Here is a 72,089-nt window from a genome sequence, read left to right on the forward strand (position 1 = left end):
ATTTCTCCCATAAATGTTTTATAGTGTTTATTGTAGAGATCTTCCACTTCTTTGATTAATTTAATTTCTAGATATTTTATCTTATTTGTAGCAACTGGAAATGGGATTACTTTCTTTTTTTAACTTTTATTTTAATTTCAGGAATAGAAGTGCAGCTTTATTACATAGGTAAACTTGTAATATGGGGATTTGTTGTAAAAACTATATTATCACTCAACTGTTAAGCCAAGTACCCATTAGTTATTTTTCTTGATTTCTTTTTCAAATTGTTCACTGATGACATATAGACATGCTACTGATTTATATATGTTAATTTTATGTGCTGAAACTTTACTGTGTTTCTTTCTCTCTTCTAATAGTTTTTTGCTGGAGTCTTTAGGTTTTCTGAAATATAAGATTATATCATCTAAAAACAAGGATAACTTGACTTCTTCCTTTCCAACTTGAATGCTCTTTATTTCTTTCTCTTGTCTGATGGCTCCAACTAGTACTTCCAATACCATGTGGAATAACAGTGGTGAAAGTAGACATCCTTGTTGTCTTCCAGATCTAAGAGGGAAAGATTTCAGTGTTTCCCATTCATGTAATTTTAGCTGTGGATTGGTCATATATGGGTTGTGTTGAGATATGATTCCTTCTACATCCAGTTTTTAAAATTTTTTATTTATTTATTTTATTATACTTTAAGCTCTAGGGTACATGTGCACAACGTGCAGGTTTGTTACATATGTATACATGTGCCATGTTGGTGTGCTGCACCCATTAACTCGTGATTGACATTAGGTATGTCTCCTAATACTATCCCTCCCCCTCACCCCTCCCCACAACAGGCCCCGGTGTGTGATGTTCCCCTTCCCAAGTCCAAGTGATCTCATTGTTCAATTCCCACCTATGAGTGAGAATATGCGGTGTTTGGTTTTCTGTTCTTGTGATAGTTTGCTGAGAATGATGGTTTCCAGCTGCATCCATGTCCCTACAAAGGACGCAAACTCATCCTTTTTTATGGCTGCATAGTATTCCATGGTGTATATGTGCCACATTTTCTTAATCCAGTCTGTCACTGATGGACATTTGGGTCAGTTCCAAGTCTTTGGTATTGTGAATAGTGCCGCAATAAACATACGTGTGCATGTGTCTTTATAGCAGCATGACTTATAATCCTTTGGGTATATACCCAGTCATGGGATGGCTGGGTCATATGGTACATCTAGTTCTAGATCCTTGAGGAATCGCCATACTGTTTTCCATAATGGTTGAACTAGTTTACAATCCCACCAACAGTGTAAAAGTGTTCCTATTTCTCCACATCCTCTCCAGCACCTGTTGTCTCCTGACTTTTTAATGATCGCCATTCTAACTGGTGTGAGATGGTATCTCATTGTGGTTTTGATTTGCATTTCTTTGATGGCCAGTGATGATGAGCATTTTTTCATGTGTCTGTTGGCTGTATGAATGTCTTCTTTTGAGAAATGTCTGTTCATATCCTTTGCCCACTTTTTGATGGGGTTGGGTTGTTTTTTTCTTGTAAATTTGTTTGAGTTCTTTGTAGGTTCTGGATATTAAACCTTTGTCAGATGAGTAGATTGCAAAAATGTTCTCCCATTCTATAGGTTGCCTGTTCACTCTGACGGTAGTTTCTTTTGCTGTACAGAAGCTCTTTAGTTTAATGAGATCCCATTTGTCAATTTTGGCTTTTGTTGCCGTTGCTTTTGGTGTTTTAGACATGAAGCCCTTGCCCATGCCTATGTCCTGAATGGTATTACCTAGGTTTTCTTCTAGGGTTTTTATGGTTTTAGGTCTAACATTTAAGTCTCTAATCCATCTTGAATTAATTTTCGTATAAGGAGTAAGGGAAAGATCCAGTTTCAGCTTTCTACTTATGGCTAGCCAATTTTCCCAGCACCATTTATTAAATAGGGAATCCTTTCTCCATTTGTTGTTTTTGTCAGGTTTGTCAAAGATCAGATGGCTGTAGATGTGTGGTATTATTTCTGAGGGCTCTGTTTTGTTCCATTGGTCTATATCTCTGTTTTGGTACAAGTACCATGCTGTTTTGGTTACTGTAGTGCATCCAGTTTTTAAAGCATTTTTAGCATGAATAATTGTTGAATTTCATCAAATGCTTTTTCAGCATCTATTGAAATGATGATACGGTTTTTGTCCTTCATTTTGTTGATATTATGTGTTACATTAATTGATTTGCATATGTTGAACTATTTTTGCATCCCTGGGATAAATCCCACTTAATCAAAATCAATGATCTTTTAAATATGATGGTTTGCTAGCTTTATGCGAGAATTTTTGTATTAATGTTTTCAGTAATACTGGCTTATTTTTGTTGTTACTGTGTCTTTGTCTAGATTTGGTATCAGGATAATATTGTCCTCATATAATAAGTTTGGAAGCATTCTCTCCTCCTCTACTGTTTGAAACAGTCTGAGTAGGATTTGTATTTTTCTTTAAATGTTTGGTAGAATTCAGCCTTTTTTTTTTACCTGCTCCAGTGCTTCTTTCAGTGATATGAATATAAAACTAGATACTGTGAGTTCTCACCTGATTTTCGGTACTTAGGAAGGTGCTGTTTTTGTGTAAATAGTTGTAAAATTTGGTGTTCCTGTGGAGGAAGGGATGATTGGTAGAGACTTCTTTTTTGCTATCTTACTCTGCTCCCACTTTTTTTTTTTTTTTTGGATCTGTTATAGGTTTTTGTTTTTAGTTTCCATGAGGCTTGCAAAAACATATTACAGTAAATCATTTTACACTGATGAAAACTTAACTCTGATTGTAAATAATAATCTACCTAGATTGAATGGCTAACTAGAATAAACAGGGTAGAGAAGACAGTAAATGACCTGATGGAGCTGAAAACCATGGCATGAGAACTTCGTGACACATGCAAAAGCTTCAATAGCTGATTTGATCAAGTGGAAGAAAGGGTGTCAGTGATTGAAGATCAAATTAATGAAATAAAGTGAGAAGACAAGATTAGAGAAAAAAGAGTGAAAAAAAACAAACAAAGCCTCCAAAAAAAAAATGGGACTATGTGAAAAGACCAAATCTACATTTGATTCGTGTACCTGAAAGTGATGGGGAGAATGGAACCAAGTTGAAAAACACTCTTCAGGGTATATCCTTAGCCGAACTAAGCTTCATAAGTGAATGACAAATAAACTCCTTTACAGACAAGCAAATGCTGAGAGATTTTGTCACCACCAGACCTGCCTTACAAGAGCTCCTGAAGGAAGCACTAAACATGGGGAAAAAAACAACCAGTACCAGCCACTGCAAAAACATGCCAAATTGGATATTATTTATAATCAGAGTTAAGTACCTGAAAGTGACAGGGAGAATGGAACCAAGTTAGAAAACAGTCTTCAGGATATTATCCAGGAGAAATTCCCCAACCTAACGAGGTAAGCCAACACTGAAATTCAGGAAATACAGAGAACACCACAAAGATAGTCCTCGAGAAGAGGAAACTCAAGACACATAATTGTCAGGTTTACAAGGTCGAAATGAAGCAAAAAGGGTTAAGGGCATCCAGAGAGAAAGTTCGAGTTACTCACAAAGGGAAGCCCATCAGACTTCTTGATGGAACCTCTTGGCAGAAACCCTACAAGCAAGAAGAGAGTGGGGGCCAATATTCAACATTCTTAAAGAAAATAATTTTCAACCCTGGATTTTATATCCAGCCGAACTAAGCTTCATAAGTGAATGACAAATAAACTCCTTTACAGACAAGCAAATGCTGAGAGATTTTGTCACCACCAGGCCTGCCTTACGAGAGCTCCTGAAGGAAGCACTAAACATGGAAAAAAACAACCAGTACCAGCCACTGCAAAAGCTTGCCAAATTGTAAAGAACATTAGTGCTATGAAGAAACTGCATCATTTAAGGGGCAAAATAACCAGCAAATATCATAATGACAGGAACAAAGCCTCCAAGAAATTTTGCATTATGTTAAGTAGCCAAACCTAAGAATAATTGGTGTCTCTAAGAAGAGAAATCTAAAAGTTTAGAAAACTCAAATGAGGAAATAATCAAGTAAAACTTCCCTGGCCTTGCTAGAGATCTAGACATCCAAATACAAGATGCTCAAAGAACACTTGGGAAACTCATTGCAAAAGGTACATAGTAAGCAGGTTATCCAAAGTCAAGACAAAAGAAAGAATTCTAAGAGCTGTGAGGCAAAATCATCAGGTATCCTATGAAGGAAAATCTATCAGATTAACTGCAGATTTCTCAGCAGAAATCCTACAAGCCAGAAGGAATTAGGATCTTCTCTTTAGCTTTCCGAAACAAAATAATTGACAGCCAATAATTTTGTATCCAGCAAAACTAATATTCATGAATGAAGGAGAAATTAAAGCCTTTTTCAGACAAACAAATGCTAAGAGAATTCACCACTACCAAGGCAGCACTACAAGAAATGCTAAAAGGAGTTCTAAATTTTGAAACAAAACCCCGAAATACACCAAAATAGAACCCTTCTTAACCATAAATCTTACTGTGTCTCTAAAACAATAACACAAAGAAAAAAAAGTTATTCAGGCAAGAACTAGAATGATGAATAAAATAGTACTTCAGATGTCAATACCAACATTAGATGTAAATGGCCTAAATGCTTCACTTAAAAGATACAGAATGGCAGAATGGATAAAAATCCACCAAACAAGTATCTGCTGTCTTTCAAGAGATTCAGCTAATATAGAAAACTCACAGAAACTTACAGTAAAGGGGCAGAAAAAGATACTCCATGAAAATGGACACGAAAAAGCAGGAATAGCTATTTTTTTTTATTATTATACTTTAAGTTCTAGGGTACATGTGCATAACGTGCAGGAGTAGCTATTCTTATTGCAGACAAGCAACATTAAAACAACAACTGTCAAAAAAGACAAAGAGGGACATTATCTAATGACAAAATAATCAATCCAACAAAAAATATTAAAATCTTAATTATATGTGCACCTAACATGGGAGCTCTCAAGTTTATATAAAAAAAATTACTAGGCCTGAAAAATGAGAAAGACAGCAACACAATAATAGCGAGAGATTTCAATACTCCACTGACAGCACTAGACAGGTTGATGAGACAGAAAGTCAACAAAGAAACAATGGATTCGAACTACACTTGAGAAAATATAGACTTAAGAGAACATTCAACAACTGCAGAACATTCTACCCAACGACTGCAGAATACACATTCTCTTCATCAGCACATGGAACATTCTTCAAGATAGACCATGTGATAGGCCACAAAACAAGTCTCAATAAACTTAAGAAAATCAAAATTGTATCAAGTATCTCAGACGACAGTGGAATAAAACTGGAAATTGTCTCCAAAAGAAACCTCAAAACTATACAAATACATAGAAATTAAATAATCTGCTCATGAATAATTTTTGGGTCAACGATGAAATCAAGATGGAAATTTAAAAATTCTTTGAACTGAATGATAATAGTGACATAACCTATCAAAACCTCTGAGATGGAGCAAAAGAGGTGCTAAAAAGGAAAGTTTATCACAATGCCTACATAAAAAAATCTGAAAGAGTACAGAGAGACGATCTAAGTTCATACCTCAAGGAACTAAAGAAACAAGGACAAAGAAAACCCAAACCCAGTGGGAAAAAATAAATAACAAAAATTAGAGCAGAACTAAATGAAATTGAAACAAAAAATATTAATACAAAAGATAAATGAAACAAAAAGCTAGTTCTTTAAAAAGATAAACAAAATTGAGAGACCATTAATGATATCAACCAACAAAAGAGAAGATACTAATAAGCTCAATAAGAAATGAAACAAGAAATATTACAACTGATACCACAGAAATACAAAAGAACATTCAAGGCTACTATGAACACTTTTATGTACACAAACTAGAAAACCTAGAGAAGACGGATAAATTCCTGGAAATATTCAACTCTTCTAGATTAAATCAGGAAGAAATGGAAACTCTAAACAGACCACTGGCAAGCAGCGAGATTAAAAAGGTAATAAAAAAATTGCCTACAAAAAAATTCCAGGTCCAGATGGGTTCACAGCTGAATTCTATCAGGTATTCAAAGAAGAATTGACACCAATTTTATGGTCATAATCAAGTAGGTTTCATACCAGGGATGCAAGGATGGTTTAATATATACAAGTCAATAAATGTAATACATCAAATAAACAAAATCAAAAAACAAAAATCAAATGATAATAGATGCAGAAAAAGCATTGATCAAATCAAGCATCCCTTTTTGATTAAAACCCTCAGCAAATGATAACCAACTTCAGCAAAGTCTCAGGATACAAAATTAATGTGCAAAAATCACAAGCATTCTTATACAGCAGTAACAGACAAACAGAGAGCCAAATCAGGAATGAACTTCCATTCACAATTGCTTCAAAGAGAATAAAATACCTAGGAATCCAACTTACAAGGGATGTCAAGGACCTCTTCAAGGAGAACTACAAACCACTGCTCAGTGAAATAAAAGAGGACACAAACAAATGGAAGAACATACCATGCTCATGGATAGGAAGAATCAATATCGTGAAAATGGCCATACTGCCCAAGGTAATTTATAGATTCAATGCCATCCCCATCAAGCTACCAATGAGTTTCTTCACAGAATTGGAAAAAACTGCTTTAAAGTTCATATGGAACCAAAAAAGAGCCCGCATCTCCAAGACAATCCTAAGTGAAAAGAACAAAGCTGGAGGCATCACGCTACCTGACTTCAAACTATACTACAAGGCTACAGTAACCAAAACAGCATGGTACTGGTACCAAAACAGAGATATAGACCAATGGAACAGAACAGAGCCCTCGGAAATAATACCACACATCTACAGCCATCTGATCTTTGACAAACCTGAGAGAAACAAGAAATGGGGAAAGGATTCCCTATTTAATAAATGGTGCTGGGAAAATTGGCTAGCCATAAGTAGAAAGCTGAAACTGGATCCTTTCCTTACTCCTTATACGAAAATTAATTCAAGATGGATTAGAGACTTAAATGTTAGACCTAATACCATAAAAATCCTAGAGGAAAACCTAGGTAGTACCATTCAGGACATAGGCATGGGCAAAGACTTCATGTCTAAAACACCAAAAGCAACGGCAGCAAAAGCCAAAATTGACAAATGGGATCTCATTAAACTAAAGAGCTTCTGCACAGCAAAAGAAACTACCATCAGAGTGAACAGGCAACCTACAGAATGGGAGAAAATTTTTGGAATCTACTCATCAGACAAAGGGCTAATATCCAGAACCTACAAAGAACTCAAACAAATTTACAAGAAAAAAACAAACAACCCCATCCAAAAGTGGGCAAAGGATATGAACAGACATTTCTCAAAAGAAGACATTCATACAGCCAACAAACACATGAAAAAATGCTCATCATCACTGGCCATCAGAGAAATGCAAATCAAAACCACAATGAGATACCATCTCACACCAGTTAGAATGGCGATCATTAAAAAGTCAGGAGACAACAGGTGCTGGAGAGGATGTGGAGAAATAGGAACACTTTTACACTGTTGGTGGGATTGTAAACTAGTTCAACCATTATGGAAAACAGTATGGCGATTCCTCAAGGATCTAGAACTAGATGTACCATATGACCCAGCCATCCCATTACTGGGTATATACCCAAAGGATTATAAATTATGCTGCTATAAAGACACATGCACACGTATGTTTATTGCGGCACTATTCACAATAGCAAAGACTTGGAATCAACCCAAATGTCCATCAGTGACAGATTGGATTAAGAAAATGTGGCACATATACACCATGGAATACTATGCAGCCATAAAAAAGGATGAGTTTGTGTCCTTTGTAGGGACATGGATGCAGCTGGAATCCATCATTCTTAGCAAACTATCACAAGAACAGAAAACCAAACACCACATGTTCTCACTCATAGGTGGGAACTGAACAATGAGATCACTTGGACTCAGGAAGGGGAACATCACACACCGGGGCCTATCATGGGGAGGGGGGAGGGGGGAGGGATTGCATTGGGAGTTATACCTGATGTAAATGACGAGTTGATGGGTGCAGCACAGCAACATGGCACAAGTATACATATGTAACAAACCTGCACGTTATGCACATGTACCCTACAACTTACAGTATAATAATAATAAATAAATTAAAAAACAAAAAAACAAAAAAAACAAAAAAACAAACAAACAAAAAAAACCCTCAGCAAAATCAGCATACAAGGGACATACCTGAAGGTAAGAAAAGCCATCTATGACAAACCCACAGCCAACATTACACTGAACAGAAAAAGGTTGAAAGCATTCTCTCTGAGAACTAAAACAAGACAAGGATGCCTACTTTCACCACTGCTATTAAATATTGAACTAGAAGTCCTAGCCAGAGCAATCAGATGAGAGAAAAAAATAAAGTGCATCCAAATAAGTAGAGAGGAACTCAAACTCTTGTTGTGGATCACTAACATGATTGTATACCTCAAAAGCCCTAAAGAGTCATCTATAAAGCTTCTAGATCTGATAAATGAATTTAGTAAAGTTTCAGAATACAAAATCAATGTACACAAATCAATAGCACTGCTATGCACCATCAACAATGAAACTGAGAATCAAATCAAGAACCCAACCCTTTCACAACAGCTGCAAAAAATAAAGTAAAATACTTGGGAATATAACTAACCAAGGAGGCGGAAGATCCCTACAAGAAAAACTATAAAACAGTGCTGAAAGAAACCATAGACAACAGAAACAATTGGAAACACATACCATGCTCATGGATGGGTAGAATCAATATTATAAAAATGATCCTATGGCCAAATGCAATCTACAGATTTCATGCGATTCCCATCAAAATACCATCATCGTTATTCACAGAGCTAGAAAAAACAATTCTAAAATTCATATGGAACCATAACAGACTCCGCATAGCCAAAGCAAGACCAAACAAACAAACAAACAAAAAACAAATCTGGACGCATTGCATTACCTGACTTCAAACTATAGTACAAAGCTATAGTTACTAAAACAGCATAGTATTGGGGGAAAAAAAGGCACATAAACCAATGGAACAGAATAGAGAACCCAGAAATAAAGCCAAGTATTTGCAACCAACTATTTTTTGACAAAGTAAACAAAAATATAACGTGAGGAAAGGACACCCTATTCAACAAATGGTGCTGGATAATTGCCAAGCCACAAGTAGAAGAATGAAGCTGGATCCTTAGCTCCCTCCTTATACAAAAATCAACTCAAGATGGATCAAAGACTTAAATCTAAGATCTGAAGCCATACAATTTCCTAGCAGGTAACATCAGAAACTATCCTAGACATTGACTTAGGCAAATAATTCATGATTAAGAACCCAAAAGCAAATGCAACAAAAGCAAAGATAAATAGTTGGTGAAATTCTTTCTTTAAAGAATGACAAGGACCAAGGACTTCCAGTCTTCCTGGTAACAGGAGGTTGCCTTGAGTCTAGGAGTTTGAGCCTGCAGTGAGCTATAATCATGCCACTGCACTCCTGCATGGGAAACAGCAAAATCCCATCTGTAAAATAAATAAATAAATACATACATACATACAAATGTTTAAAATAAAATGCAAACTACCCCCAAAACATTGGAAGGTGATTGTTTTCTCATTAATTGGTCCTGCACTGGAGAACCCTATTCCCTCAGCAGAAGAAGAAAGAGAAGCGGCTTAAACAGTTAACCTTATTAAAGCCTGTACAGCTTCAAGGAAGAGGTGTGGACTCCAGCATCAGAGAAATGTAGGTTCAAATACTGTTCAGCGACTCATTATATTTGCATAATTTCCTTTGTCTACTAGGTGGTGAGGTAGAAGAAGCACAGAATTTGTAGCTCTAGTTCTAACCATTTTACTAGCTGTGCAATCTGGAACATTCGTTCTTCTGAGACTTTACGTTCTCATCTGTAAAACTGGAAAAATGCCCCGATGCAGGTGTGCTGCAAGGATTAAGTAAAATAAGGAATGTTCGGTACCTAGTATTATGACTAGTCTGCAGCAGGCATTCAATAAATGACAGCTATATTTATATCCTTGAGATCTAAATTTGTGCATCATAACAACCCCTTTATATTCTGAGTGCTCATTAAAGCTGAGAAGAAAATATTTGTATGATTGGTAGCAATCGTACATGCAACTGCATTCTGTTAAGTTGTAGCTCTTTTCCAATGTTTAGAGCAATGATTTCCACTGTAGGGTGTGTGCACCCCAGTGGAGGGGGCTTATTTTATCTTTTTATAATTTTTTGTGAATATTTTTAATGTACAATATATATTTTACTATAGTTCATGTACATAATTTATACAGAAATGAACATACATTAAATATATATATTGCTTATCACTCTCTCCTTCACTCATTCAGCTGCAGTCACACAGATCTTTTGACACATTTCTGCCTGAGGGCTGTTGCACTGTTTCTTGTTCCCCTGTCCTTTTGCACAAATTCTTACTCTACACTCTTTTTTTCTATTTTTAAGACATGAAAAAAAATGATGGTCATTTTAGTTTTCATTATAGCATGCTTTGATCCTGTTCTGGATTCCCCCTCCACCTGCACATTGGTCCAGAGTGTTAGGCTTTCCCTAGGTTAGGGGTATCATGAAAAGAAAAGAAAAGAGGGAAGAGAAGAGAAGAGAACTGAAAAGTGTTCAACTCAGAAAATAAATCAGCAAAAGCAGTTCCAGGAAAATTTTGAACAAACTCAAGTATGGTTTTAACTTCTCAGACCAAAGGACTTACTGTATGCTGTGCACAGGGCTGTTATTAGACCAGGAGGACCAGAATGCCACCCTGTGACATTCATAATTCTGATTTTTCATTTAACATAATCAGAAACAAATTTTTACAGAGCAAATTCACCCAATATGCAGATTTTGAAAACAAAAATAATGTGATCTAAAATATTATTTGATCCATTTATTATAACTTGTAAAATCAAGGCTGACTTCTCAGGCCCTAACACACTTTGTCTTGAATCATTCTTATTGACCAAATTAGAAGGATGATTCAAGGATTAAATTGTAGCTGTTAGCCAGCCCGGCAATACACTTCCTGCTAGGCGCTGAGACAATGCTAAGCATCCTTTTTGATGTCCCTTTCTAAGCCATTCTTTAAGGCATGAGTAGCTGGTCACTGAGGACTAAAGTTAATTATGATTATCAGAGGAGCTGGAGTTTTAAAAAGAGATTATAGCAATTATTTCTCTTTTGTCAATACGCCATCTGAGTTATACTGTAAGTCTGCGTGAAAAAGATGGAGTCATACTGGAGTGTGCTTATGAGAATTGTTGTATGGGCACCAAGGAAAATGCTGAAGCACCTTCAAAACTAGCCGCTCTTACTAACAAAGCAAAACAGACTTTTCTATTGCTTGAAACAGTTGAACCTCCCTAATTTTATGACAGGAGGAAAAAGCAATTTGAACTAGTGACAAGTATAATATTTTAAATAAATGCAAGGGTAATTCTTTTAAGAAAACATAGTAATCAAACTGGATTTTTAAAAAAATTGACTTGCAGAGATATATTGGGACCTGACAGATGAGAATTTACACCCAGTACATCAATTCTGTTTCTAGATGGGTGCTTCTGAAGGCTCGGAAAAAAAGTATGCGCTCCATATTTTGTTAAATATTCACTCTTGAAGAATTGTTTATGGTGTGTTTGCTTAGCAAACTTTTATCATATATAGTACAGAAGTTAAATCCATCCCAGTCTTGTTCTAGATTATTCAGTATTTAATCAGAATGTCTAAATTCATGAGATTTGACTGTAACATAATTTCTTCAGATAGTTTTGACATTGTTTTCATTTGCCTTTAGCCTCAAGAACAGAGGTAGTCAGGTCAAAGACCCCAGAGGTAGGAAGATGCAAACAAAAGTTCGTATGAGAGACAAGTCTTCTCAGTCAGCCTGTTAGGCAGGTGTTAGAGATACTATTTTTACCAGAACGCAATAGTGCTTAGAATAGCTGCAACCACAGGAAAGATGGGCAGTTGTGATGTGGAAATCAGGCTTTGTCACTCTAGTCGTAGGGCTGCTCTTCCGAGAGAAAGAAGAGGAAGGAGACATTCTGCAACTTGAAAAATCTTCTATCTAAGCTGTTTAAATTCCCACCCTACCTTTTTTATTTCCTCCTTGACTCACAAGATCTTAAAGAGTATCACAGATTCAGAAGGGCCTCGACAAGACCTGTTTTCCTGCTTTGTAAAATAAATAGCCATGTTCCAGGCTCTTCAATGTAGGGATACTTTTATCCCTATTTCCTTCCCAGCCTTCCTCATCTCACCAAACTCCAAAAGGAATGCATTTAGCTGCTATGCCTGTATGTCACACTGGAAGAATGCAACGGAATAGCTGTTCTCAGCCTAGGAGCAGCAGAGACTTAACAAAGGGCCAATTTGGCCCATGTGTATGTCATTAGATGATTACAATAAGGCTTCTTATATTCTTTACATCCTTGCTATTTCCCAACTGACAAATACAGATAATGTAAAAGAAAAGCAATTTAGAAGTCAGATCAAATGGTAAAAAATGGAACATTTTAAAATAGAAATCTACCAGCTTTTAATTCACTCTTATGCCATTACCCATGATGACAGTTGCTTTTTGGGTAAATCTGATATTTCTCCATCTCTGGTCTTGTACTGAAAGCTTATACACCAACTCAATATTTATCTATGTAAACACATACCTGTTTCATGCCACTGCTTATTGTATTGGGAACGTCTCCAGTATTCACACACAAAAGAAAATGAGATGTGAGATGCAGTCTGGACTCACACTTAAGGTAAGGTTTCCAGATAAAATACAGTACACTCAGTAAAATTCAAATTTCACATAAACAACAAATACATTTTAGTATGAGTATTTCCAAAATCTTGCACAAGGCACACATATACAAAAAAATTGTTATGTATCAGAAATTCAATTTAACTGGGTGTCTTCTATTTTCATTTGCTAAATCTAGCAACCCTACCTTGAGGCTAATTTATTACTGGTGGCTATGTAAAATAGGGTCAATAATGCCTAAAGTAAAATGAAAAGTTTTTCTCCGAAGAAGAAATATAATGCCTAAAGTAAAATGAAAAGTTTTTCTCCAAAGAAGAAATAAAACTCCAAAGAAGAAATTGGTGCTTGCAATTTAAAAAAAAAAAAAATTTCATTGGCTAAGAAGATTCACATCTGAGTAGAAAAAACTATATTTTCCAGTCCGTAGTCTCAATTGTCTTTTTGACAAATGAGCACATAAAAGAAAAAAGAGAGTCATGTCAGTCACATTCATTCCATGTGCACTTATATTGCCTTCTCACCTGCAGAGAGAATAAGAGGAAAGAATAGATCCAGGTTCTAACTGAAAAAGGTATCCCAGGCCAGCTTTTATTAAATCTACCCAGAGTGGTAAATTCACATTCTCAACATGATGTTGTTCTTTGGGAAACTTTTGCTGAACATAGTTGAAAAGTGAGCACTAACAATAATATCAGGCAATGAACAAAATGATTGTTTCCAATAGAGTGGAAAGAAGAGCTATGAGGTCTATGGCTAAGATGTTGTAGAAAACATATTTTACTTCAACATTTTGCTCTTATTGGGTCTAAGTATGGATTTATATTGAGTCTGCAGGACATGAGAAAGAAGGGACACAGTCAAGGAGGTCAAAGAAGGGGAAATTGAGAGAAAAAGAAGGAGTAAATGGCTTTGCCTTCCTCCATTGAGATTTCCATTCCCAAAGAATCTTCTACTTAGAAGGAACCACCACTTATCTCAATATATACTGACTGTACCCTTTTCTGGGGGATAGGCACATTACTATTTCAGTTACTCAGCTTAAGAATGCTGACATCATCTTTAATTTCTTCCTTTCCTTTATAAACCAGTCCTAATCCTTTGACATATACACTAAGTTACTGTTTCAGTCCACAGATATATAGGATGATGTGGCCTCCTCACAGTGCTGTGAGAGAAAATAAAAAAGACTAAGTGATACTTTCTATCCCCAAGGAGCTTACTGTCCGATTGTAGAAATACAATTAACAAATAGAAAATTAGACTCTCTTAAGATAAATTTAGTATAATGTTTCCAGAGAATCATAAATATCCATATGGACTGGAGGAGTTAGAAGAGGCTTCAGAGAGAATGGAGGACTTGTGTTAGGTCTTCAGAAATAAAGATGATTCAATTAGTAAAGCAGAGGAAGAAGTAGGGCTTTCCAGGCAAAAACAGCAACATAAACAGTTATAGGGTATGAAAATGAGTGTGATGTGTTCTGGGAAGTGTGCGACAACATACATGGTACAGTGGAGTATATATGTAAAAGAGCAGAAAATAAAGTTATGTAAAGAGGGTAGAATTATGGAAAGTTATGAATGCCAGGCTAAGAAATTAAGACAACTGAAAAAATTTAAGGAGGAAGGGAAAAATGATCAGAGGTAGGTTTCAGAAAGATTATTCTTGCATTAAAAACCAACTGGAGGTGAAGACTAGGGCCAGATGATAACTATGAGAAAGCAGTAACACTCCTTGAGGTGTCCCATAACCAGTTTAAACAATATTTGACCTTTCCAACAAGTATGTGGAGATACAACTCTATTCTTACTTTTAATGATGGGTGTAATAACTTACATTGAAGATTTTATTCCTTGTTTCACCACCTGCTCATCTGTTCCCATCAATAGTTATCTCCACCTCCATAAACAGAAATCTTGAGACTTCCCACTCATAATTATCTCATATAAACATGTATCATTATCCCAATACTGGTCCCTCTCTTTGCCATTGAAAAGGTTTCCAGAATTATCTTTCAAGTCCTCTTGACAAACATTGTATTGAGTGGTGGTAAAATAGGGAAGAAAAAAGCAACTCTTAATTCAATCCTTTGATACTCCAAATGTATTTTATATCCTCTTGTTTTGCTATATAATTAATGAAGCATAATGCGGAAAAAGTCCCAGCAAAGGAATTGCTAACTGAATGTCTTTACACTTATTTTAATGCGAATTTTTTTTTTTTTTTTTTTTTTTTTTTTTTTTTTTTTTTTTTTTTTTTGAGACGGAGTCTCGCTCTGTCAGGCTGCAGTGCAGTGGCGCGATCTCGGCTCACTGCAAGCTCCGCCTCCCGGGTTCACGCCATTCTCCGGCCTCAGCCTCCCGAGTAGCTGGGACTACAGGCGCCCGCTGCCACGCCCAGCTAATTTTTTTGTATTTTTTGGTAGAGACAGGGTTTCACTGTGTTAGCCAGGATGGTCTCGATCTCCTGATGTCGTGACCCGCCCACCTTGGCCTCCCAAAGTGCTGGGATTACAGGTGTGAGCCACTGCAAAAAACATTGAACTACATTATTGGGTAGAAATGAAATGGGCAGACAGCAAGTATTTTTGGCCTAGAACTTCTAAAGGTCTTGATCTGATCTTGCATTTGGGTTTTATTTTCTTTCCAGGGAAATAAATGAGAAACACTGACTCATCAGTGATAAAACATCACCTATCTAAATTAATATGTAGTTGAAAAAAATTATAGCTTTTGAGCTAGACTAACCCTAGTTTAAATATTAGTTCAGGTACTCATGAGCTCTGTGACTTTGGACCAATAAAATAGAAATAATACCTACTTAGCATTGCTGTCATGAAGATGAGAAATAGTAAACAACACTCAACACAACACCTGACAAATATCAAACAATTCATAAACTGCAGGTTTTATCTTGTATGATACTAAAGAGCAGTTAATACAGGGAGTTAGATCCTTGATCCCATTTACCACTGAAGAAAAAGCCAATAAAAAGACTAAGAGACTCTAACAATAAACTACAGCATACTATAGAATATAAAACATTCTTCTTGTCTTAGTTTAGAATTTTGTAATTAGTGAATTTTTTTTTTTTTTTTTTTTTTTTTTTTTGCCAGAATCCTTTTGTGTTACATCAGTGGGTACAGAAAGAACCAAGTAACTCTAACTGTACTGGAAAGGACCTTATATGATTTTATCTATGATTTAAAAATGTGCAAACAGAGGCTTTGAGAGTGGAAGTGGTGCAGTTATATGTGGCAGAGTTGGAACTATAATTCAATTTTGAATTTAAGTTCTCTTTTCTTTTCACTTCACAAGATTGCTTCATTTAATAGTTGCAGTGGTCAGAAAGATAGCTATTTTGTGCAGTTGATCTTAATCCTTTGGGGTCCATGGATCCATTTAAGAATCTGGGCCGGGCGCAGTGGCTCAGCCTGTAATCCCAGCACTTTGGGAAGCTGAGGCAGGTGGATCACCTGAGGTCAGGAGTTCGAGACCAGCCTGGCCAACATGGTGAAACCCCATCTCTACTTAAAATACAAAAAATTAGCTGAGCGTGGTGGTACACACCTGTAATCCCAGCTACTCAGGAGGCTGAGGCAGGAGAATCGCTTGAACCCTGGAGGCAGAGGTCATAGTGAGCCGAGATCATGCCATTGCACTCCAGATTGGGGGACAAAAGTGAGACTTCATCTCAAAATAAATAAATAAATAAATAAATAAAAGAATCTGATGAATGCTGAGGAACCTCTCTCTATAGAAATGTACATATCTTACATGCATAAGCACACAAATTTTTGCAGGCAATTTCAGAGTATTACAAAAATCCACAGAAGTCTAAATACTTCTAATTAAGAAGTAATTGAGAATATTCTAATTAAGAATCACTGTTATAGTAAATTCTCAGAAGATATAACTGAATAAAACAAGAAAATAAAACTCAGGATGATCCAATTGTAAGGATTCTGTTTCTTACATGTTATGCTGAAAAGAATTTATTTGTTGTTGCTCTACATAATGCTTCCAATAATGTTATCTGTACTATAGATATTATATGGCAGAAGCCCTGTGGTATAGATTATAGCATGGTAAACTCAACTTATTGCAACGTCATAGCCTTTAGAAAAAAACAAAGCAACACAAATGATATCAAAAATAAGGTTGAAAAATAAATTAACTTGGAAGAATATTTGCAATACATATTATAAACAAAGAGTTAATTTCCTGATACACAAAGATTTAAAATAAATTTTCCTCCATAAGTTGTTTCTATTTTTAATTAATGCATAATACTTGTACATATTAATGGAGTGCAGATAATATTTTGATACATATATACAATGTAATGATCAAATTAGAATAATTGGAATATCCATTACCTCAAACATTTATCAATTCTTTGTGTTGAGATCATTCGGAATCTTCTGGATTATTATTATTATTATTATTATTTTTTTGAGAAAGGGTCTCACTCTCTCACCCAGGCTAGAGTACAGTGGCAAAATCATGGCTCACTGCAGCCTCAACCTCCCAGGCTCAAGCAATACTTCTGCCTCAGCCTCCCACATAGCTGGAACCATAGGCATGTGCCACCATGCTGAGCTAATTTAAAATGTTTTTTGTAGAGATGAGGTCTCACTATGTTGCCCAGGCTGGTCTTAAACTCCTAGGCTCAAGGAATTCTCCTATCTTGGCCTTCCAAATGTGTTGGGGCTGCAGGAATGAGCCACCATGTCCAACCTCTTCTAGCAATTTTGAAACATATAATAAATTATTGTTAACTATAGTCACTCTACTGTGCTATAGCATACTAGAAATTATTCCCCTATCTAGCTGCAATTTTCTGTCTGTTAAGCAACTTCTCACTATTCCTCTTCCCTGCTACCCTTCTCTGCCTCTACCTAGCACCATTCTCTCTACTTCTATGAGAGCAACTTTTTTAGCTACCAAATATAGATGATACCATGTGCTATTTTTCTTTCTGTGTTTGGTTTACTTCACTTAATATAATGTCCTCCAGGCTCATCCATGTTGCCACAAATGATACATAAAGACTTAAAATCATTTTTAAAAATTAAAAATGAGTGAAGACTTTCCATACCCAATAATACCACATAGCTGGAAACAACTGCAAAAGGAGTAATGCATTGTAGTCCCTCAGACCTGGAAATACTCTCCATTTATCATCGGCAGATGGTATCCTGAAATAACAAGTACCAGGTCAGACTGCTGTTGAAACCACACCCCACAAAAGTAGGTTGGTGTCTGCATGCCAAATTTAAACAGAGTGACTTCCCGTTAAAATAAAAAATTAACTAAAATCTAGATTATCCTAACTTATATAAATGACACAATTTAAAAAGTCACCCATACTAACAAGAACAGGGAAATTAAATCTTGAATGAGAAAAGACAACCAACTGATGCTAACAGTGAAATGAATCAGATACTAGAATTATCTGACAAGAATTTCAAAACAACAATCATAAAAATAATTCAATAAGACATCGTGAATTCACTTGAAATAAATAAGAATAAAAATATCAGCAAAGAAATATAAGAAAATTACAGAAATTATAAAATGGAGAAATACAATAATCTGAAACAAATAACATGCTAGATGTAGTAGAGTGAAATTGACAGAGAAAAGAATTAGTGAACTTGAAAACAGATCAATAGAATTAAACTAATTTGAAAAACATAAAGAAATAAGCTTGAAAAAATATCAAAACCTCAGGAGGTGGTGGAACAGTGACAAAAGATGCAACATTCATATCATCAGAGTTCCAGAAAGAGAGAAGAGAGAGAATGGGACTGAAATCTGAATAAATAATGGCTGAAAACTTCTCTAATGTGGCAGAAGACGCAAAATCACAGATTCAAGTAGCAAAGTGAGCCCCAAAGGTAGCTCCTCTAAATCCATGCCAACACCACCACCAACACAAGGGCACACACAGTTGCTATCAGCCCCTTCCATCCTCCCTAGACACATAGCTTCCACCACTGTGGTAAATGCCTGCACAGAAGTAGGCACCCTGGCACCTACCAGCACCCTGGCACCTACAGCACACTGCTGCAGCTGATGAGCATGAATCCTACCATGCTCCCTCTGCTGCTGGCATGTGCAAACAAGGGCAGATTTTACTGCTTTCACATGATAAAACACTTTGGCTGACACTAGCCATCAAAGTGTAGTGACCAGCAGTCTGGGAGCACCTTATGCTCCTCCCACATCTAGTGCAGTGGATTTCCAACTTCGAGGAGCCAGAAAACAAGGTTGGAGCTCAATGCAATTCCCCCAAAGTTAGAGCATGCAACCCAGGAATTGGGAGCTGAGCACTGGCTTTCTAAAATCTTCCAGAAGTGAAGCCAGTTGGCTGAATGCACCTTATAACACAATAGAATCCTCAAGGTCATCAAATAGAATAAAAGAAAAAAAAAATCTCACCCAAAGGTCAGCAACTTTGAAGATTAGAGAAACGTGAGCCCACAAAGATGAGAAAAAATGAGCACAATAACCCTGACAACTAAAAAAGCCAGAGTGCCTTCTTACCTCTAAATGACCATATGACCTCTCTAGCAAGGGTTCTGAGCTGGGCTGAGATGGCTGAAATGACAAAAATAGAATTTAAAACATAGATAGAAATAAAGATTATTGGGATGCAAGAGTACATTGAAACCCAATCCAAGGAAGATAAGAGTCACAATAAAACGATGCAGTAGGTGCAGACAAAATAGCCGGCATAGAAAACCATGTAGCCAACATGATAGAGCTGAAGAATACACTGAAATAATTTTATAATGCAATCACAAGTATTAATAGCAGAATAGACCAAGTGGAGAAAAGAATCTAAGAGCCTAAAGACTGGCTTTTTAAAATAAGACAATCAGACAAGAATAGGAAAAAAAAGAATAAAAAGGAACAACAACAACAACAAAAAACCCCCAAGAACTGACAAGATAGACCTGAAGAACACATTGAAATAATTTTATAATGCAATCACAAGTATTAATAGCAGAATAGACCAAGTGGAGGGAAGAATCTAAGAGCTTGAAGACTGGCTTTTTGAAACAAGACAGTCAGACAAGAACAGAAAAAAAAGAATGAAAAGGAACCAAAAAATTCTCCAAGAAATATGGGATTATATGAAGAACAAACCTATGATTCATCAGTTTCCCTGAAAGAGATGGGGAGAGTGGAAGCAACTTGGAAAACAAATTTCAGGATATCATTCATGATAACTCCCCAAACTACAGAGGCCAACATTCAAATTCAGAAAATGTAGAGAACCTCAGTCTCAGTAAGATACTTCATGAGAAGTCATTCCGAAGGCACATAATCATCAGATTCTCCAAGGTTGAAATGAAAGAAAAAATGTTAAAGGCAGATAGAGAGAAAGGTCAGGTTAACTAAAAAGGGAAAGCCCATTAGAGTAACAGCAGAACTCTCTGCAGAAACCCTACAAGCCATAAGAAATTGGGGGCCAATATTTAACATTCTTAAAGAAATTCCAACCCAGAATTTTATACTTGGTCAAACTAAGTTGTTGTTTTTTTTTTATATATATACTTTAAGTTCCAGGGTACATGTGCACAACGTGCAGGTTTGTTACATATGTATATATGTGCCGTGTTGATGTGCTGCACGCATTAACTCATCATTTACATTAGGTATATCTCCTAATGCTATCTATCCCCCGTTCCCCCTCCCCACAATAGGCCCCGGTGTGTGATGTTCCCCTTCCCATGTCCAAGTGATCTCACTGTTCAATTCCCACCTATGAGTGAGAACATGCGCTATTTGGTTTTCTGTTCTTGGGAAAGTTTGCTGAGAATGATGGTTTCCAGCTGCATCCATGTCCCTACAAAGGACACGAACTCATCCTTTTTTATGGCCGCATAGTATTCCATGGTGTATATGTGCCACATTTTCTTAATCCAGTCTGTCACTGATGGACATTTGGGTTGATTCCAAGTCTTTGCTGTTGTGAATAGTGCCACAATAAACATACGTGTGCATGTGTCTTTATAGCAGCATGATTTATAATCCTTTGGGTATATCCCCAGTAATGGGATGGCTGGGTCAAATGGTATTTCCAGTTCTAGATCCTTGAGGAATCACCACACTGTCTTCCACAACAGTTGAACTAGTTTACAATCCCACCAACAGTGTAAAAGTGTTCCTATTTCTCCACATCCTCTCCAGCACCTGTTGTTTCCTGACTTTTTAATGATTTCCATTCTAACTGGTGTGAGATGGTATCGTATTATAGTTTTGATTTGCATTTCTCTGATGGCCAGTGATGATGAGCATTTTTTTATGTGCCTGAGGCTGCATAAATATCTTCTTTTGAGAAGTGTCTGTTAATATCCTTCACCCACTTTTTGATGGGGTTCAAACTAAGCTTTTTAAGTGAAGAAGAAATAAGGTTCTTCTTAGACAAGCAAAGGCTGAGCAAATTTTTTCAAATTTTGGTAAAATTGTTTATTAATTTGTTCTTTTATGGACTATAATTTGGTGTCATTATTTAAGAAATCTTTAAGTAAGTCGAGATCACAGGGATTTTTCTCTTATGTTCTCTTCTAGAAGTTTTATAGTTTCAGGTTTTGTATTTAGATCTAATATTACTTTTGAGTTAATTTTTTTTCGCTTTATATTTCTTCTAAAAAAAAAAAAAACAACAAGATACATATGCAGAACGTGCAGGTTTGTTACATAGGTATGTGTGTGCTATGGTGGTTTGTTGTGCCTATTGATCTGTTCTCTAAGTTCCTCCCCCTCACTCCCCACTCCCCAACAGGCCCCAGTATGTGTTGTTCCCCTCTCTGTGTCCTTGTGTTCTCAATGTTCCACTCCCACTTATGAGTGAGAACATGCAGTGTTTGGTTTTCTGTTCCTGTGTTAGTTTGCTGAGGATGATGGCTTCTAGCTTCATCCATGTCCCTGCAAAGGACATGATCTCATTCTTTTTTTATGGCTGCATAGTATTTCATAATGTATACATACCACATTTTCTTTATCCAATCTATCATTGATGGACATTTGGGTTAGTTCCATGTCTTTGCTATTGTATGTAGTGCTGCCATAAACATACGTGTACATGTATCTTGATAGTAGAATGATTTAGATTCCTTTGGGATATAATAATAATGGGATATAATAATAATGGATATAACAGTAATGGGATTGCTGGGTCAAATGGTATTTCTTCTTCTAGACCCTTGAGGAAACACCATACTGTCTTCCACAATGGTTGAACCAATTTACATTCCCACCAGCAGTGTAAAAGTGTTCCTACTTCTCCACAGCCTTGCCAGCATCTATTGTTTCCTGACTTTTTAATAATCATCATTCTGACTGGCATGAAATGGTATCTCATTGTGGATTTGATTTGCATTTCTTTGATGATCAGTGATGTTAAGCTTTTCTTCATATGTTTGTTGGTCACATAAATGTCTTCTTTTGAGAAGTATCTGTTCATATCCTTTGCCCACTTTTTGATGGGGTTGCTTTTTTCTTGTAAATATGTTTAAGTTTCTTGTAAATTCTGAATATTAGACCTTTGTCAGAGGGGAAAATTGCAAAAATTTTCTCCCATTCTGCAGGTTGCCTGTTCATTCTGATGATAATTTCTTTTGCTGTGCAGAAGCTCTTTAGTGTAATTAGATCCCATTTGTCAGTTGTGACTTTTGTTGCCATTGCTTTTGGCTTCTGTTGCCATTGCTTTTGGCATTTTTGTCATGAAGTCTTTGCCCATGCCTACATCCTGAATGGTATTGCCTAGGTTTTCTTCTAAGGTTTTTATGGTTTTAGGTTTTATATTTAAGTCTTTAATCCATCTTAAGTTAATTCTTTTATTAGGTGTAAGGAAGGGGTCCAGTTTCAGTTTTATGCATATGGCTAGCCAGTTTTCCCTGCAACATTTACTGACAATCTCACAGCCAAGATCATATTAAATGGGCAAAAACTGGAAGCATTCCCTTTGAAAACCAGCATAAGACAAGGATGCCCCCTCTCACCACTCCTATTCAACATAGTAGTGGAAGTTCTGGCCAGGGCAATCAGGCAAGAGAAAAAATAAAGGATATTCAAATAGGAAGGGAGGAAGACAAGTTATCCCTGTTTGCAGACAACATGATTTTATATTCAGAAAATCCCATCATCTCAGCCCAAAACCTTTTTGAACTGATAAGCAATTTCAGGAAAGTCTCAGGATACAAAATCAATGTGCAAAAATCACAAGCATTCCTTTATACCAACAATAGGCAAGCAGAGAGCCAAATGATGACTGAACTCCAATTTACAATCACTACAAAGAGAATAAAATATTTAGGAATATGGGTAACATGGGATGTGAAAAACTTCTTCAAGGAAAACTACAAACCACTCTTCAAGGAGACAAGAGAGGACACAAACAAATGGAAAAATTTTCAATCCTCATGGATCGGAATAAACAATATTGTGAAAATGGCCACACTGCCCAAAATAATTTATAGATTCAATGCTATTCCCATCAAACTACCACTGACATTCTTCACAAAATTAGAAAAAAACTATTTTAAATTTTATATGGAATCAAAGAAGTCCCCATATAATCAAGACAATCCTAAGCAAAAAGAACAATGCTGGAGGCATCATGCTACCTAACTTCAAACTATAGTACAAGGCTACAGTAACCAAAACAGCACAGTACTGGTACCAAAACAGACATATAGACCAATGGAGCAGGACAGAGACCTCAGAAATAACACCACACATCTGCAACCATCTGATCTGCGACAAATCTGACAAAAACAGGCAACGGGGAAACAATCTCCTATTCAGCAACCACACAATCAAGTCTGCATAAAAACCAGCTAAAATCATGATGACAGCATCAAATCCACACATATCAATGCTAACATTGGATGTAAATGGGCTATATGCCCCCAGTTAAAAGGTACTGAGTGGCAAGCTGGATAAAGAACCAATGCAGAGAGTAAGTGCTAGATGGCCAAATAGGAACAGCTCCAGTCTGCAGCTCCCAGCATGATTGATGCAGAAGAGAGGTGATTTCTGCTTTTCCAACTGAGGTACCTGATATGTCTCATTGGGACTGGTTGGACAGTGGGTGCAGCTCATGGAGGGTGAGCCAAAGCAGGGTGGGAGTCATCTCCACTGAGAAGTGCAAGGGGTCAGGGGATTTCCCTTTCCTAGCCAATGAAGCCGTGACAAACTGTACCTGGAAAAATGGGACACTCTCACGCAAATGCTGTGTTTTTCCCACAGTCTCAGCAACTGGCAGAGCAGGAGATTTTCTCCTGAGCCTGGCTCGGTGGGTCCCATGCCCACGGAGCCTTGCTCACTGCTAGCACAGCAGTCTGAGATCAAGCTGTGAGGCTGCAGCATGGCTGGGGGAGGGGTATCTGCCATTGCTAAGGCTTGAGTAGGTAAACAAAGCAGCCTGCAAGCTTGAACTGGGTGAAGCCCACCACAGCTCAGCAAGGCCTACTGCCTCTATAGACTCCATCTCTGTGGGCAGGGTATAGCTGAACAAAAGGCAGCAGAAACTTCTGCAGACTTAAACGGTCCTGTCTGACAGCTCTGAAGAAAGCAGTGGTTCTCCCAGCATGGCGTTTGAGCTCTGAGAAGAGACAGACTGACTCCTCAAGTGGGTCCCTAGCCACCATGTAGCCTAACTGGAAGACACCTCCCAGTAGGGGATGACAGAAACCTCATACATGTGGGCACCCCTCTGGGACAAGGCTTCCAGAGGAAGGATCAGGCAGCAATATTTGCTGTTCTGCAGTCTCTGCTGGTGATACCCAGGCAAACGGTCTGAAGTGGACCTCCAGTAAACGCCAACAGACAGCAACTGAGGGACCTGACTGTTAGAAGGAAAACTAACAAACAGAAAGGAATAGCATCAACATCAATGAAAAGGACATCTATACCAAAACCCCATCTTTAGGTCACCAACATTAAAGATAAAAGGTAGATAAAACCACAAAGATGGGGAGAAACCAGTGCAGAAAAGCTGAAAATTCTAAAACCAGAGTGCCTTTTCTCCTCCAAAGGATTGCAGCTCCTCACCAGCAATGGAACAAAGCTGGACGGAGAATGACTTTGACGAGCTGACAGAAGTAGGCTTCAGAAGGTCAGTTATAACAGACTTCTCTAAGCTAAAGGAGGATGTTTGAACCCATTGCAAGGAAACTAAAAACCTTGAAAAAAGGTTAGACAAATGGCTAACTAGAATAAACAGTGTAGAGAAGACCCTAAATGACCTGATGGAGCTGAAAACCATGGCACAACAACTTCATGATGTATGAAAAAGCTTCAATAGCTGATTCAATCAAGTGGAAGAAATGGTATCAGTGATTGAAGATCAAATTAATGAAATAAAGCGAGAAGACAAGGTTAGAGAAGAAAAAGAGTAAAAAGAAATGAACAAAGCCTCCAAGAAATACGGGACTATGTGAAAAGACCAAATCTATGTTTGATTGGTGTACCGGAAAGTGATGCGGAGAATGGAACCAAGTTGGAAAAGATTCTTCAGGATATTATCCAGGAGAACTTCCCCAGCCTAGCAAGGCAGGCCAACATTCACATTCAGGAAATACAGAGAACACCACAAAGATACTCCTCGAGAAGAGCAACCCCAAGACACATAATTGTCAGATTCACCAGGGTTGAAATGAAGGAAAAAATCTTAAGGGCAGCCAGAGAGAAATGTCGTGATACCCACAAAGGGAAGCCCATCAGACTAAAAGCAGATCTCTCGGCAGAAATGCTACAAGGCAGAAGAGAGTGGGGGCCAATATTCAACATTCTTAAAGAAAAGAATTTTCCACCCAGAATTTCATATCCACCCAAACTAACCTTCATAAGTTAAGGAGAAATAAAATCCTTTACAGACAAGCAAATGCTGATTTTGTCACCACCAGTGCTGCCTTACAAGATCTCCCGAAGGAAGCACTAAACATAGAAATGAACAACCGGTACCAGCCACTGCAAAAACCTGCCAAATTGTAAAGACCATCGATGCTATGAAGAAACTACATCAATTAATGGGCAAAACAACCAGCTAACATCATAATGACAGGATCAAATTCACTCATAACAATATTAACCTTAAGTGGAAATGGGCTAACCGCCCCATTTAAAGACACAGACTGGCAAATTGGAAAAAGAGTCAAGACCAATCAGTGTGCTGTATTCAGGAGACCCATGTCACATGCAGAGACACACACGGGCTCAAAATAAAGGGATGGAGGAAGATCTACCAAGCAAATGGAAAGCAAAAAAACGCAGGGGTTTCAATCCTAGTCTCTGATAAAACAGACTTTAAGCCAACAAAGATCAAAAGAGACAAAGAAGGCCATTACATAATCATAAAGGGATCAATTCAACAAGAAGAGTTAACTATCCTAAATAGGTATGCATCCAATACGGGAGCACTCACATTCATAAAGCAAGTCTTTAGAGACCTACCAAGAGATGTAGACTCCCACAAAATAATAATGGGAGACTTTAACACCCCACTGTCAACATTAGACAGATCAGCGAGACAGCAGGTTAACAAGGATATTCAGTACTTAAACTGAGCTCTGCACTGAGCAGACCTAATAGACATCTACAGAACTCTCCACCCCAAATAAACAGAATATACATTCTTCTCAGCACCACATCACACTTATTCTAAAATTAACCACATAATTGGAACTAAAGCACTCCTTAGCAAATGTAAAAGAACAGAAATCACAGCAAACTGTCTCTCAGACCACAGTGCAATCAAATTAGAACTCAGGATTAAGAAACTCCCTAAAGACTGCACAACTACATGGAAACTGAACAACTTCATCTTGAGTGACTACTGGGTAAATAACGAAATGAAGGCAGAAATAAAGATGTTCTTTGAAACAAATGAGAACAAAGACACAACGTACCAGAATCTCAGGGACACATTTAAAGCAGTGTGTAGAGGGAAATTTATAGCACTAAATGCCCACAAAAGAAAGCAGGAGAGATCTAAAATCGACACACTAACAATACAATTAAAAGAACTTGAGAAGCAAGAGCAAACAAATTCAAAAGCTAGAAGAAGGCTAGAAATGACTAAGATGAGAGCAGAAGTGAAGGATATAGAGACACAAAAAAACACTTCAAAAAATCAATGAATCCACGAGCTGATTTTTGAGAAGATCAAAAAAATTGATAGACCACTAGCAAGACTAATAAAGAAGAAAAGAGAGAAGAATCAAATAGATGCAATAAAAAATCATAAAGGGCATATCACAATTGATCCCAAAGAAATACAAACTACCATCAGAGAATACTATAAACTCCTCTGTGCAAATAAACTAGAAAATCTACAAGAAATGGATAAATTCTGGGACACATACAACCTCCCAAGACTAAACCAGGAAGAAGTTGAATCTCTGAATAGACCAGTAACAGGCTCTGAAATTGAGGCAATAATTAATAGCCTACCAACCAAAAAAAGTTCAGGACCACAGGGATTCACAGCTGAATTCAACCATAGGTACAAAGAGGAGCTGGTGCCATTCCTTCTGAAACTATTCCAATCAGTAGAAAAAGATGGAATCCTCCCTAACACATTTTATGAGGCCAGCATCATCCTGATACCAAAGCCTGGCAAAGACACAACAAAAAAAGAGAATTTTAGACCAATATCCCTGATGAACATCAATGCGAAAATCCTAAATATAATACTGGCAAACCGAATCCAGCAGCACATCAAAAAGCTTATCCACCATGATAAAGTCAGCTTCATCCCTGGGATGCAAGGCTGGTTCAACATATGCAAATCAATAAACGTAATCCATCACATAAACAGAACCAACAACAAAAACCACATGATTATCTCAATAAATGCAGGAAAGGCCTTTGACAAAATTCAACAGCCCTTCATGCTAAAAACTCTCAATAAACTAGGTATTTATGGAACATACTTCAAAATATGAAGAGCTATTTATGACAAACCCACAGGCAGCCAATATCATACTGAATGAGCAAAAACTGGAAGCATTCCCTTTGAAAACCAGCACAACACAATGATGTCCTCTCTCACCACTCCTATTCAACATAGTGTTGGAAGTTCTGGCAAGGGCAATCAGGCAAGAGAAAGAAATAAAAGGTATTCAATAAGGAAAAGAGGAAGTCAAATTGTCCCTGTTTGCAGATGACATGATTGTATATTTAGGAAACCCCATTGTCTCAGTGCAAAATCTCCTTAAGCTGATAAACAACTTCAGCAAAGTCTCAGGATACAAAATCAATGTGCAAAAATCACAAGCGTTCCTATACACCAATAACAGACAAACAGAGAGCCAAATAATGAGTGAACTCCCATTCACAACTACTACAAAGAGAATAAAATACCTGGGAATCCAACTTACAAGGGATGTGAAGGACATCTTCAAGGAGAACTACAAACCATTGCTCAATGACATAAAACAGGACACAAACAAATGGAAGAACATTCCATGTTCATGGGAAGGAATAATCAATATGGTGAAAATGGTCATACTGCCCAAGGTAATTTATAGATTCAGTGCTGTCCCCATCAATCTACCAATGACTTTCTTCACAGAATTGGAAAAAATACTTTAAAACTCATATGGAACCAAAAAAGAGCCCACATTGCCAAGACAATCTTAAGCAAAAAAACAAAGCTGGAGGCATCACGCTACCTGACTTAAAACTATATTACAAAGCTACAGTAACCAAAACAGCAGGGTACTGGTACCAAAACAGAGAAATAAACCAATGGAACATAACAGAGTCCTCAGAAATAACACCACACATCTACAACCATCTAATCTTTGACAAACCTGACAAAAACAAGCAATGGGGAATGGATTCCGTATTTAATAAATGGTGCTGGGAAAACTAGCTAGCCATCTGTAGAAAACTGAAACTGGATCCCTTCCTTATACCTTATACAAAAATTAATTAAAGATGGATTAAAAATTTTAATGTCAGACCTAAAACCATAAAAACCCTAGAAGAAAACCTAGGCAATACCATTCAGGACATAGGCATGGGCAAGGACTTCATGACTAAAACACCAAAAGCAATGGCAACAAAAGCCAAAATAGACAAATGGGATCCAATTAAACTGAAGAGCTTCTTTCTGCATGGCAAAAGAAACTGCCATCAGAGTGAACAGGCAACCTACAGAATGGGAGAAAATTTTTGCAATCTACCCATTTGACAAGGGGCTAATATCCAGAATCTACAAGGAACTTTAACACATGTACAAGAAAAAAACAAACAACCCCATCAAAAAGTGGGCAAAGGATATGGTTAGACACTTCTCAAAATAAGACATTTATGCAGTCAACAGACACATGAAAAAATGCTCATCATCACTGGCCATCAGAGAAATGCAAATCAAAACCACAATGAGATACCATCTCACGCCGGTTAGAATGGGGCTTATTAAAAAGTCAGGAAACAACAGATGCTGGAGAGGATGTGGAGAAATAAGAGCACTTTTTCACTGTTGGTGGGAGTCTAAATTAGTTCAACCATTGTGGAAGACAGTGTGGCAATTCCTAAAGGATCTAGAACTGGAATACCGTTTGACCCAGCCATCCCATTACTGGGTATATACCCAAAGGATTATAAATCATTCTCCTATAAAGACACATGCACACGTATGTTTATTGCAGCACTATTCATAATAATGAAGACTTGGAACCAACCCAAATATCCATCAATGATAGGCTGGATTAAGAAAATATTTCACATATACACAATGGACTATTATGCAGCCATAAGAAAGGATGAGTTCATGTTTTTAGCAGGGACATGGATGAGGCTGGAAACCATCATTCTTAGCAAACTATCACAAAGACAGAAAACCAAACAGCACATGTTCTCACTCATAGGTGGGAATTAAACAATGAGAACACTTGGACACAGGGCGGGGAATATCACACACCGGGACCTGTCCTGGGTTGGGGGCCTGGGGGAGGGATGGCATTAGGAGAAATACCTAATGTAAATGACGAGTTGATGGGTGCAGCACACCAACATGGCACATGGGTACCTATGTAACAAACCTGCATGTTGTGCACATGTACCCAAGAACTTAAAGTATAATTAAAAAAAAAAAAAAAAAAAAATCAATGCACATTGGTATGCTGCCTTCAAGAGACCCATCTCACATGCAATAACACCCATAGTCTCAGAATAAAGGGATGGAAAAAAACCTACCAAGCAAATGGAAAACAGATAAAAGCACCTGTTGCAATCCTAATTTCAGACAAAACAGACTTTAAGCCAACAAAGATCAAAAAGCACAAAAAAGGGCACTACATTAATGGTAAGGGTTCAATTTAACAAGAATACCTAACTATTTTAAATATATATGCACCCACCACAGGAGCACCCAGATTAATAAAGCATGTTCTTAGACATCTACAGAAGACTTGTATTTTCATACAATAATAGTGGGAGACTTCAATACCCCACTGATAGCATTAGACAGATCATTGACGCAGAAAATTAACAAGGAATTTAAGATCTCAACTCAGTGCTTGATTAAATAGACCTGATATACATCTACAGAACTCTCCATCCCAAAGCAACAGAATATACATTCTTCCCATTTCCACATGACCCATACTCTAAATTCATTTACATAATCAGGCATAAGGCACTCCTTAGCAAATTAAAGAAACTGAAATCCTAACAACCACTCTCTCAGACCACAGTCTAAATTAGAAATCAATACTAAGAAATTCACTCACAACTACAATTACATGGAAATTGAATAACCTGCTCCTGAAAGACTATTGGGTAAATGAAATTAAGGCAGAAATCAAGTTCTCTGAAACTAATGAGAACAAAGATACAACATACTGAAATATCTGGGACACAGCTAAGGCAGTGTTAAGAGGAAAATTTACAGCAGTAAAATGACCAAATCAAAAAGTTAGAAATATCTCAATTTAACAACCTAACATAACAACTGATAGAACTACTAGACAGAAAATGAGAAAGCTATAGAAGATCTGAAAAATGGAATCATCTAACTGGAAATAATTGACATATGTAGAACACTTCACCCAACAGCAGCAGAGTATATCGTTTTTTTCAACAACCCATAAAACATGCAACAATAGAGACTATATCTTGAGTCTTAGGGGAAAAAAAGCACAACAAATTTGAAATCTTACAGAGTATATTCTCTGACTGTAATAAAATCACTAGAAATCAATAACTGAAAGACAACAGGAAAATCTTCATACACTTGGAATTTAAGTGACACATATAGAAATAATTAATAGGTCTAAGAGAAAATATTAAGGGAAATAAAAATACATTGAATTGAATAACAATTAAAGTGCCAAAACAAAATTTGGAAGAAGTGGCTAATGCAGTGCTAAGAGAGAAATTTATACCACTGAATTCTTACACTATGCTATAGTTTGGATATTTACTTTTCCAAACCTCATCTTGAAATTTGATTCCCAATGTTGAAGGTGGAGCGTAATGGAAGAAAAGTCATGGAGGGGAATCTCTCATGAATGGCTTGGTGCTGCCCTCTGCCCTCTTAGTAATGAGTAATTCCTTGCTATATTAGGTCCTATGAGAGTGGGTTGCTAAAAAAAAAAAAGAGAGAGAGAGAGAGAGGCTGGCATCTGCCCTTTGTTTCCTGCTTTCTCTCTCACCATGTGATCTCTGCACATGCCAGCTTTCCTTTACCTTCTGCCATGTGTGTAAGCAGCCTGAAGCTTTCACCAGATGCTCATTCTTTTAGCAAAAAGAAAAACAGTGTGAATAAAGTAAAGCTTTTTCCTTTATAAATTACCAAGCCTCGGGTATTTCTTTATAGCCACACAAATGGACTAAGACACCCTGGAAAAGAAGAAAGGTCTAAAATCTCTAATCTATGTTCCTAACTCAATAAATTACGTTAAAAATAGCAAAATAAATTCAACAAGCAGCAAGAGCAATAAAAGGCAGAATTGGAAATAAAATAAATTTAAAAGAGTAACCAATAGAAAAATTAATGAAACAGTTAACAATACAGTATTGCGCATTTCAAAATTGGTCAAGAGAGTAGATCTAATGTTAATTGATCTAACCATACACACAAAAAGAGGGAGACACTAGGACTAATTTTAAGGTGTTGAATATGTTTATTACCTCTACTGTGGTGATGGTATAAGGAGTTTCACATATGTTTAGACTCATTAAATGTATGCATTAAATATGTGTAGTTCTATGTATTTCAACTATACCTCAATATAACAGTTAAATTTCTTAAAAATCTGTTTCTTCAACAAAATAGTAAAATTAATAAATCTCTAACAAGAAACACAAAGATAAAAAGAAAGAAGACACACATCAGAATAACAGGAAAAAAACATGGGACAGGACTGCAGATCCTAAAAATATTTAAAAAGTATATTAAGGGACTAGTATGAGTAACTTTATTTTTATAAATTAGACAACATAAAATAAATGACTAATTTATCAAAAAGTGCAAACTGTGAGACCTCAACCAAGATGAAATTGATAGCCTGAATTGTTCTGTAACCATTAAAGAACGTGAAAGCATAATTTAAAACCTCCTGAAAAAGAAAGCTTGAGGTACAAATAGTTTCACTGGAGAATATCCTTTAATAATTGAATGTTTTTAAAAATGGGGGAACATCTATAGAATAAAATAGCTCAGCAACAAAAAGGAGAAAAAAACCTATTGGCATATAGAGCTAACAGGATCAATATCAGAGTATTCTGCTGAATGAAAGAAGCAAATCCCAAAACATTAAATACCATATGATCCCATTCATATAACATTCTTTAAATAACAAAAGTGTAGAAAACGTTAAAAAGTTTAATGTTTGCCAGGGATTAATGCCTTGGAGATAACTGGTGGATGTATATTTTCTACTGCTGCTGTAACAAATTACTACAAACTTGATAAATTGGAGGAATACAAATTTAAAATGAAAATTTTATTTTCACATATACAAATTGGCAAAGGTTAAAAATATTGACAAAGCACAGAGTTTGGAAGTGTTAAGGGAAAGAAACTTTTGTACACATTGTTGCATTTGTAAATCAGTGTGCTACTATGGGGCCATTGGGCAATATGTTTCAAAATATGAAATTAGTGTACTGCTACTCTAACATTCCCATTTCCCGGAATTTACCCTAAGTAAATAATGGCACAAGTGCCAGAAGATACAGAAGAAAACATTTTAAATGCAAAATACTTTTAAATGATGTACAACCAACCAACCTAGGTTTAACAACTTAACTATCCATCATTAAGGGTGAGTTAAATAAACTATTTTAATTCACATAATAAAATAGTATAAATTTAATAAGGTTTGTAGTGCAGAGCTACGTTTGTTGACTTGGGAAAATATTCAGACCATGTTATTAGGTTTTAAAAAAAGGTTACAGAATATCAGGAAAGAAATGATCCTGTTTTTTTAAATTAACTACTTCTACCTCTTGCTGATAAAAGAGAGAAATCACCTTTTAGTGGGGGAATAGATTTCACTTTACCTTTTTTCTCTGTATTTTGTGTATGTTTTATTTTTATAACAATAAATTTATAAGAGAAATCGTAACACTAAAGATTAGGAAGAATCGGTGAAGTTTATGCACCTTATAAGTCCTAAAAGAAGGTTAGATGACTAAGTCTGAGGAAAGTATTGAAGTATCATATAATTACAAGTTTAACAAAATGGACTTCTACTGTTAAACATAGAATGATACATTAAAGATAAGAAAGCTAAAAAGTCTTGTTGGATATTCTCCTTTTATCAATTGCTTTAGGATATATGTAATAGTCTATAACATTATTTCAGTCTCATTATTTGCTTACGCATGGCTTTTTGAATACACTTTCTGTACAAAAATTCTATGAAGTAACTAAATTAGATGTACAAAGGGGAGGGTCTGTTTGTGCTCAGAAAATGTGATCCCTTTAGGAATGAAATAGACAATCTACAGGCAAAACAATGACGAGGAGGAAGAGAAAGAAGATAAGAAGAAGAAAAAAGAAGAGAAAGAAGGAGAAGAAGATGAAAGAAGAAGATGAGGGGAAGAAGAAGGAGGAGGAGGAGGAGGAGAAGGGGAGGAGGAGAAAAAGGAGAAAAAGAGGAGAACTTTATAAAATTAGTCATCATCTTGGACTTTTTGATGGTTAATATTAGGTGTCTTGATTTGACTGAAGGATGCCTAGATGGCTGGTAAATTATTGATTCCCGGTGTGTCTGTGAGGCATTGCCAGAGGAGATTGATATTTGAGTCAGTTGACTGAGAGAAGACCCACCCTCAATGTGGGTGGGCACTATCCAATTGGCTGCTAGCATGGCCAGAACAAAGCAGGTGAAAGAAGATGGGATATCCGTGCTTGCTGAGCTTTCTGGTTTTCTTCTTTTTCCCATGCTGGATGCTTTCTTCAATTCCTCCTGCCCTTGGACATCAGAACCCAAGTTCTTTGGCCTTTGAACTCTGGAACTTTCACAAGTGGTTTGCCAAGGGCTTTCAGGCCTTTGCCCACAGACTGAAGGGTGCATTGTCAGCTTCCACGGTTTTGAGGCTTTGGGATTTGTACTGAGCCACTACCAGCTTCTCTCTTCCCCAGCTTGCAGATGGCCTATTGTGGGACTTTGCCTTGTAATCATGTGAGCCAATTTTCCTTAATAAACTCTCTTTTATATTTACATATATCCTATTAGTTCTGTCCCTCTGGAGAACTCTCAGTAATACAGATTTTCATACCAGGGTTGGTTCTAGAAGAACATAATTTTAAGAATAGATTTGTTTAATTTTGTTTTGGGGTTTCTGGAATTGGCTCTTTAATCTGATCAGATCTGAAAATGCTAAGAATTCTAATTCTAATAGTATGGAGAACACTGATAGTCCTTGGTGTAACTTGTTTAGAGAGTTGTGCAAAATAGATGCATTTAATACTGTTGCAGGACTTTCTCCTTAGTTCAGCTAAAAATGGGGTTTTTGTCACATGACGATAAAAGATTAGGCTTATAGACACTTCGAAGGGTGAGGAGGGTAGGGTGTTTGGGGGTAAAAGGGAAAAAAATGAAACAGGGACTCTCAGCAAAGTGAGAGTCCTGCTAACTGGCCTCCCACCTCACAGATTGAATCCTGGTTACCACCCTGGAACAGGAGTGGCTAGGCTCCTCCCTCATGCAAATAGCAAGAACTTCCTGAGGCTCCACCCCAGTGTGCACTCCTCCCAGTGTGCAGGCCGGTCAGAGGTTCTTTGGGGACCTCTTTATACTAGACTGTCTCAACACTCCTGAGAGGCAAGGAGTTTAGTGACTCTATGCATGATACCTTTGAATATTTTTGGAGAACCAAGGAATATAATGAATTTCGTTGGTTGCTCCTAAGTTCATTGGACAAGGTGATTAAAGAGAAGGATGAGCTTAGGGAATATATTTCCCAGCTACAGAAGCACATATTTAGCCTCAAATGTTCTAAGATTGCCCTGACTGAGAGTCTTATCTTCTGTAAACAGAAGGCTGAAATTGCTAAAAATCAGACACAAGCTCTTATCTTGTGAGTGGCTGGCCTACAGCAAAAAGTGCATACTCAGCCTTGCCACATGTCTATTGTTAAAGTGAAAGCATTGATTTGGAAATAATGGAACCCGGTAACTTGGGTTGGGAATGTGTGAGAGAACCCTGATGAAGCCGGGAAAAACTACAATAACCCAATCCAAGCAGGACTACAAATGACTCAGACCCTTCATGAATGAAGGTTTGGGTTACTCCACTAGGTGAAAAATCATGATTATCCAAGGTGTTTGCTTAAGACAAAGGGAATAGAGAATGCATAGAAGAAGGTAGTTATCTATCTACTAGCTATGACCATGTGACCAGATGCAGAAACGAGGACTATAATTGTCACGAGTATTTCCTCACTTTGTTAAGAATGTGTTTGTGCATGTATACAGCCGTACTAAGAAAATATCGTTGTTTTATTTCCTTTCTTTATTCTTTAACATGTAACATAAGATTTACTGACTTCATATTAGCATTTAAGTGTTTTTAACTTTATGTAACAACATTTAGGTTAGGTATTAGTGCGCTTTTGGTCATACAAAGAGTAGTTGTATTATGTTAGGCATAACTATTATCTTATTATTGTCTTTATTTTGAAATTAAGTATAATTTCAGGAGGTGTGTATGGATTCCAAGTTGATGATGGGTGGGCTTGTGATAGATAATATTAGGTGTCAACTTGATTGGATTGAAGAACGCCTAGATGGCTGGTAAAGTATTATGTATATGTGTCTGTGAGGGTGTTGCCAGAGAAGATTGACACTGTTTGTTTTGTTTTGTTTTGTTTTCCATGCTGGATGCTTCCTTCCACTGCTCCTACCCTTGGACATTAGACTCTAGGATTTTTTGGCTTTTGGACTCCGAGACTTGCACCAGTTGCTTGCTGAGAACTCTCAGGTCTGCAGTCACAGACTGAAGGCTGAACTGATGGCTTCCCTGGCTTTGAGGCTTTCCAACTTGGACTGAGAAACTACCAACTTCTCTTCTTTCTTCCTCAGCTGGCAGACAGCCTATTGTGGGACTTCACCTTGTAATTGTGTGAGCCAATTCTTCCACTCCCTGTCATATATACATATATTCTATTAGTTCTGTCCCGTTGGAGAACCCTGATTAATACAGACTAGATAAACAGTGATCTGAACACATGCACCTTCCTTGCTTTTCTGCTTCAAACCCCAAGAAATGGCAGAAAAAAATGCATCCATAAAAACACCAAAAAACAACATGATATTTTCAGTGTACCATAAATGATGAGTAATCCCTGAAAGATAAGCACAAATAAGATTGGACTGACAAAGAAAACCATAGTCCTAAATATAAGTAGGAGAGAACTCAGAAAATTGTGGCTCACAGATGATCTAAAGTTGAAATAGCAAATATAGAGTGCAGCAGGAGTTCCAAGATTACGTTTAAAGTAGCAAGACAGGTTACACCAACCACACAAACACAAACACAGACACACACACACACACAACACACACTAGCAAGAATCAGATGGCAGAGTTTTGCTACTAGACTGTAGCTATATGTGTGGATAATTGGACCAGAGTATAAAGAGAATAATTTGAATGCTGATGGTACCAGGAATACTATTGAATGTTCATGCTCCACAGATAAGCAACTGGTACACCTTTCTAGAGAGACATTCCATTCCTCCCTGATAATCTTTGGAAGTAGGCTATGGTAACCACAGATAAAATCCACAGGTAGGCAAATAGAAAATCTGAAATGGAAAGATGAACCCAGAAGAATTCATCAGCATATATTTGAGGAAAAACAGCAGCTTAAAAGAGAGGATGGACCAAAGTTGACACAAAAGTAGTAAAAGTAATAGCATAAAAAAGACAGTAATAAAAGTATAATGAATAGCTACACAATAATAAAAAAGAATATCACATCTATGCAACAAGTACAGACTGTCATAAAAATGTGAAAATATTGCAAATAAAAGTGGACACATCTAAATAATGAATGAATGAACTGAAAGGTTAAATGAAAGAGTTTTTCCAGAATTCACTGCAAAATAACAATGAGCTAGAACACACAAAACAAAAGTTAAAAGATATAAAGGATCAGTATAAATGTTCCAATATTTATTTAATAGGAGTTCTAGCCAGAAAGAAAAGAGAGAATAAAAACACAAAAAGAGATTTGCTAACTCACAATCTTAATGTGAAACTTTACTACACCTTTCTCATGATCAACAGGTCAAACAGAAAAAGATAAGAGAAATATGTGAGTACCGTAGTAAAAAAGTTAAAAGTCCAAAATAAGTATAATTAATATACCCTAGATAAAAGACATTATTACATACATGAATTAAGAACAGACTTAAACATATTAAGCAAAACTGACTAGCATACGAGGGTAAATTTTTAAAGCTTCAATCATTGAAAGATATTTAATTTATCACACAGAAATTGATGATATATGGACACAAATATAATAAGGCTATAGAAAATTTGAATGAATTAAGACACTTCACTCACACACACACAGAATTTTTTTTAGATTCTTACACTTCAAAACCGAGAATACATAATATTCTCAAATACATGTGCTATATTCATTAATATTGTTTATGCATTAGGCCACAAACATATAAGCAAAGTTTCCAATGCAGATCTTAAAAATGTCACATTCATTGTCTATAAAGCAATAAAATTAGAATTTACAAATAAAGTGATAACAAATGTATAACATAATATTTTAAAATTATACACACAAATACACACATAGCCTTGGGAGAATAGAAAAATCAAAAAATAAATTAGATACTGTTTAGAAATAAAAAATTAAAATTGTATACACACAGACTTATGAGATACAATTAAGATATAGTCAAAGGAAAATGAATACGCCTAAAAGCACTTATTAAATAAATGATTGGGCCGGGCGCAGTAATCACGCCTGTAATCCCAGCACTTTGGGAGGCTGAGGCAGGAGGATCACGAGGTCAGGAGATTGAGACCATCCTGGCTAACACAGTGAAACCCCGTCTCTACTAAAAATACAAAAAATGAGCCGGGCATGGTGGCGGGCGCCTGTAAGGAGGTGGAGCTTGCAGTGAGCCAAGATTGTACCACCACATTCCAGCCTGGGTGACAGAGCGAGACTCCATCTCAAAAAGAAAAAAAAAAAAAAAAAAAAGATTAAAAATTATTTAATTGGGCATTTAACTTAAGAAGTTTATGAAAGAACAATGCATTAACCTCTAAGGACAAAGAATATAGGGAAAGTAATGAAGATATAGAAATTAATAAAATAGAAATGATAAAATTAATAGAGTTGTTCAATAAGTTCAAAAGCTGGTTCTTTAAGAATACCAATAAAATAGTAAAACCTGTTTAAAAAAATAAGACCCAATAAGAATAATCGTGGACAACAAGAGGCTCATAGCAAAATATATAGAAAAAGTTTTCAAATTTACAAGAGAGTGATATACTCATTATCATATTAATAAGTTTGAATACCAAGATGAAATAATTGATTTTTTTTTTTTGAGACAGAATTTGGTTCTTGTTGCCCAGGCTGGAGTGCAATGGCATGATCTTGGCTCACTGCAACCTCTGCCTCCCAAAGTGCTGGGATTAGAGGCGTGAACCACCGCACCTGGCCAATTTATTGAATTTTTATGTCAAACCTTCCAGCATGTTGAGGAAATTTGCATGAACAATATCCTTCAGTATATTTTCTAATTTGCTTGCTCTCTCTTAATCTCTTTCAGGAATGCAAATGAGTCATAAGTTTCATCTCTTTACATAATCCTTTATTTATCAGAAGTTTCATATTTTAAAACATTTTTTGAAAAAATTTTGTCTGCCTGTGTTGACTCAAAAGATCATTCTTTGAACTCTGAGATTCTTTCCTCAGCCTGGCCTGATCTGTTATTAATGCTTCCAATCGCATTCTGAAATTCCTATAGTAAATTTTTCATTTCCAGAAGTTCAGTTTGGCTTTTTATTAAAAGAGCTATGTCATCTTTCAACCCTTGGGCCATTTTACTGTGTTCCTTGGACTTAGTCTTAACCTTCTCATATATCTCAATGAGCTTCCTTGCCATTCAGATTCTGAATTCTATGCCTGTTATTTCAATCATTTCAGTTTGGTTGAGAATCACTGTTGGGAAGCTAGCAGAGTCATTTGGAAGAAAGAAGACACTCTGGCTTTTAGAGTTGCCAGAGTTCTTGCACTGGGTCTTTCTCATCTGTGTGGGCTGATGCTCCTTTAAACTCTGAAGCTGCTGTCCTTTGGATGGGACTTTTTGCTTTTGTATTTGTTGATGCCCTTGAGGGTTTAGCTGTGGTGTAAGATGGGTTTAGTCAATTGACTTTATTTCTGGATGCTTTCAGTGGAATTTTCAGCTTAGCACTCCTGGGGTGCATGCTCCAACCCTGGGGGTTGGGGGTGGTGGAGTAATGGAACCAAGCCTGTGGCTTTGTTCTACTATTCCTTGAAGTTAAGCACCTGCTGTGCTGAAGGGGTCAGGGTGTCCCCAGTCTGCTGGCAACAACATTCTGCCAGGGGCTGCTGCCAAAATCACTCTGGCAAGGAGTCATAGGTCTGCAAGTGCATGAGCACCAGCACAGCTGCTGCATTTTCTCTTCAAATGCATTGGGAAAGCTTTTGCCCTACGACCTTTGAAGGAGTTTATATAACATGAGAATTATCTGGTAAAATTCAACAGAAGAAATAGATGATACTGGTCCCTTTTTTAAAAGTTAGATTGTTGGTCACCTTTTAAATTTTTTTTATGATTATTGGTCTTTTCAGGTTCTCTACTTTTTGAGTAACTTTTGATCGCTTATGGTTTTCCTTAAAATCAATTATTGCCGGGCACAGTGGCTCAAGCCTCTAATCCCAGCACTTTGGGAGGCTGAGGCGGGTAGATCACCTGAGGTCAGGAGGTCGAGACCAGCCTGACCAACATGAAGAAACCCCATCTCTTCTAAAAATACAAAATTAGCTATGTGTGTTGCTGCATGCTTGTGATCCAGCTACTCGGGAGGCTGAGGCAGGAGAATCACTTGAACCCAGGAGGCAGAGGTTGTGGTGAGCCGTGATCGCACCATGGCACTCCAACCTGGGCAACAAGAGCAAAACTCAGTCTCAAAAAAAAAAAAAAAAAAAAAAGTAAAAAAAGAAATTCAAGAAATTCAGAGAACCCCTGTGAGATACTACAATGGCTATCCTTAAGATGCATAGTCATCAGATTCCCAAAGATTAACGCAAAAGAAAAAGTAGAGAGAAAAAGAAAGGTGGCAAGAAAGAAAGAGCAAATCATGTACAAAGTGAATCCTCTCAGGCTAACTGCAAACATTTCAGCAGAAACCTTACAAGTCAGAAGAGATTGGTAGTTTATGTTAAGCAACTTTAAAGAAAAGAAATTTCAACCAAGAATCGCATATCCAACCAAAGCAAACTTCATAAGCAAAAGAAAAATAAAATTCTTTTTAGACAAAGAAATAATAAGGGAATTCCTTACCATCAGACCTGCCTTAAAGCAACTATACAACCAAGTCCACATCACAGTCAGCTAACAAAACAATGACAGGATCAAATATTCACATATCAATATTAACCTTTAATGTTAATTGGCTAACACCCCATGTGAAAGACACAGAGTGGCAAGCTGGATAAAGAAGCAAGACCCAACTGTATACTACAATGTGATACCATTTCACATAGATCAGAATGGCTATTAAAATTCAGAAAATATCAGATGTCAGCAAGGTTGCAGAGAAAAGGGAAAGCTTATATTCTGCTGGTTGGAATGTAAATTGTTCTCAATGAATTCAAAACGGAATTACCATTCAATCCAGAAATGCCATTACTGGACATATACCCAAAGGAACCATAAATCATTCTACCAAAAAGATACATGCACTCATATATTCATCACAGCTCTATTCCTAATTGCAAAGACATGGAATCAACCTAGATACTCATCAATGGTGAACTGGATAATGAAAATGTGGTGCACATATACCATGGAATACTACAGGCCATTAAGAAAAAAATGAGATCATGTCCTTCACAGCAATTTGAACCTATGTGTGTTATTGCATATCAGAAACTAATCTGACATGCAATAACACACATAGGTTCAAATGAAAGGAATAAAGAATGGTCTATTGAGCAAACAGAAAACAAAAAAAGCAAGGGTTGCTATTTTTATTTCAGGCAAAACTGACTTTAAACCAACAATGGTCAAAAAAGACAAAGAAGGGCATTACATAATGGTAATGCCATAATGGTAATACCATTTAGGTAACTATCCTAAATATATATGCACTCAAAACTCAAGGACTTTGATTCATAAAACAAGTTTTCAGAGACCTATAAGAGATTTAGATAACCACACAATAATAGTGGGCGACTTGAACACCCCAATGACAGTGTTAGACAGAAAATCAAGGCAGAAAATTAACAAAGATATTCAGGCCCTAAACTCGACGTTTCATCAGATAGACCTAACAGACATCTACAGAACACTTTACTCAACTATAACAGAATATACATTCTTCTCATCTGCACACAGTGCATATTCTAAGATCAACCACATGCTTGGCCATGAAGCAATTCTCAAAACATACAAACAACAACAACAAAAAAGTAGCAACCACACTCTTTGACCACAGTGGACTAAAAATAGAAATCAATACCAAGAAAGTCTTTCAAAACTATGCAATTAAACAGAAAATACACCATATGCTCCTGAATTACTTTTCAGTAAATAATAAAATTAAGGCTGAAATAAAAAATTATTTGAAAACAACAAAAACGAAGATACAATATACCAGAATCTAAGACACAGCTAAAGCAAAGTGAAGAGGAATGTTCATAGCACAAAATGTCTACATCAAAAAGTTAGAAAGATCTCACATTAACAACCTAAGACCACACTAAGAAGAATAGAAAAATAAAACAAACTGCAAAGCTAACAGAAGAAAAAAAAAAACAGAACTGAACTGAAATAAATTGAGATGTATAAATTAATATAAAAAATCAACAAAACAAAAAGTTCTTTTTTTGAAATAATAAATAATAATAGATCACTGTTTATATTAATATTATAAAAGAAAAGATCTAAATGAGCACAATCAGAAATGACAAAGAGGACATTACCACCAAACCCAAAGAAATTACAAAAATCCTTCAGAGACTCTTATGAATACTGTTCTGAACACATACTAGAAAACCTAGCAGAAATGGACAAATTCCTAGAAATATATAACCTCCCAATATTGAACCAAGAAGAAATTGAAGTCCTGCAGAGACTAATTCTGAAATTCAATCAGTAATTTAAAAAAATCCTGAAAAATCCCTAGACCAGGAAAAAAAAAAAAAAACTGAAAAATCCCTGGACCAGAAAAATTTATAGCCACATTGTACCAGACATATAAAGAACAGCTGGTACCAATCCTACTGAAGTTATTTCAAAAAATTGACAATGAAGGACTCCTTTGTAACTCATTATATAAGGCCAGCATCATTCTGATACCAAAATCTGGCAGAGACACATAGAGATAACAACTTCAGGCCAATATCTTCGGTGAACATAGACACAAAAATCCTCAACAAAATACTAACAAATCAAATCCAGCAGCACATCAAAAATCTACTCCACTATGAGCAAGCAGGCTTTACTCATGGGATGAAAAGTTGGTTCAACATATGCAAATCAATAAATATAATTCATCTTCTAAACAGAACTAAAAACCAAAAATACATGACCATCATTAGACACAGAAAAGGCTTCTGACAAAATTCAACATTGCTTTATGTTAAAATTCCTCAACAAACTTGGCATTGAATAAACATACCTCAAAATAATAAGAGACCTATTCTATTGAAAAAAATATTTAAAAATATAATTTAAAAGGAATAAATAAATAAATAAAATAGAAATAAAAAATTGAAATAGACCTATTTCTTCTAGGTGTGGTCTTAGGTTGTTAATTTGAAATATTTCTAACTTTTTGATGCAGACATTTTGTGCTATGAACATTTCTCTTCACCTTGCTTTAGCTGTGTCTTTTAGATTCTGGTATATTGTATCTTTGTTTTCATTATTTTCAAATAATTCTTTATTTTAGCCTTAATATTATTATTTACTGAAAAGTAATTCAGGAGCAGGTTGTTTATTTTCTCTTTAATTGTATGGTTTTGAAAGGCTTTCTTGGTATTGATTTCTATTTTTATTCCACTGTGGTCAAAGAGTGTGGTTGCTACTTTTTTGTTGTTGTTGTTGTTTGTATGTTTTGAGAATTGCTTCATGGCCAAGCATGTGGTTGACCTTAGAACATGTGCTGTGTGCAGATGAGAAGAATGTACATTCTGTTTTAGTTGAGTAAAGTGTTCTGTAGATGTCTGTTAGGTCTATTTGATGAAATGTTAAGTTTAGGGCCTGAATATCTTTGTTAATTTTGCTCCTTGATTTTCTGTCTAACACTATTGTTGGGGTGTTGAAGTCTCCCACTGTTATTGTGTGGTTATCTAAATCTCTTCATAGGTCTCTGAAATAGACAAACTCACAGCCAACATTGTAATGAGTGGGCAAAAGCTGCAAGCATTACCCTTTAGAATTATGACAAGTCAAGGGTGCCCAATCTCACTACTTCTATTCTACATAGTACTGGAAGTCCTAGTCAGAGCAATCAAGCAAGAGAAAGAAATAAAGAGCATTCAAATAGTAAGAGAGGAAGTCAAACTATCTCTCTTCACAGATGATAAAATTCTACACCTTAAGAAACACCACATTCTCTGGCCAAAGGCCCCTAGATCTGATAAACAACTTCAACAAAATTTCAGGATACAAAATCAATGTACAAAAATTAGTACTATTTCTATATGCCAGCAGCATCCACCCTGAGAGCCAAATCAAGAACACAGTTTCATTCTCAGTAGCCAAAATACAATAAAGTAGCTAGGATACAGCTAACCAGAGAGGTGAATAATCTCTACAACAAGAATTAATTACAAAACGCTTCTGAAATAAATCGGAGATGACACAAAAAAATGGAAAATCATCATATTCAGAGATAGAATAAATATTGTTAAATTGGTGTTACTACTCACAGAAATATACAGATTCAATGCATTTATATCAAACTGCCAATATGATTTTTCACGGTACTAGAAAAAACTATTCTAAAATTCATATGAAACAAAAAATAGCCCAAATAGTCAAAGCAATTCTTAGTGAAAAGAACAAAGCGAGAGGCATCAGACTACCGGACTTCAAAGTATACTACAAGGTTTAAATAACCAAGACAGCATGGTACTTGCATTGAAACAGACACATAGACCAACATAACAGAATAAAGAACCCAGAAATAAAGCTGCATACCTACAACCATTTGATGTTTGACAAAGCTGACAGAAATATGAACAATGGGAACCCTATTCAATAAATGATGTCTGGATAACTGGCCGGCCAAAGGGAGAAGATTGAAAGTGGACCCCTTCTTGTCATCATATACAAAAATCAACTCAAGATGGGTTAAAACTTTAAATGTAAGACCTAAAACTTAAAAAAAAAAAAAAAAAAAAAAAACTGGGAAAAACCTAGCACATACATTTCCAGACTTAGACCTTGGCAAAGATTTCATGACAAAGTCTCCCAAAACAATTGCAACAAAAACAAAAATTGACAAGTGGGATCTAATTAAATACAGAGTTCTGTATAGCAAACAACAACGAAAACAATCAACAGTACAAAAAACATCCTACAGAATGGGAGAAAATATTCACAAAATATGCATCCAACTAAGGTCTAATATCCAGAATCTATAAGGAAGCTAAACAAATCAACAAGCAAAAAACAACCCTATTAAAAAATGGGAAAAAGGCATGAACAGACATTTTTCCAAAGAAGACATATACTTGGCCAATAAGCATTTGAAAAAATGCTCAACATCACTAATCTTTAGAGAAATGCAAATCAAAACCACAATGTGATACCATTTCACATAGATCAGAATGGCTATTAAAAATTCAGAAAATATCAGATGTCAGCAGGGTTGCAGAGAAAAGGAAAAGCTTATATTCTGCTGGTGGGAATGTAAATTGTTCTCAATGAACTTAAAACGGAATTATCATTCAATCCAGAAATGCCATTACTGGACATATACCCAAAGGAACATAAATCATTCTACCAAAAAGACACATGCACTCATATATTCATCACAGCTCTATTCCCAATTGCAAAGACAAGGAATCAACCTAGATACTCATCAATGTTAAACTGGATAATGAAAATGTGGTGCACATATACCATGGAATACTACAGGCCATTAAGAAAAAAATGAGATCATGTCCTTCACAGCAAAATGGATATGGCTGAAGGCCATTATCCTAAGTGAATTAATGCCAGAGCAGAAAACCAAGCACCACATCTTTTCACTTGTAAGTGGGAGCTAAACACTGACTACACGTGGACACAAAGAGGGGAACAATAGACACTAGGGCTTACTTTAGGGAAGAGGATGGGGAAATGGGAGGATCAAAAAGCTACCTATGGGGTGCTATGCTCACTGCCTGGGTAATGAAATTATTTGTACACCAATCCCCAGGGACGTGTAATTTACCCATGTAACAAACCTGCACATATAACCCCTGAACCTAAAATAAAAGTTGGGAAAGAGAAAACAGAAAAAAAACATAGTCCTGATACCAAAATCAAATGAGAAATGTGCATAGCAAAAGAATTATATACCAATCTCACTGATGAATACATTTTTAAACACCCAAACATCCCAAATATTTATTTGATTTCAGTAAAGAATTCAAAGAATAATACAGCTAACATCTATTAATGTAATTCACTATATTAAAAATTTAAAGCATGTACTTTCTCCCCCACAAAATGCAGTACCCATTCCTGAGTTATCCCTCCCTCTCCAACACACAAAGAAAACTGGAATGAAAAGAAACTTATTTAACTAAAGGGAATCTACCAGAAACTTACTGTGAACATCATATTCTATAGTGCCATATCCTAAAGGTGACTCTAGTTTCTATCCGTATAATCAAGAGGACTTATTAAAACACAGATTGCTGGGACAGATGCCCAAAGTTTCTTTGTAGTTAAACAGGATTGGGATGGGATGAAGGAATTTGCATTTCTGTCAAATTCTTGGGACATGCAAATGTTGCTGCTCCAGGGATTATATTTTGAGAACCATTGACATAGAAATATACTGTTGTGTGGGCCCAGTTATAAGGCTTTCTGCAGTCTCAGCAATATGCACTACTGAGGAAGAGAAGAAACCAGAATCATACAGAGATGGGAAAAACAATAGTCAGTAGTCCTAGCAAATGTCACGAAGATACTCCTCAAAAAGATCAACCCCAAGACACATAATTGTTAGATTCACCAAGGTTGAAATGAAGAAAAAAATGTTAACACAGCCAGAGAGAAAGATCGTGTTAACCACAAAGGGAAAACCATCTGACTAACAGTGGATCTCTCTGCAGAAACCCTAAAAGCCAGAAGAGAGTGGAGGCCAATATTCAACATTCTGAAAGAAAAGATTTTTCAATGCATAATTCCATATCCAGCCAAACTCAGCTTCATAAGTGAAGGAGACATAAAATCCTTTATAGACAAGCAAAGAATAAGAGATTTTGTCACCAGTAGGCCTGCCTTACAAGAGCTTTTGAAGGAAGCACTAAATATGGAAAGGAGAAACTGGTACCAGCCACTGCAAAAACATACCAAATTGTAAAGACCATCAACACCATGAAGAAACTGCATCAACTAATGGGCAAAATAACCAGCTAGCATAATAATGACAGATTCAAATTCACACATAACAATATTAACCTTAAATGTAAACAGGCTAAGTGCCCCAATTAAAAGACACAGAGTGGCAAATTGGATAAAGAGTCAAGATCCATCAGTGTGCTGTATACAGGAGACCCATCTCTCATGCAAAGACACACATAGGCTCAAAATAAAGGGATGGAGATATATTTACCAAGCAAATGGAAAGCAAAAAGAAGCAGGGGTTGCAATCTTAGTCTCTTATAAAACAGGCTTTAAACCAACAAAGATCAAAAAAGAAAAAGAAGGGCTTTCATAATGGTAAGGGCATCAATGCCAAAAGAAGAGCTAATTATCATATATATATATACACACACACACATACACACACACACACACACACACCCCCAATATGAGAACACCCAGAATCATAAAGGAAGTTCTTAGAGACCTACAAAGAGAATTAGACTCCCACACAATAATAGTGAAAGACACCTCACTGTCAATATTGGACAGATCAACGAGACAGAAAATTAACAAGGATATTCAGGACGTTAGCTCAGCTCTGGACCAAGCAGACCTAATAGACATCTACAGAACTCTCCACCCCAAATCAACAGAATATACATTCTTCTCAGCACCACATCACACTTGTTCTAAAATTGACCACATGATTGGAAGTAAAACACCCCTCAGCAAATGCAAAAGAACAGAAATTATAACAAACAGTCTCTCAGACTACAGTGCAATCAAATTAGAACTCAGGATTAAGAAACTCACTCAAAACTGCACAAATACATGGAAACTGAACAACCTGCTCCTGAATGACTACTGGGTAAATAACAAAATTCAGACAGAAATAAATCAATTATTTGAAAACAATGAGAACAAAGACACAATATACCAGAATGTCTTGGGCACAGCTAAAGCAGTGTTTAGAGAGAAATTTAAAGCATTAATGCCCACAGAAGAAAGCAGCAAAGATCTAAAATCAATACCCAACATCAAAATTAAAAGAACTAGAGAAGCAAGAACAAACAAATTCAAAAGCTAGCAAAAGCCAAGAAATAACTAAGATCAGAGCAGAAATGAAGGAGCTACAGACATGAAAAACCGTTCAAAAACCTCAATAAATCCAGGAACTGGTTTTTTGAAAAAATTAAAAAATAGACCACTAGCCAGACAAATAAAGATGAAAAAACAGAAGAATCAAATAGACACAATGAGAAATGTTAAAGGAGATATCACCACTGACCCTACAGAACTACAAACAACCATCAGAGAATACTATAAACACCTCTATGCAAATAAACTACAAAATCTAGAAGAAATGTATAAATTCCTGGACACATACACCCTCCCAAGACTAAATCAGGAAGAAGTCAAATCCCTGAATAGACCAATAACAAGTTTGAAAGTTGAGGCAGGCCTGGTGCGGTGGCTCATGCCTGTAATCCCACCACTTTGGGAGGCCAACGCAGGCAGATCATGAGTTCAGGAGACTGAGGCCATCCTGGCTAACACAGTGAAACCCTGTCTCTACTAAAAATACAAAAAAATTAGCCGGGAGTAGTGGTGGGCGCCTGTAGTCCCAGATACTTGGGAGGCTGAGGCAGGAGAATGGCGTGAACCCGGGAGGCAGGCTTGCAATGAGCCCAGATTGTGCCACTGCACTCCAGCCTGGGTGACAGAGTGAGACTCCATCTCAAACAAACAAAAACAAAAACAAAAAAAAGAAAGTTGAGGCAGTAATTAATAGCCTACGAACCAAAAAAAAAAAAAAAAAAAAAAAAGCCCAGGACCAGACAGATTCACAGTCAAATTCTACCAGAGTTACAAAGAGGAGCTGGTGCCATTCCTTCTGAAACTATTCCAAACAATAGAAAAAGAGGGAATCTTCCCTTACTCATTTTATGAGACCAGCATCTCCTGATTCCAAAACCTGGCAGAGACACAACAACAACAACACAAATTTCAGGCTAATATTCCTGATCAACATTGAGGCAAAAATCCTCAATAAAGTACTGGCAAACTGAATCCAGCAGCACATCAAAAAGCTTATCCACCATAATAAAGTTGGCTTCCTCGCTGGGATGCAAAGCTGGTTCAACATACACAAATCAATAAACGTAATCCATCACATAAATAGAACCAATGACAAAAACCACATGATTGTCTCAATAGATGTAGAAAAGGCCTTCGATAAAATTCAACTGTTCTTCATGCTGAAAACTCTCAATAAACTAGGTATTGATGGAATGTGCCTCAAAATAGTAAGAGCTATTTATGACAAACCCACAGCCAATATCATACTGAATGGGCAAAAGCTGGAAGCATTCCCTTTGAAAACTGGCACAAGATAAGGATGCCCTCTCTCACCACTCCTATTCAACACAGTATTGGAAGTTCTAGCAAAGGCAATCAGGCAAGAGAAAGAAATAAAGCATCTTCAAATAGAAAGAGAGGAAGTCAAGTTGTCTCTGTTTGCAGATGACATAATTGTATATTTAGAAAATGCCATCGTCTCAGCCCAAAATCCTCTTATGCTGATAAGCAACTTCAGTAAAGTCTCTGAAAACAAAATCAACATGTAAAAATCACAAGCATTCCTAAACACCAATAATAAATAAACAGAAAGCCAAATCATCAGTGAACTGCCATTCGCAATTGCTACAAAGAGAATGAAATACCTAGGGATGCAACTTACAAGGGATGTGCAGAACCTCTTCAAGGAGAACTACAAACCACTGCTCAAGGAAGTAAGAGAGGACACAAACAAATGGAAAAACATTCCATGCTCATGGATAGGAAGAATCAATATTGTGAAAATGGCCATAAGGCCCAAAGTAATTTATAGATTCAACACTATCCCCATCAAGCTACCATTGACTTTCTTCAAAGAATTAGAAAAACTACTTTAAATTTCATATGGAACCAAAAAAGAGCCTGTATAGACAAGACAATCTTAAGCCAAAAGAACAAAGCTGGAGGCATCACACTATCTGACTTCAAACTATACTACAAGGCCACAGTAACCAAAACAGCAGGGTACTGGTACCAAAACAGATATATAGACGAATGGAACAGAAGAGAGGCCTCAGAAATAATGCCACACATCTACAACCATCTGATCTTTGACAAACCTGACCAAAATAAGCAATAAAGAAAGGATTCCTTATTCAATAAATGGTGTTGGGAAAACTGGCTAGCCATATGCAGAAAACTGAAACTGGATCCCTTCCTTACACCTTATACAAAAATTAACTCAAGATAGATTAAAGACTTAAACATAAAACCTAAAACCATAAAAACCCTAGAAGAAAACCTAGGCAATACCACTCAGGACATAGGCATGGGCAAAGACTTCATGACTCAAACACCAAAAGCAAAGGCAACAAAAGCCAGAATTGACAAATGGGATCTAATTTAAAGAGCTTCTGCACAGGGAAAGAAACTATCATCAGAGTGAAAAGGCAACCTACAGAATGTGAGAAAATTTTTGCAATCTGTCCCTCTGGCAAAGAGCTAATATCCAGAATCTACAAGGAATTTAAATAAATTTACAAGAAAAAAATAAACCAATCCCATCAAAAAGTGGGCAAAAGACATTCACTGACACTTCTCAAAAGAAGATATTTATGCAGCTAATAAACATATGAAAAAAGGCTCATCATCACTGGTCATTAGAGAAATGCAAATCAAAAACACAATGAGATACCATCACATGCCAGTTAGAATAGTGATCATTAAAAAGTCAGGAAACAACAGGTGCTGGAGAGGATGTGGAGAAATAGGAACACTTTTACACTGTCGGTGAGACTGTAAATTAGTTCAACCATTGTGGAAAACAGTGTGGCGATTCCTCAAGGATCTAGAACTAGAAATATCATTTGACCCAGATATCCCATTACTGGGTATATATCCAAAGGATTATAAATCATGCTGCCATAAAGACACATGCACATGTATGTTTATTGCGGCACTATTCACAATAGCAAAGACTTGGAATCAACCCAAATGTCCATCAGTGACAGACTGGATTAAGAAAATGTGGCACATATACACCATGGAATACTATGCAGCCATCAAAAAGGATGAGTTTGTGTCCTTTGTAGGGACATGGATGCAGCTGGAAACCATCATTCTCAGCAAACTATCGCAAGAACAGAAAACTAAACCCCGCATGTTCTCACTCATAGGTGGGAATTGAACAATGAGATCACTTGGACACAGGAAGGGGACATCACACACCACAGCCTATTGTGGGGTGGGGGGAGGGGAGAGCGATAGCATTAGGAGATATACCTAATGTAAATGATGAGTCAATGGATGCAGCATACCAACATGGCACATGTATACATATGTAACAAACCTGCACATTGTGCACATGTACTCTAGAACATAAAGTATAATTTTAAAAAAAATTAAAAAATAAAAGATAAAAAAAGAGAAGACATTTATGCAGCCAACAGACACATGAAAAAATGCTCATCATCACTGGCCATCAGAGAAATGCAAATCAAAACCACAATGAGATACCATCTCACAGCAGTTGGCATGGCGATCATTAAAAAGTCAGGAAACGATAGGTGCTAGAGAGGATGTGGAGAAATAGGAACACTTTTACCCTGTTAGTGGGACTGTAAACTAGTTCAACTGTTGTGGAAGACAGTGTGGTGATTCCTCAAGGGTCTAGAACTAGAAATACCATTTGACCCAGCCATCCCATTACTGGATATATACCCAAAGGATTATAAATCATGCTGCTATAAAGACACATGCACACATATATTTATTGTGGCACTATTCACAATAGCAAAGACTTGGAACCAACCCAAATGTCCATCAGTGGCAGACTGGATTAAGAAAATGTGGCACATATACACCATGGAATACTATGCAGCCATAAAAAAGGATGAGTTCATATCCTTTGTAGGGACATGGATGCAGCTGGAAACCATCATTCTCAGCAAACTAACACAAGGACACAAAACTAAACACTGCATGTTCTCACTCACAGGTGGGAATGGAACAATGAGAACACTTGGACACAGGAAGGGGAACATCACACACTAGGGCCTGTTGTGGGGTAGGGGGAGGGGGGAGGGATAGCATTAGGAGATACACCTAATGTTAATGACGAGTTAATGGGTACAGCACACCAACATGGCACATGTATACATATGTAACAACCCTGCACGTTGTGCACATGTACCCTAGAACTTAAAGTATAATAAAATAAATAAAATAATTAAAAATTTAAAAAATAAAAATGAAAACAAGAAAATGTCAGCTTTGTTCCAATCCAGTCTTTTTTAATGGCATTTTTATTCTTTCTTTTGTGGCACTTGTCTTTTTTTTTTATATACAATATTAGAGGTGTTGTTGCAAACTACAGAAATATTACTGGATAGAATGGGCACTTTGCCCAGTCCTCAGAAATGTAATTCAGTACAATGTGGTTTCTGTGTATTCTTAGAAGTGGGGAGCATGTAGTGATTAAGAGGCTTTTTTACCCTTTGAAAGGAACCGATTTGCATAGAGCAAGAGGCTTTTTCTCTGGAGATGGCTACCCCTCCTCTGCACCTAAGCTGTTTTTTTCTCTTTTCTCCACCATGTCAGGAGTTCACATAGCCTTGCAAATACAGGGAGCTTTTTAATGAGGTTTTTTTTTTTTTTTTTTTCTCTCTCTCTTTTGGGAGGCACCTTACTAGGCCAAGTCCCAAATTTACAGGACTTCCTTTCTCTCCCTTGTTTGAGGAGGGTCTGGTTCCACAGCTTCACCTTAGCACTCTTATTATGAAAAGGAAGCAATGGAGGAGAAGCCCTGCTGGCTGCTGGCTGCAAATCTGGTGAGGGCAGCCTGGGACTTAATTTAAATGAATCCATGCACCCTCCGGAGGCACCTTTTTGTCCCAAACTCAATTCCAAGCTTCACATTTAAGCCTTAGTAAGGAAAACTAGATCTGAAGGATCCAAAGGCAGGCAACAATGGAAGCCAAGGGGTGCAGAGTAGTGAGTATATTAGTTTGTTATCACGCTGCTAATAAACACATACCCAACACTGAGTAATTAATAAAGAAAAACATGTTCGGTGGACTCACAGTTCCACATGGCTAAGGAGGCCTCACAATCATGGTAGAAGGTGAAGGAGAAGCAAAGGCATGTCTTGCGTGGTGGCAGGCAAGAGAGCATGTGCAGTGGAACTGCACGTTTAGAAAGCCATCAGTTGTCATGAGACTTATTTACTATCACAAGAACAGCATGGGAAAAACCTGCTCCCATGATTCAATTCCCTCCCACCAGGTCCCTCCCACAACATGTGAGGATTTGGGGAGCTACAATTCATGATGAGATTTAGGTGGGGACACAGCCAAACCATATTAGGTGGCACAGGGAGTGAGCAAGACTAATTTCTGCTGATTGGGTTCCCACTTCATGGAAGACAGCCAAATTCATATTCATGGCATAGATAAAGTCTAGGAAACTCAAAGTTTACTTGTAGAAGAGAGGATAGGCCAGCGTGTAAGAGAGTGCAGATATTTCTGACCTATATGCCTCTGTGTTACATGGGCGAAGGCTGCATTGGCACCCATGGTCGGCACCTGCCAAGGTCTCTGGGACTCAGAGATATAAGGACAGAAGATAAAAGGGAATGCCATCTTTCTCTCCCTCGTACACCCTGGGTATTTTCTGGGAAGGGAAAGGAACTAAGGGACATCTTTTTTCCCTCTTTCCAGACGGGTAACCAACCATCTTCAGTCTGTGCTTCTCTCAAATGCCTTCTTAATCACTAGGACACCTTTGGGGGGGAAAAAAAGCACGTTCTTTTTCCTGTTTTTTTCCTCCCTCTCTCCTCTCTTCGTGGATGGGTAATTGAGCCTCCATACCGCAGGACACTCCCCTTGAATGCATCCCCCAAACAGGGAAAGTTTAATTTTCCCAAACCTTAAAATGCTTGGCTTAAAATTGAAGTGGGAAAAAATTACAATTCTACCTGAGCAATCTCCTGAGGAAGGTATGCAGATAACCTCTTTGTCTGCTCCCACTTCACAGGGCTCCAGGGTCAATAGGACTCCATAGCTCAGGGGAAGGGAACCCAGAAGCCTGACATAGCAGCTTGTAAACATTTTTTCCAGTCAGGCTTCTGGCCTCTCTCTCCCTGTGCAAACCAATTGAATGAATGGTATAAATCACTGCTTATATCTATTGCAAAGTTTGACTAATGGTATAAAAGGATTTATGAGGCTAGTTGTAAGCTGTAGCCAATCTGGTGCCCTTTGTGTGACTTTCTGTATGATTCTGTTACAAGGAGAAATACCTTAGAATAGAACACAGGCTTAGGACCCCATAAACCCACTGGCAAACTGGTCAGTAACAAACTTTGCTGAAGGTCTCTGAAACAAAAAACTGGATGAGGTTTCCCTCTTGTATGTCCTTGGGAGCTTGACCTTGTCACCACATGGTATACTTTCTTTTGGTCTCTGCCACTTTACAATGGTGGCCCACATTCAATCCTGGCTTAAGGAAATGAGTACTTTCTGGTTAATAACTATGTGACTTTTGCAATTTGCTGATGTTTTTCCCCTCCATAAACAACTTTCGGCTTCCTTTTAAAAATCTTCCTTTCTTTGAGCTATCTTTAAAGATTCTAGATTTTGTAAAAACTGCTTATCACCTCTTTGCAAATACCTCGTACACTCATGGTTAAGTCATAACCTTAGTTGAGGCTTGTTGGCTTCACCTGTAAGGTTACTTCTGGCAAAGTTCAAAAGCCAGAAATATGGGCCGCTTGACCTGGCTAAAGTTGGGTGATAAGTGTCATGCACGTCCGTGTGAAGAGACCGCCAAACAGGCTTTGTGTGAGCAATAAAGCTTTTTAATCACCTGGGTGCAGGCAGACTGGGTCCGAAAAGAGAGTCAGTGAAGGGAGATAAGGGTGGGGCCGTTTTATAGGATTTGGGTAGGTAAAGGAAAATTCCAGTCAAAGGGGGGTTGTTCTCTGGCGGGCAGGAGTAGGAGTCACCAGGTGCTCAGTGGGGGAGCTTTTTGAGCCAGGATGAGTCAGGAAAAGGAATTTCACAAGGTAATGTCATCGCTTAAGGCAAGGACCGGCCATTTTCACTTCTTTTGTAGTGGAATATCATCAGTTAAGGCTGGGCAGGGCATTTTCACTTCTTTTGTGATTCTTCCGTTACTTTAGGCCATCTGGGCGAATACGTGCAAGTCACAGGGGATGCGGACGTGCAAGTCACAGGTGAATACATGCAAGTAACAGCGGATGCAGACTTGCAAGTCACAGGGGATGCGATGGCTTGGGTTGGGCTCAGAGGCCTGACAATAAGGAATGTAAAAGGATGTTTTTGAGAGCGCTATGGTTAAAAGTCAGCTTAATTAAAAGGGATAACTGAGATATAGCTATACTTAAAATGGCTTTATGTCTTTTATCTTCTTGGATCTTTCTTGCTGGAAAAAGTTTTTTTTTTTTTTCTTTCTTCTCAGTCAACTGAATTATTTTTCCCCATTTTGTCTTGCCACTCTTAATGCACACATGAGATAACTTCTGATAGCCTGGGGCTGCTTGGGAAAAACAGAAGATGCCATAGGTCCCATTTTGGAAAAAAACAAAAACAAAAACCTGTTTTACTCATGGAACACCAAGAATTAAAAGTGGATAGATCACTCTCAAAATTTGTTTTTGTTTTCCAGCTAAACCTGCTTATTAGGCCCCTGGAAACTGCGTGTTTTCCTAGCCCTGTTTCTTGAAGGTCTCCACCCTAAGGCCAGTAATCCAATTAGGAGATTGGCAAATGAAAAATCTCGTAACTACTGGATCTTCTGCTGTCTGTCTCTGTAGTTGTATATTTGTTATGTATGTAATGTTGATATAAAAAAGCTCTAATTAATTGGCCTAGAGAAAAATAAGTGATTAGATCAAATATTTTTAAAGGAAAAATAGAAGCTGCAGTGCCTTTTAGTTCACATAACTCTAATCTTTGAAAAACAAAAGCAATTTTAAAGATTATTGGTAAAATACAAATATCTTCAAAATGTAAATATGTCGTCTAAATTACACAGGTTCAAAAGTAGGTTTCCTGTATGTTTTAAGGTTATAAACTGCTTCTTTGACTTTTGAAAACTGTTACACTTGCCTGCTTAACAATTTGGTAAGGACTGGGGACATATGGAGGTAACCACAACCCTAACTATGCTAGAAAGAGTCAGATCCTATCTATATCTAGTACATAATTACAATAACTTACCAGGTTTTACACTAAAATGAACACTTGCTAAGAGTTACCATTATAACATGTAATTGAGAGTACTGAAAATAGATTTTCAGGCAAGGTGTTTAAGGAAAGTAAAATGTGTTTTTAGTAGATTATAAGAAGGCAGGGCAATGTAAATTTTTGCTTACTTTGGAGGGTTACAAGATTGTTTTAAATTAAATAAGATAAAGCTAAAGGTTTGAACAAGTTGTGGAAGGTTTGTAAAAATTAATCTTGTAAAAGAAATTCTGTGCGTGAACAATTGAGTAAATTCAAAAGGATATTATTTGTTTTTTCCATAAATTGAGCACCGGAATAAAAAAAAAAAAAACAAGGTTTTTTAAGGCACTGATCTGCTTTTTAACAAAAATTTGTAAAGGATTATAAAAAGTTTATAAGAATCTCACCTCATGGTCAAACTGGTTAAGACTGGATTGAATTGTCTGTGAGGTTTCATTAAAAAATTGGGGTTGACATTAATAGTAGAACAATGTAAGGGTGAAATTTGGCTTTCTCTGTTTTGAGAAAGATTTTCTGTAAAAAGAGTTTTGCAAGATTTTCATGTAATATTAAAAGATAATGAATGATTTTTATTTGCCTTGCAAATAAACTACCAAAAAAGGAAGAGAAAGACAAGAGACAGATTGTTTGGAAAGCCAAGTCTTCCTTCTTAATAAGTAAAGTTTAAAGAAATTTTTTGAGCCATCATTTTTGCTAAATAAGTGACTTATGATAATCTGGAATTCAATTTCACAATATCAAGTGTTTTAATCTTATAACGTGTTTAGTTACATGGGATTGTCAAAATAAAAATAATGTTTAACCTTCTTCAGGTTATATTTTAGTGAATAAAATTAATATATTCTCCAAAATTTTATGAGATTTCTAAAATTCTAATGTCTGAGTATATGCTATCAATCATAATTAGGGTTATTATGTTAGGTTATTGTAAACCACAGAAATGACCAAATTCCTTTGTCAATCATGTTTTTAACTGTGACTACCCGAAAACATTTTGTCATTCATGGACGATTGTTGTCTTGTTTGATCTTTTTCAAAAGATGGTTTATAATCAGTTATGGAACTTTGAGGGGTGCTCTTAAATGCAGATTTCTGATAATTTTGCAGATTGTGACATTGGAATAAAGGAAAACAGGACTCATGAACAACTAAAATGCTCATGAATATCAATCAGAACAAGAGTTAACTGAATGCACTGAACTAATAGAAAGCTAAAGTAATCTTTTCTAACTTTTTGCTTTAAATGTTGCTAATCCTTCATTTTTTCAAAGTCAGGAAAACGTATTTTGATCTATTTACAGCATTTAAAAATTGAGTAAGGTATACTTCTGTGAACAAAATTTGGAACATATTCATTTCTCTCTGCCTGTTTTCTCCAGAATTTGGAAACTACTTGTGAGTATTCTCAACTTATGGCAATATAGTTATTTGAAAAAGTACAGTAAAATTTTATTTCTTTTCCAACAAGATGCAATTGGAGAAACTGGTTGTTTTACCAAGGCTTTGACTGGGAAGGTGTGCTTTCCTTTAAGGAATCAAACTTGACTTAGCCAATAAAAGCCCCTTGGGGAAACTGGCCTAATATCTTGTCTATACAGTCCCTGTACTGGGTTCCTAACCTGTGGTGAGTGAGGAAGGTTACTTTCTAACTGGCCAAATGGCTACACATACTTTCCCAAAGTAACCAAGGCAAGGTCAAAACCTTTACTGATTGGTTTCCAAAACCACTTGGCTTCCCCCATTCCTTGGACCTTTATTCATTGTCATTTTTTCTTTTAATATTTGGTCTTTGCCTTTTTAATGCTCTCATTAAGGTTATATCTTCCATACTACAACAATTCCATCTTCAGATGATTATGCAATCCTAATACTGGCCTGCAACAGCAACTTCAATTTACATGGGGACTCTTAATGGAATCTGGCCTTCCCACCCATAAATGAGTTTTTCATGACACTTCATTCCTTTTTCATGAAAGAGAGCAAGAAAGGGAAAAACACAACCTATTCTATCAATTCCCCCTTTCAGCAGGAAGTATTCACAAAGACTTGATGCCCCTCTTCACTGTGCTGCTTTCCCTTTCTTGAGACCACAATAGGCAGCAGGTAAACATGATCGTGGGGGAATATAAATGGTCAAAAAATTTGCCAAGGTACTTATCGGGGGAAAATGAGGATAGCAAAAATCACCTGGTGACCATCAAGCAGGCCACCCAGAGACAAAACTCCTTATCTGAGGAATTTAGAAATATAATGAAGACAGCAAAAACTCTCAGGGGACTATCAAGCAGGCCATCTGGAGACAAAAACTTCTTATGGGAGAAATTTATAAGTAATTAGACTTCCCTATTATCTAAACTTGGCACCTGGTCCTATGCCTCTTTCAACTTAAAATTTATAAGTAACTAGAATTTCTATACATCTCTGGAATGTATGCATGCCAAAACTCATTGTGCAAACCCTTGCTGACGTTAAGGTACCAAAATGTCTACAACTGTAATCATTTATCATGTAAATTACCATTCAGCTCCCACTGTAAGGTCCATAGATGCTCCTAAGGAAAATCCACCATGGTGCGCTCAGTCCTCTCTTTCTGAGGCACCCAGCTGCTCTCTTCTGCAGCATTCTTTCTTTCTGATAAAACTTTCCTTTTTCAAACCTATACTGTCATTGGTAAATTCTTACCAACACACAAGTCAACCACTTCCTGATGCCAGGGCTGTGGCACCTTGCCCAGCAATGCCTACATCAGAAAAGTATGAAATCTTCAAATAAACAACCTAACAATACATCATAAAGAACTAGAAAAGCAAGATTAAAACAAACTTAAAATAAGTAAAAGAAAAGAAATAATAAAGACTAGAGCATAAATAAATGAAATTGAAATAATTAAAAAATACAAAAAAATCAATAAAATGGAAAGTGTTTTTGAAAAGATAAAATTGACAAACCTTTAACCAGACTGAGAAAAAAAGGGAGAAGACTAAAATAAAAGAAAATAAAATGAAAAGAGAGAAATTAAAACTGGTACTTCCAGAAACTTAAAGGATTATTAGAGGTTATTATGAGCAACTATACAACAATAAATAGGAAAACCTAAAGGAAATGGATAAGCATATAATATACCATGATTGAATCATGAAAAAAATCCCAAACCTAAATAGACCAATGACAAGTAACAAGATTGAAGCCATAATAAAATGTTTCCCATCAAAGAAAAGCCTGAGACCTGATGGCTTCCCTGCTAAATTCTACCAAACATTTAAAGAAGAACTAATGCCAACTCTACCCAAACTATTCCCAAAAAATTGAGGAAGAGGGAATACTTCTAAACTCATTCTATGAGGTCAATATTGCCCTGATACCAAAACCAGACAAAGACACAACAGAAACAGGAACACAAAAAGAAAAGAAAAGAAAGATACAGGCTGTAAACCAAAAATAAAAGTTGAAGGCCTCTGCGAACATCTGAATGGACTCCCTCCTCAGCCAGGGCACTCAAAAATTCATCCTGAAAAACTGGCCATGACAGGAAGTGGGAGTTAAACATACCTCATAATACCCCTCCAGCATTAACATCGACACAGACCCTAAGTCTGATAAGAAACATTTACAGTCTATTCTCTCTAAAGTCTGCTACTTGAGGCTTCATCTCCATGACAAATCCTAGTATTTCACAACGCTTTATCATAACCCATTCATTTTTATTGATAACTCTTTCAACCAATTGCCAATCAGAACATGTTTAAATCTACATATGACCTGATATCCCCACCCCCTCACCCCACTCCCCACTTCAGCTTGTTCTACCTCTCCAGATTGAACCAATGTAAATCTTATATGTATTGTCTCCCTAAAATGTATAAAAGCAAGCTGTACTCTGACCACCTTGGGCACATGTCATCAGGACCTCCTGAGGCTGTGTCATGGGTGCATTCTTAACCTTGGCACAATAAGCTTTCTAAATTGACTGAGATCTGCCTCAGATATTTAAGGTTCACAAATTGGTGACCAATGGAAGGACACTGAGTGGAGATGGCCCTGACCTTTTTTTATTTTTTATTTATTTTTTTTAGACGGAGTCTCACTCTGTTGCCTAGGCTGGAGTGCAGTGGTGTGAACTTGGCTCACTGAAAGCTCTGCCTCCCGGGTTCACGCCATTCTCCTGCCTCGGCCTCTAGAGAAGCTAGGACTACAGGCACCCCCCACCACGCCTGGCTAATTTTTTGTATTTTTAGTAGAGACAGGGTTTCACTGTGTTAGCCAGGATGTTCTCGATCTCCTGACTTTGTGATCTGCCCACCTCGGCCTCCCAAAGTGCTGGGATTACAGGCATCAGCCACTGCTCCAGGCCAGCCCTGACCTTTAACAAATCCCCTATCAGTGCTTGGTACCAGCTTGAGCTATCATTATGGCTCAAACCAATAGAACAATTTGCTGAGGCCTGGGAGCTTTCCTTCCTCCAGGGGATCCCTGATCTTCCAAAATTTGGTTCAGATCCAAAGTTTATTTTGCTGTGCAACTCATTTTCTGGAGTTTTACTTGCTTTCAACAAGGAAGGGAAGTTTTTCTGCTTTTATGACAAAGAAGACAGGTAACTCCTTTCTGGGGATTGAGTTTGCTTCCAATAAGGAAGGTAAGCTTGAGTTTTTTCCTGCTTCGAAAATGGTAGAGAACAGTCTTCAGCCTGAGACCCATTCCTAGGTAAGTAGCTGAATTAGGTTTTGTCTTGGCTAAAGTTAGGATTAGCAACCAGCTTGTCTTAATTTCTCCTTATTTTTAGAACACTCAGTAATCATATTTTTGTGTTATTTTGTCATTGTTTATTCTGCTCTTTCTTCCATCAGATTTCACCAACTCTACCTGACTTGGTCAAATCCGAATGAGGATTCCAAATTATGTGGTACAAGCCTCTGAATTTGATAAAATTTCTCACAGCTGCAAAAGAAACAAAACAACACAAAACAAAATCGTGTACTTTCCGTGTTTGCTTCCTGTCTTAAAAAAATATTTTTTTTGTTTACTTTGGTTCCACCTTATTTCTCCTTTCTCTTTTGCCATCTTTGGTACCAAGAAAATTCTAGAGAAGGCTTCTAATGACTGAACTTCTTAAAGAACTCAGAACAAAGTTGCCACTCACTTCTTTTTGGGGTGCTCTGTTTTCTCTGTGGAGTTTCAGGAGTCATGGGCAGATTCTTCTTAGATCTAAATGTCTGCTTTCCTGTATTGTGTTACCTGACATATTTGGCTTTTAGATGTACCAGATATTACCTTGTACTGTAAGAGGATTTGTCCTTGGTATGTGTAATGGCAGAAAATTGCTACAAAGTTAGGGGTGGCTGAGGACAATTTACAGGAAGTTGTCTTAGCTGTTTTTTTTTTTTTCTTTTCTTTTCCTCCTAGGAAATTGTTGTTTAAGATCCTAATTTTAATATAATGGTGCATTCTAAAGAGTCTTCTCCATTGCCTTCTCTCCTGAAATTAATCTTGATTCACTTGTCTGAGCATTTGTGTGAGGAACTGAACTGTCACTTTTGTGGATAAATGAAAGACTGAGTTTTCTCAGCTCCAAAGAGAAAAGACATTTTGCTCCTCCCAGCCCAAAGGCATTTCTGGGTGAATGAAGGCCAAGTGGGTTTGTCTGGGGGTTGACCTCCCATGACGTGCAGTGACCCTATAGGAAATCCCCAACAAAGTTAGTTTAAAAAGGCTCTTCCAGGAAGCATATATAGGAGCTGGTCATTCTGTGCTTTGAGCCCTCTTGGAGGTGCTAGATCTTTGGATAGAGAAACTGAGACACATAAGAGGGTAGAAATGACTCAATGGTGAAACACTGTCGAGTCCCACCCACAGACAGCACACTTCAACCCACTCCACTAAATTCTAGGCCACAAATAATCTTCTAACAGCAACAAAAAGAACAAGGAGAATGATCTTTCAGACACTACATTGGTTTTATGGCACTTCTACTTGCAGTGTTTGTGTAAAATGGACATATTATGGTCTTTTAGTGCACAATTACATCAAGGAAAACTCAGAGCCCAAAGTTTGACCTGCAACTATTAAGTTCCTAAGTTCTCTATCTTTCTGCATTTTTTTCTGCCTACTCTAAGTCTGTTGTTCCTTTTCTACTGAGATAAAATACACTGTTTGCATCCATTTCTTTTTGTTATTGTTTTTGCAAACCAATGAGTTTTTATTAAAATCTTATGGCCGTAATTCTAAAGTAAAAGCAATAGAATCTTTGTATGAGGGTGTATTTGTGTGTTTATGTGCATAAACATGCGTTTTCTTATGTGCTTTTGGCAACAAGATACCAAATTTGGCTTAAACTTAGAGTACTCATAAATTAAATAATAAGCTTAACTGCTTTTTAAGTTCACATTATTTAAGTGAAATCTCTAATAATCTAGCCCTAAAATTATTGGTAAAGTAATATTAGAAATGTCTTCAGAATTTTTATTAATAGCATACATTTTTGTTTATATTTATTGATCAAGAGATTTTATATTTATCCCTGCCAAATACTATAAGGTGTCAAATTTGGCGTAAGTGTTATTAAACTATAAGCCCAGCCCAAAACAGAATGTTCTTTGCTTGTGTAATGTTTGATAAATAAGACATTAATATTAATTTAATGAAAAGAGCTAAATCTTGAATTATTTGGCAAAATAATCATATATTTAATGTCAACGTTCTTAGGTAGACATTTGAAATTCGCAGGCTATAAAATGATTCATAGGAAAAGAAATTTAAGTGATGACTATCACAGTTTTTATAAATAATTTAGGTAAACTATTGAAATAAAATAATTAGGTAAATCTAATGGGGTAAGTACTTGTAGACAAGCATTATAATCTAGAATCAAAAGTTAAATTAAATAGTAGGTACTTCATTAATTATCTGGGTAATTTACAATTAGAAAATTCTATTGTAGAAAAATATTCTAACATAATGTGTGTTCTTGTTAAAAGATGAATATTTTTTGTCTAATTAAAAGTTTACTTAAAGGTTTTGTATAAAACAAGGTAAAAGGAACCAGGAAATAAAAAAGATGCAAAGAAAGTTATAGAAATAAAGAAGTATTTTTGGTAAGAAAGCTTACAAGAAAAGGAATTTATGTGAGAGACTTACATGGTGAATTTTTGTCCTAAAATAAAATAACTGAGTTGTTCAACAAGGAGGGATATTTAGAACAAACCAGAAAGTCCAAGCATTTCATGAATGGTCTAAGTCTTAATAAAGTTAGTATAAAAGGAATTTATAAAAATGTTCTGTGATTAATTGGCTATAATTTAAAAAAATTATAATAAAGAGTTTTTCTAAAAAATTGGACTTTATTATTAAAAATACACTTTTTTTATTATACTTTAGGTTCTAGGGTACATGTGCACAACATGCAGGTTTGTTACATATGTATACATGTGCCATGTTGGTGTGCTGCACCCATTAACTCATCATTGACATTAGGTATATCTCCTAATGCTATCCCTCTCCCCTCCCCCCACCCCACAATAGGCCCTGGTGTGTGATGTCCCCTTCCTGTGTCCAAGTGATCTCATTGTTCAATTCCCACCTATGAGTGAGAACATGCGGGGTTTAGTTTTCTGTTCTTGTGATAGTTTGCTGAAAATGATGGTTTTCAGCTGCATCCATGTCCCTGTGAAGGACATGAACTCATCCTCTTTTATGGCTGCATAGTATTCCATGGTGTATATAAATGTGCCACATTTTCTTAATTCAGTCTGTCATTGACAGACATTTGGGTCAATTCCAAGTCTTTGCTATTGTGAATAGTGCCGCAATAAACATACGTGTGCATGTGTCTTTATAGCAGCATAATTTATAATCCTTTGGGTACATACCCAGTAATGGAATGTCTGGGTCAAATGGCATTTCTAGTTCTAGATCCTTGAGGAATCGACACGCTGTCTTCCACAATGGTTGAACTAGTTTACAGTCCCACCAACAGTGTAAAAGTGTTCCTATTTCTCCACATCCTCTCTAGCACCTGTTGTTTCCTGACTTTTTAATGATTTCCATTCTAACTGGTGTGAGATGGTATCTCGTTGTGGTTTTGATTTGCATTTCTCTGATGGCCAGTGATGATGAGCATTTTTTCATGTGTCTGTTGGCTGCATAAATGTCTTCTTTTGAGAAATGTCTGTTCATATCCTTTGCCCACTTTTTGATGGGTTTGTTTTTTTCTTGTAAATTTGTTTGAGTTCTTTGTAGGTTCTGGATATTAGCCCTTTGTCAGATGAGTAGATTGCAAATATTTTCCCATTCTGTAGGTTGCCTGTTCACTCTGATGGTAGTTTCTTTTGCTGTGCAGAAGCTCTTTAGTTTAATTAGATCCCATTTGTCAATTTTGGCTTTTGTTGCCATTGCTTTTGGTGTTTTAGACATGAAGTCCTTGCCCATGCCTATGTCCTGAATGGTATTACCTAGGTTTTCTTCTAGGGATTTTATGGTTTCAGATGTAACATTTAAGTCTCTAATCCATCTTGAATTAATTTTTGTATAAGGTGTAAGGAAAGGAATCCAGTTTCAGCTTCCTTTATATGGCTAGCCAATTTTCCCAGCACCATTTATTAAATAGGGAATCCTTTCCCCATTTCTTGTTTTTGTCAGGTTTGTCAATGATCAGATAGTTGTAGACATGTGGTATTATTTCTGAGGGCTCTGTTTTGTTCCATTGGTCTATATCTCTGTTTTGGTACCAGTACCATGCTGTTTTGGTTACTGTAGTCTTGTAGTATAGTTTGAAGTCAGGTAGCATCATGCCTCCAGCTTTGTTCTTTTGGCTTAGGATTGTCTTGGCAATGTGGGGTCTTTTTTGGTTCCATATGAACTTTAAAGCAGTTTTTTCCAATTCTGTGAAGAAAGTCATTGATAGCTTAATGGGGATGGCACTGAATCTATAAATTACCTTGGGCAGTATGGCCATTTTCCCAACATTGATTCTTCCTATCTATGAGCATGGTATGTTCTTCCATTTGTTTGTGTCCTGTTTTATTTCATTGAACAGTGGTTTGTAGTTCTCCTTGAAGAGGTCCTTGACATCCCTTGCAAGTTGGATTCCTAGGTATTTTATTCTCTTTGAAGCAATTGTGAATCGGAGTTCACTCATGATTTGGCTCTCTGTTTGTCTGTTATTGGTGTATAAGAATGCTTGTGATTTTTGCACATTGATTTTGTATCCTGAGACTTTGCTGAAGTTGTTTATCAGCTTAAGGAGATTTTGGACTGAGACATTGGGGTTTTCTAGATATACAATCATGTCATCTGCAAAGAGGGACAATTTGACTTCCTCTTTTCCTAATTGAATACCCTTTATTTCTTCTCCTGCCTGATTACCCTGGCCAGAACTTCCAACACTATGTGGAATAGGAGTGGTGAGAAAGAGCATCCCTGTCTTATGTCAGTTTTCAAAGGGAATGCTTCCAGTTTTTGTCCATTCAGTATGATATTGGCTGTGCATTTGTCATAAATAGCTCTTATTATTTTGAGATGAATACCGAATTTATTGAGAATTTTTAGCACGAAGTGCTGTTGAATTTTGTCGAAGGCCTTTTCTGCATCTATTGAGATAATCATGTGGTTTTTGTCTTTGGTTCTGTTTATATGCTGGATTACATTTATTGATTTGCATATGTTGAACCAGCCTTGCATCCCAGGGATGAAGCCCACTTGATCATGGTGGATAAGCTTTTTGATGTGCTGCTGGATATAAGTATATATAAAAAATATACTTATATAAAACTAAAGAATTGGTTAAAACAAGATTTTATTTAAAAACAATGAGTTGCTCTTAATGCAAGAAGCTTTTAATTTTTAAATTCTATAATATTTCCATTTGAAATTATTCAGATTGATATCTCAGAAGCTGTACCCTGCTGCTTCTCTCTTTTGGGAAGGCTTGGCATGGTAACTCTCTCCTTCAACTTTCAGGGTAATATTTTATTTATTAATAATTAAAATAAAGGAGAAGATTTTTGAAAACAACCAGATTAAAAATCTTTTGAATTTGTTTTTGTCTGCATGTCTGTTTTATCTGTATGTTTATATGTGTCATGTGGAATTAATTTTTACTATTAGACTATATGAAAGAGCTCTAATCATTCAACTTAAGGAAAAGTAAGGGCTTATGAGACTGATGGAAGCTAGCTCAGATGATTTTTAATTCACATGACTTTGGCAATGTTTGGTAATATTAATATGGTAAATTTAATATCCAAATTATCTCTAATAGTTTAAAATCTTAAAGTCATGTTAAGTAACCTCTGGGTTTTTTTCCACTGGGAATTTGGGTTACTAAAAGTTAAAATACTAGGAGCATAAAAAGTGTTTTGGGTGAAGTTTATAAAAAAACAAGGATGTGGTTTTTGCTAAAGAAAATGTAATACTTCTTCTTAGTTCAGAGACTAAGATTCACTTGAAAATGAAGAAAAATTATACAAATAAAACTAAATGGTTAAAAATTAAAGTTAAGCCAGGGCAACAAAAGTTACCTCTGAGACCCGTGGTTACCAACAAGATAGTCACTGTTGGGCAAGGACAAAACCAAGTAACTATTAAAATCAGAGGGTATAATGTAAAGGAATTGTTCCATTTTGTAGACTGGTATCATCAGCTGCTTGAGAAACCTTTACTATAATAGATTGTAAATGTAACCACTTTAAGGACAAAATCCTTAATTTTAAATGTTAAGAAACGAAAGCTTATTTGGGTTAATGCAGGACCCACTATTCAACAATCACTGATGACTATATGTGATCCAAATGAACAGAAGGTTTTTCCTGAAAGAACACCCTAGTGGATCATATAAATGCCACTGTAAGGTCTGTTTGCCCTGAGAACGGGACTGTTGAACTCTTTCTATAAAATAACAAGTGAAACACCCAAGATGAAGCAATAAGATGCTTCATATGCAAGTTATGTGGGACTGGCTTTATGATGACTGGGATATTCTCCCATCAAGTATGCCTATTACCCAGGTCATGGTAAATTTGGAGGTTAAGGGGGCCCCTTTTACATGGGTACCTCTCCCACAGAATCATAAGACTGTTTGAGAAGCCTTATAAAATTTGCTGTCCCTCATGGGTCTTACAGATGCTTAAAGAACATTGGGGTAATTAACAGTGAAAAAAAAAAATAGAAGGAAAAAAAGGAGTCAAAGGACTCATCCCAGAGGATGATAAAAATTTTATTTTATTGTTATTCACTATCTGCCCCAATTGAAACATTAAAAAAAAAAATCAGAAGGCAAAGGTTATCAAGAGAAAGCTGCCATTGCCTGGAGCAATGGTGTGATAAATTAAAATAAAAAAACTGACAGAACAGCCTGTGTCCCTGGGCTCCTCCTCCTCCTGCTGGGAATCCAAACCCTTTTTCACCAGGAAAGGTAACATGATCTGGGGGTTGAAAAGAAAAGTTCCTGGGACCAGAACATTAAAAACACAGGTTAATAGAATTATGACATTTGAGATATTTAAACAGACTTTATGCAAGGTAGTGGTGACCCCTTTACCTAAAAGGTCTTATGAAAATGGGTATTGTATCTAACTGGGAGATATTTCCTCTGTTTAGTACTATAAAACTGAAGGCATGTCAATCTGCTCTTTGAGAAATGTTAGTTGGACACACTAAATGGGAACTAGTAAGATTATTTGAACCCACAAAACATAGGGCAGAAGCTGGAATGCTAGTTGGGACAAATTCTCCACTTTATAGCCTTTTGTGGAATATTTATTGGGGTGTACGGCAAAAGACAGTGAGTTCTTCCCAAAAACAACTACTGGGCTGGATAATTTCCACTTAAGGGACATTTACAGCCATGCTATGGAATGTTAACTGAAGCTACTCGTATGCTAATGGAAATAATGGTGTCCAAAAGAGTTCCACAATAAAATAAAAGTGGTTTACATGGGATCATGCTACCTGGGGATACAAGGAGATACTTCTGAGAAGCGAGCCTCTTTTCTCTCTTGGACTGATTCTAATTATGTGAGGAGCTGCTATATTTTGCAGTGTCTGATAGACAGCTCTCATGAGCTCTTTGGCATATAAATGGCAATTTCAAGGTGAACAAACCTCTTGCCCAGAAACCTGCTGCTCTGGTTAAAGAAGGGTCAAAATTTTGCTTCTTTTAAGTTATTTATATTAATAGTTTAGATCATTTGGGTGGAGTGTGTTATTGTAAGCAAATTAATATTTTTCTCTGAGTTCTCTAAAATTCAGATTGTGATTTTATGACAATACAGTTATTTGCATAAGTTTAGTAAGAGTCTTTTAGAACTGAACAATTGGAGACACTGGCTATTTTACCATGACTTTGACTGAAATAGCATAGTTTTAGGTAAAGTTCCAGCAAAGCCAACTTAAAAGTAGCCTATTGAGGACTAAACTCTGATTATTTATCTTGCCCAAATTCCTGCCTAAGGGGTCTAGAGAGTCATGCCCTACAAACCATAAATTCTCATCAGATGGATTTTATTTGACCCTGTGTATTGTGACTTATTTTCAATCTGACTCTGGCGTAACATTATGAGACAAGGAAAAAAAATTTAGCCTCAAAATATATTTTGTTGCCATACCTTGAAATTGCCCTGGAAAGTCTCTTGTGGGAAAAATCCACGTTCTATAGATAATTCCCTTCCCCCTTTGTTTTCCTTCCTTTTCAAATCCAGGAGATAATCAACTAAGAGCCAGGCACTCTTTTAGGTCCAATTTTACATTTTACGACCTGCTGTCTCTCTGAAGTCTGCTATCTGAGAGGTTCCTCTGCACAATAAAACTTGGTCTCCACAATCCTTTATCTTAACCTGAACATTCCATTCCATCATCCCAGGTCTTCAGATAAACTCAACCAATTGTCAACCAGAAAATGTTTAAATGTATCCATAGCCTGAAAGCACCCGCTTTGAGTTGTCCTGCCTTTCTGAACCAAACCAATGTATTTCTTAAATGTATTTGATTGATATCTCATGCCTCCCAAAATATATAAAACCAAGCTGTACCCCGACCACTTTGGGCACAAGTTCTCAGGCCCTCCTGAGGGCTGTGTCATGGGCCATGGTCACTCATATTTGGCTCAGAATAAATCCCTTCAAATATTTTACAGAATTTGACTCTTTTCATTGACAATAATCTGGCACCCAAACACATTGGGCCTCAGAGAAGACTCAGGATCCCAAAGGAGTTGCCCCAAACCAGAGCTAAGTTACCATCAGGGGCCCACTGAAGCCTCACTGAGTTCGAGTTTCTCCTCGAGTGGAGCTGGTAAGTCCTCCTGAGCCCCGGACCTCCAATTTTGGTTGATGGTCCTTGATTTATTCTGAGCTGGTTTTTTTCTCTCTCTTTTCTCCTAGGAAGTTGGTTAAAATCTCAATATTAGTTTCAGAGGTGCGTTCAAAAGGGTCTTTCTCCATTGCCTTTTCTCTCAAAATTAATCTCGATTGGCTTGTCTGTGCGCACTTTGCATGAGAAAGTAAACTGTTATTTTTCATAAGAAAATGAGAGACTGAGTTCCTCAGCTCTAAAGAGAAAGGGCACTTTGCTCCTCCCAGCTGAAAGGTGCCCTTGGGTGACTGGGAGATTGATCCCCCGTGACGTATAGTGGCCCTATAGGAAACTCCCCAGCAAATAGTAATTTTTAAAAGCTCATCCAAGAAACTCATATAAGGGCTGATCACCTGGCGTTTTGAGCCCTCTCAGAGGTGATAGACCTCTGAAGAAAGAAACTGAGACATGTAAGAGGGTAGAAATGACTCAGTGGTGACACACTGTAGAGTCCTGCCCACAAGTAGCACATATCGATAAACCACACAAAAACCTTAAACCACAGGTCAGTTCCTCTTTAAAAAAAAAAAAAAAGAGTGAAAGAGGGGATGGAAAATTAACCCTCCAAAAAAGAAGAAAGTAAAGGAAAGCAGCACCCTATGGGCACCCCAGCTGGGTTTATGTTTAATGATTATGGTGCCTTTACTTGCAAGTATTTATGCAAATGTGCAGATCTTACTAAAGATGACCTAGGTTTAAGGTTTCCAAAATAGGAAACTTTTGATATCCCTAAACTGGTTTTTCTGCATGCTAGATAGGAAAATTAGGCTCCCAAATCAAAGAAAATGAATGGGAATCATACTTTAGCTGGCACCTAGAATCATCCAAAAGAGGGAACAATAAGCTTGCCTCTCTTCATGAAGTTGATAAAATAAATTTTTGAAACCGTCTCAGATTTAAAGAAATTAGTAGAAGCCACTTCTGAAATCAGTAAGACTCAAGAAACTCTCTCCCCTTCTGCTCCTCCTGACCCTTTGCTCTCTGAACTTCCTTATCCGGACAATTTCATTTTTCCTCCTCCTTCCCCTACTTCCTTACCTCGAGCCACAGGGGGACCAGAAATGGCCAGAGAAAATAATATAGTAGTTGCTCCTTTTAGAGTAAAACCCACAGGCAGAGGGGGTCCTAACATAATATATACCCCCTGGACCAAATCAGAGTTAAAGGCCCTAGTATATGGATTCCCCAATCCGACCAAAGGTCCCTTTGGGTTTGCTAAGGCCATTCAATTAATGCTTAAGACTTATGATCCAGAGTTCGCCGAACTATGTCAGCTGATTGAATCACTGGTCCCCCAAAACAAAACTGAAGAATGGTTTAGAGTAGCAGATTGAAAACAGCCATTAGAAGATTTTGATGAACTAGATGCAACTGGAAGGGAGAAATCCAGAGAGCTTTGCAATCGCCTTTGTGAAACTATACCACAGATATTCCCCAAGGTTATAGATTGGGCAAAGGTGCAACAATGTAAAATATGCCCAAATGAAACCGTGTCTGACTTCTATATCAGGTTGGAAAAGGCATTCAAATGGTTCTCAGGAATACCTCCTGAAAACTTTGAGCATGGTAGAAGTGACACCTTACTAAATTCTGGGTATATTTAAGGTTTACATAAGGAGTTAGCAACCGTAATAAAGAGGAATAATGTGGCTTGGGCTTCCTTGTCCACTAGCCACCTAGTCACCCTAGCTGACCAGGTGTCACAAACAATCATTAAGAAAGAAAAGGAAACAGTCTTTAAAATTATGAGTTTACAACTCAGTAACCAAGTTGGGAGTTTGCAAAGATCTCTTGGTCCCCAGAGATCTAAGCAACCCCAAGAAGAAGCAATTTGCCACTATTGCAAAAAGAAATGACATTTTTAAAAAGAATACAAAAAATCTAAATGGGTGCTTGCACAAAGAGGGCAAAGGGCCCCAGAGGAAGGCACCAGAGCAACTCAAAAATCAGAATAGGGATGCTTCGAGGGAATAGAGAGGGTTTTCCCCTACTTCTAATTAAATACTTTAGGAGAAGTAGAAATATCCATAAATGGGGAAAATACCAAAGCCCTTGTCATCACTGGTGCTACACTGTCAGTCCACAACTCTACCTTGATTAAAAATGCTCTTCCTCAGAGTAAAGTAAAATTCCAAATGGCAGGGGTTTGAAACTCTTCTACTATAACCTTTAAATCAAATCCCTTTCAATTTCGATTAGGAGAACTAGTGGGGCATCACGTTTTTCTTATAGTAGATAGTGCTTCCATACACCTGTTGGGACAGGATTTCCTAGAGACCCATAATGCTGACGTCTCATTTTCACAGAA

The sequence above is a fragment of the Theropithecus gelada genome, chromosome X, assembly GCF_003255815.1.
Source record: "Theropithecus gelada isolate Dixy chromosome X, Tgel_1.0, whole genome shotgun sequence".
Classification (NCBI taxonomy): Eukaryota; Metazoa; Chordata; class Mammalia; order Primates; family Cercopithecidae; genus Theropithecus; species Theropithecus gelada.